Source organism: Colobus angolensis, unplaced genomic scaffold (genome assembly GCF_000951035.1).
Source record: "Colobus angolensis palliatus isolate OR3802 unplaced genomic scaffold, Cang.pa_1.0 Scaffold50, whole genome shotgun sequence".
In the NCBI taxonomy this organism is placed as follows: domain Eukaryota; kingdom Metazoa; phylum Chordata; class Mammalia; order Primates; family Cercopithecidae; genus Colobus; species Colobus angolensis.
The window spans coordinates 4792737-4856650 of record NW_012118488.1 but is presented as its reverse complement, the minus strand read 5'-3'; the positions used below and the strand labels follow the sequence as shown (position 1 = coordinate 4856650).

General features: G+C 42.4%; 1 protein-coding gene and 1 long non-coding RNA gene across 5 annotated transcripts; one reads left to right on the top strand and one right to left on the bottom strand.

Annotated features, from left to right (window-relative positions):
- The first annotated feature begins 7568 nt into the window (after positions 1-7568).
- LOC105524629 lies at positions 7569-12231 on the top strand. The gene is made up of 3 exons (XR_001003791.1): positions 7569-7663; positions 8111-8250; positions 11524-12231. It is a non-coding gene; the product is annotated as an uncharacterized LOC105524629 (long non-coding RNA).
- A 6637-nt stretch (positions 12232-18868) lies between these two features.
- On the bottom strand, positions 18869-52930 carry LUC7L3 (LUC7-like 3 (S. cerevisiae)). 4 transcript variants are annotated; one of them, XM_011959971.1, is made up of 12 exons: positions 52643-52930; positions 37910-37976; positions 34579-34618; positions 33820-33964; positions 33339-33413; positions 31262-31366; positions 29933-30094; positions 28752-29035; positions 28054-28214; positions 24140-24280; positions 23929-24034; positions 18869-22600 (listed from the first exon to the last, which is right to left on the bottom strand). In XM_011959971.1, exons 1-12 carry the CDS (start codon positions 52739-52741, stop codon positions 22567-22569), a joined length of 1419 nt encoding a protein of 472 aa, XP_011815361.1. In that variant the 5' UTR covers positions 52742-52930; the 3' UTR covers positions 18869-22566. The 4 variants fall into 4 exon arrangements, with proteins under 4 accessions (XP_011815361.1, XP_011815363.1, XP_011815360.1 ...); XM_011959973.1 differs by lacking the exon at positions 23929-24034 and having other exon boundaries at positions 18871-22600; positions 24087-24280; XM_011959970.1 differs by having other exon boundaries at positions 22089-24034.
- Positions 52931-63914: the final 10984 nt, after the last annotated feature.

Here is a 63914-nt window from a genome sequence, read left to right as displayed (position 1 = left end):
TTTATCACAGAAACAGGAAGGTGTGTTGATTTCAGTCTCACCCTTCACTGCAACCTTGGACCCAGTGGTTTCACAGGGCCTCAAGGCCTTCTGGAGGTGCTGAGAGCCCTCAGTTGTCTTCTGCACTGCACAGGTGTGCGGGGCTCTGTGAGGCTGCCTTCTCAACTGTGGCAGCTCAAGAATGATGGGGTTCATACATTTGGAAAGGAGAGCCTTCTTTCTCACACAGGGTTGCAGCCTGCAGGGTGGCCATTGAGACAGGCTGGGAAGCATAGCCAGAAGCCACCACCTCAAGGATGGGAAGAATAACACAGGGATTTACGATGAACAAGGTGGCCAGATATACATATTCAATAAGGTATTGGAGGAGTCATGAATATTTATGAATAGAGAAATAGGCCCGTGTGCAACTGTGCTTCCTGCTTCTCCACGAGACCCATGTTCAAAAAATGGCAGCATTAGTATGATTGGAGCATGGAGTTTTTAGCCCTCTGATGTCAAAAGGTAACGCAGAGGACAGGAAGACCTTCACAGCACATTCTCTGCGGAATGGCCGGAAGTACTCCCTGGTTGGCTGTCTCCTGTCAGAAGGAGATGCTAATGGCTTGTTTTCTCAAAACCACAAAAGGGAGGAGCAGTTAAAATCAGGCTGGTATGGCCAGGCGCGGTGGCTCACGCCAGTAATCCCAGCACTTCGGGAGGCCGAGGCAGGTGGATCACGAGGTCAGAAGATCGAGACCATTGTGGCTAACACGGTGAAACCCCGTCTCTACTAAAAATACAAAAAAATTAGCTGGGTGTGGTGGCGGGTGCCTATAGTCCCAGCTACTCGGGAGGCTGAGCCAGGAGAATGGCATGAACCCAGGAGGCAGAGTTTGCAGTGAGCCTAGATGGTGCCACTGCACTCCAGCCTGGGTGACAAAGCGAGACTCCGTCTCAAAAAAAAAAAAAAAAAATCAGGCTGGTATGGCTGGGCATGGTGGCTCACACCTGTAATCCCAGCACTTGGGGAGGCCGAGGTGGGGGGGATCACTTGAGGTCAGGAGTTGAAGACCAGCCTGGCCAACATGGCGATACCCTGTCTCTACTAAAAATACAAAAACTAGCTGGGTACAGTGGCATGCGCCTGTAATCCCAACTACTGGGAAGGCTGAGGCAGGAGAATCATGTGAACCCAGGAGGCGGAGGTTGCAGTGAGCTAACTGTACTACAGCCTGGGTGACAGCAGGAGACTCCATCTCAAAAAAAAAAAAAGTCACATGGAAAAGTAAACATGCAAGAATAGTTAGAAAAATAAAGAAAAATCAAAACTAAGAAGGGATCTAACTCTTCTAGATATAAAAATATACTAAAACTCCTCTGTAATTAAAAAACAGTGTTATATTAGCACATGAATTAGCCAAAGAGACCAGTAGACAGAATAAAAAGTCCAGGAACACTCCCAAGTACATATGGAAATTTAGCATACAATAAAGGTGACATCTCAAATCAACAAAGCAAAGATGGACTTTTAAATAAATTATGCTGGGACAACTAGATAGCCATTTGTAAAATGGATAAAATTAGAACCACATCTCATGGTATACTCCAAGAACAAACTCCAAGTGGATTAGAGAATGAAATATATAAAGTGAAAATTATACAAGTACTAGGAAAAACAACATAGTTGAATTCCTCTGTAATCTCAAGGTAAAAAAAAGAGGCTTTCTAACTGCAAATCAAAACACAGATCCAATAAAAGAAATAATTGATAAATTCGCTATATAAAATTTTTTAAAACTTACCAAAAAAAACACCATAAGCAAAGTCAAAGTATAAATGACAAACTGGGAGGACATATTTGTAATATATTATCTCTACGTATCCTGAAAAACATTAGCATTGTACAGTATATGTGAAGAACTCTCAAAATTTGAAGGAAGAAAAATCCTACAGAAATAGGGGCAAAAGACACAAACAACAAAAGAAGATATATCAAATGAAAATGGTCCTTAACATATGAAAAGCTGTCCAACTTCAATGACAAGACAAAAACAAAACAAAACTGTGATATAATTGATATTAAGCATGTCTTGTTATTTCAATATTTTGACATCTGGAGCCTCAGTCACTGGCCCTCCCAGGGCTGGCCAATTCCTGGACATAGTAAATGACTCACCTGTGAGCACGCCTTTCATATACAAACTACCCAATCTGGAGCATATAACCCGAACCTCCTCCCTTACTATCCAATCTGGAGCATATAACCCGAACCTCCTCCCTTACTACCCAATCTGGAGCATATAACCTGAACCTCCTCCCATAGCAGCCTGTCCCAAGACTGCTACACTCCAAACCACTATTCACCTTCCCTCATCACTGCACGGCTAAGTACCAAACAACTAGGACAGCCCCTGTACCCCAGAGCCCATTGAAATTATTCAAACTAACCAATCCTAAATCTGCTTATCCTGCCTCACCCACTTCCTTCCTAGGAAAGACAGGCTTTTGCCCAGTTTCTCCTCACTCCCTCTGCCTTCTGACCAACCCTGGTGTTTGCCATGTAGCCCTGCATGCCCTGGTGTGCCCCCTCCTCTTGGAACTGCGAGCAACAAACTTATCTTTTCATTACCAGTCATCCCCTGATCTGTTGGTCTCACCACACCTGGATAATAATCAAACCCACATTTTACATACTATCTCTTACCATCTGATTGGCAAAAAATAAAAAGCTTGACAACTCACTACTGGTGAGGCTCTGGGGAAACAGGCACTCTCACACATGCCTAGTGGGAATGCAGAATGGTTAAACTTCATGAAGGAAAAATTTTTAATGTCTAACAAAACTATCTATGTGCTTACTTTTTTTTTTTTTTTTTTTGAGATGGAGTATTGCTCTGTTGCCCAGGCTGGAGTGCAGTGGCTCTATCTTGGTTCACTGCAACCTCTGCCTCCCAGGTTCAGGCGATTCTCCTGCCTCAGCTTCCCAAGCAGCTGGGATTACAGGTGCCTGCCACCACGCCGGGCTAATTTTTGTATTTACAGTAGAGATGGGGTTTCACCATGTTGGCCAGACTGGTCTTGAACTCCTGACCTCAAGGGATCCTCCGACCTTGGCCTCCCAAAGTGCTGGGATTACAGGTGTGAGCCACCACGCCCCAGCCTTGTACTTTTTGACTCACCAATCCCACTTCTAGGGACTTACCCAGAAGATACACAATACAAAATACATAGACACAATATTATTAATTGCAGCATTGTTTGTAATTGCAAAATATCAGAAACATACTAAATCCCTATACATAGGCTATTTGTTGAATAAACTACAGAATAGTCACACTCTTGGATGAGAGAAGTGAAAAAGGTCTCTATGAACTGATATGAAATGATTTCCAGGATATATTATTTTGTGAAAAAAAGGCAAAGTAGAAAAGAATATATGTAGCATCTTTTGTGTAAGAAAGGAATAAGAAAAAAACTTTTTTTGTTTTGTTTTGTTTTTTTATACAGAGTCTTGCTCTGTCACCCAGGCTGGAGTGCAGTGGCATGACCTCAGCTCACCACAACCTCTGCTTCCAGGGTTCAAGTGATTCTCCTGCCTTAGCCTCCCAAGTAGCTGGGAGGTGCCTGCCACTGCGCCCGGCTAATTTTTGTATTTTTAGTAGAGACGGGGGTTTCACCATCTTGCCCAGGCTGGTCTCGAACTCCTGACCTCGTGATCTACACGCCTCGGCCTCCCAAAGTGCTGGGATTACAGGCGTGAGCCACCATGCCCGGCCAAAAATGTATCTATTTAATTTTGCAAAAAGATACATAAAAAGGATAAGTCAGAAACGAGTGAGATTAGTTTCCTACAGGGGATAAATATGTGGGAATGAAATGGAAGGGATAAAAAAGTAAAACGACACTTTTTAAAATACCAATGTTTTGACTCTACCTACAGAACCATTTAATGATTAATGTGTTCGAGAAATAATAAATTGACCAGGCACAATGGCTCATGTCTGTAATCCCAGCACTTTGGGAGACCGAGGCAGGCAGATTGCTTGAGATCTGGAGTTCGAGACCAGCCTGGTCAACATGGCGAAACTCCGTCTGTACAAAAAATACAAAAATTAGCCGGGCATGATGGTGCAGCCTACTCAGGAGGCTGAAGCACGAGAGTTGCTTGAGCCCGGGAGGCGGAGGTTGTAGTGAGCTGAGATCACGTCACTGCACTCCAGCCTGAGCAACAGAATAAGATTCTGCCTTAAATAATAAATAAATAAATAAATAAAATCACCTGGGAAAATTCCTCGTATACAAACAGAAACAATGAACCTAAATATATTTCAAATGAACAATTCTGAAACTTTCTGTGTATTGGACTGAGCAAAGGAGTAAATATATCAAAGATGTTAGGAGCCAGATTTTACCCTTTGGAGAAGAGAATTTCAATATGAAACTGGAGACAGCTAGGCCAGTAACACCAAGGATTTTGGCAACCACCAGAACAGGAGAGCGGCATGAAACAGATTCTTTCTCAGAGCCTCCAGAAGGAATCAACCCTGCCAACATCTTGATCTTGGGTTTCTGGCCTCTAAAACTGTGAGAGAATAAATTTCGTTGTTTAAAATAGAAAGAAAGAGAAAGGGGGAGGAAGAAAAGAAGGCAAGCAAGCCAGCAAGGGAGAACCCTTCGGTGTTGGAACGGAACTGGAAATATGAAGTTGTTCTCTTAAATATACACACACATAAAAGAGGAAACTAAATAAATTAGATTGATTTTAAAACATATATCTATATACAGAAATAGATGCATGCGTTTATGTGTTTATATGCGGATGTGCACGTGTGCATGTGTGCTCCTAGCTCTGCACACGGGAACAGCCTAGAAACAATGACATCTCCATGGGAATGATCACACCTGTGCCTCATGGAAAAGAACCTGGCTCGTTGAAGAAAGGCCTGATTGCAGGACTGGGGCAGGGAAAGTACAATGGAACCCAGAACGTCTTGATGTGCCAGGAAATAAGAAAGCGCTCACAGGCCGAGTGCAGTGGCTCACGCCTGTAATCCCAACACGTTAGGAGGCCAAGGAGGGCAGATCATTTGAGGTCAGGATTTTGAGACCAGCCTGACGAACACGGTGAAACTCCCTCTCTACTAAAAACACCAAAATATATTACCTGGTCCTGGTGGTGCATGCCTGTAGTCCCAGCTACTCGGGAGGCTGAGCCAGGAGAATTGCTTGAACGTAGGAGGCGGAGGTTGCGGTGAGCTGAGATCGCACCACTGCACTCCAGCCTGGGCAACAGAGCAAGACTCTGACTAAAAAATAAAATAAAAAAAGAAAGTGCTCACAAAATAATGGGGATATGTCAAAGGATATGGGAAACAGCTGTTAGGACAGAACGCTGGACAACGTTGGGATGATTAAAGCATCAAAATAGATCATGATAGTGATGGATTATGACCCACTGAATAAAATAAGAATCCATGAGTTCACAATGATAATAAATGAATGAATGGATGAGAAGAAAAGCTCTTTCTTTTTTTATTCTTTGTAGAGATGGGGTTTCACCGTGTTGGCCAGGCTGGTCTCGAACTCCTGGGCTCAAGCAGTCCTCTCACCTTGGCATGAGCCACTACTCCTGGCATGACTTTCTGTGAGTTTGAAATTATATCAGAATTAAAAGCTGCCTCTCACAGGCTCACACACATGCAAAACTAATACATGGGTAAAAGGGCCCACTAAATGCCCAGCATAATGAATGGAACAAGTCACATGCCAAGGCGTGTGTGGCAGTTGATTGTCCCCCCAACACACTTTGCCTTCTTCCTTCCTAATCGACCTTGATTTTTAGTACCAGTAGATTTTTTTTAACTAGAACATGTAATACTTTAATTTTAAACATTAAAATTCATTAAAAGGCCAGGTGCAGTGGCTCACGCCTGTAATCCCAGCACTTTAGGAGGCCGAAGCAGGTGGATCACCTGCGGTCAGGAGTTCAAGACCGGAGGCAGGAGAATTGCTTGAACCTGGAAGATGGAGTTTGCAGTGAGCTGAGATCCCGTCATTGCACTCCAGCCTGGGCAACAAGAGCGAAACTCCTTCTCAAAAAATAAAATAAATTAAAAGAAGAAAGTGTGTTCCCCTAAATAAGAAAAAAAATGAGTGTTGTTGAGTGAACATGTGAGTGAATCAGTGAATCAGTGAACGGGGAGTGAGTGAATGAATGGACTGAACAGGTGAGCAAAGTGAGAATGAACTGAGGCTTCCCGTCAAGTGCCAAACCTTTTCATCTACAGTTTCCCTGCACCTGTAGCCGCACCCACTCAGGGGAGGAGGCTCAGGATGACTTTTTTATGGCTGACCACACCCTGGCAGCCAGGTTGGCCAAAGTGCATTTTCTCAGAATCAGTGAATCAGTGAACGGGGAGTGAGTGAATGAATGGACTGAACAGGTGAGCAAAGTGAGAATGAACTGAGGCTTCCCGTCAAGTGCCAAACCTTTTCATCTACAGTTTCCCTGCACCTGTAGCCGCACCCACTCAGGGGACTTTTTTATGGCTGACCACACCCTGGCAGCCAGGTTGGCCAAAGTGCATTTTCTCAGAGTCTGGGCCAGGGGATCCCTGCTACTTCCGCCTCTCCATTGCTCCACCCCGCCCTTCCCCTGTTTTTGCAGAAAGACACACCAGCGTACTGGGAAGACAGCATCAGCCTGGCAGCCAGGTGACCCAGGTCCGGTGCCAGGCCTGTGCCTGACTGGCCACGTGACTAGTGGTAAACATTTCACTTCCTAAGGCCTCAGTTTCCCTGTTTGCTCCTTTAAGCAGTTTGGCCATATCAGTGGTTCACAGTCTTGGCTGCACATTGAAATCAGCTGGGAACCTTTCGAATGTTCTGGGGCTCCGATTGCATCCAGACCAACTAAGTCAGACTCTTTATAGGGTGGAACCTGGGCATCCGCGGTTTTTAAAGCTTCCCAGGTGACTTCAATGCACACCACGTTTGAGAGCCGGTGGGCTACGATCTCCATAGCTCCCTCCAGCTTTTGTTTTGTTTTGTTTTGTTGTTTGGTTTTTGTGTGTGTGTGTGTTTTTTTAATTTTATTTATTTTTTAATTTATTTTGAGATGGAGTCTAGCTCTGTCGCCAAGACTGGAGTGCAATGGCGCGATCTCGGCTCACTGCAACATCTCCCTCCCAGGTTCAAGTGATTCTCCTGTCTCAGCCTCCTGAGTAGCTGGGATTATAGGTGCACGTCAGCACGCCCAGCTAATTTTTTGTATTTTAGTAGAGACGGGGTTTCACCGAGTTGCCCAGGTTGGTCTCCAACTCCTGAGCTCCGGCAATCCACCCACCTCAGCCTCCCAAAGTGCTAGGATTACTGGCGTGAGCCACCACGCCCAGCCAGCTCCCTCCAGTTTTTTGATGCCGAGGCCCACCCTGATGCCCCGTCTCTTTGCCCGTCTTTTGTCATTGGAGGGTTAGATGAAATGTGAGCGTCACCCAAACATCTGGGTTCCTATCTGTGCACCTCCTCCTGTCTTCAGGCTGCCTTTGAGGCAGCAGCCTCACTGGGGACTTTGACCGGCCCCACCCATTCTTCACTGAACCTCCTGCTCCAGCCTCTGCCTCCTCCATTTTGATGTCTAGAATCAGGGGATCCAGGATCATCAACAAAGTCATTTTCCCAGGTATGGAGGGGTCTTTCTGCTTCTTTCTTGTCATGCATGGCTGAGGAAGGGGCTGGGAGAAAAGACAGCGAAATGGGGAGGAGGATTCCATTCAAACCAAGAAACAAAGTGTTTGGTTTTTCTTACCCCTGATGAAGAAGCTACCAACCTTTTCCAAGGAGGGCCTGGCCCCCTTCTCGGGTCTGGCTGGGTGCCTGCTGTGCCTCTCAGGCCTCCCCTCCGAAGGGCACCATTCCCTTGGGTGAGTACTACTGGTTTGCACCATCTTCCAGTGGAGACAGCCTGAGAAGGGAGTCTGGAGCCTTGAACTTCAGTACCTTCCTTCACTGGCCTCACCCTGTGCAAATCATGCCACACATTGGAGCCTCCTTTTCCCTGTCTATAAAATAAAAACGACCCTGCGCTATCTCACTGGACTGGCAAGAACACACTGTTGTTGCCTTGCAGACAGGTGTGCTGAGGCTGTAGAAAGTGCTTTTTATTTGGTTGGGAGCTTGTGCATAAATGCGAGAGGGGCTGAACATCTGACGGACTACAGAGGTGACTCATGGCTGAACCGGAACAGGACATCGGGGAGAAGCCAGAAGGTGAGTCTGGGAGTCCTGTTCCCAACATGGTCCTCAAGGAGGATGGGGCAGGGGGCTGGGGAAGGCTGGGACAGGGGTGATGCTGTTTCCAGAAGTGCCCCGTGTCCTCCCCACTCTGCCAGTGGGGTAGTGAAAAGCAGAGCAACTAGACCAAAGATCCTTTCAGAAGGAAGCAAGTGTCTACAGCTACAATAAATAATAATAGCAGCCGGCAATTACTGGTGCTTACCACTGCTAGGAAGTTGTACCTTCTGTGTACTTTGTCATCGACTTCTTGCAGTCTGGTGAGGTAGGATGGTTAACCCCATTTTCAGATCAGAGAGGGTATGTAACTTGCCCAAGGTATCAAATTTACCAAGTGGCAGAGGAATTCAGACCCAAATCTGCCTGAGTGCGAAGGGCATGCTTTGTGACCTCTATGAGACCCTGTCCATTCACAGAGCTGACACACTGATCACAGAATAAAATGCTTTCAAACTTAGTGGAGGGGGCAGGGAAAGTTCTTGGGCTGTGTGTTGGGTGAGTTAGCAGTGAGGCAGGAAGGCCTCGTTTCAGGTCAGGTACTGGTATCTGTATCAGGTATCCGTGTCAGGTCAGGTACTGGCAGGTGGGCCGGGGCCCAGCTGCTACAGGGGCTGCCTGAGAAGGGGCCACAGCCCTGAGCCACCTCCAGGGCCCAGCATTGAAAGGCAAAGAGAAGACTGCAGATCCCCACTCACTGGAGGAGGGGACATTATTCCTGTCCTGGGAAGGGGCTGAGTTGGGCAGGAGCGTCTCACCTCCTTGGAGGCATGTGGCAGGGTGGCACAAACAGGGCTGACTTCATAAGGCTATAATCAGTGCAGTCGCCCAGGGCCTTGCATTCAGAAAGGCCCTGGCTTGGGGTTCAACCTTCTGTGGTTGCTGACTTGAAATGTGTCATAATTTTAGCCTTGAATGTGTTTTGTAAGTGGAGTCAGATGGGACAATGGAGCATGTGCCAGGGTTGGGAGCTGGAACCTCAGCTCATGAGTATGGTCTCCACACCCAGACCAGCCCCACCACTGCTGTAACCCTCTGCCAGAGTCCCTCATTCGGCTGTCACCTTTGCCCAGGCAAAACAAGGATCAGAAGTTGAGGAGTGGCAGGCAGCCCTGGACACTCTCACCCACCCCCATCCAGCTAGTTGGCGCATTCCAGTGGGGAGTTCGCAATACCTTGGGCGTCACCCATTTGCCCTGGGTTACAGCAGCGGCTGTGAGAAGGGGAAATTGGTTTCCTCTTCATTTTCCTTTTGCACTCGGCTCTGCAAATTATGTAGTTGGCCCTGGTCACATCCATGTCTGGCCACTTATCAACCTGAACAAATTACTTCCCCTTTCAGCCTCAATTTTCCTGTCTGAAAATGAAAATAATAATGTCCATACCCCACAAGATTCTTTTGGGGACAATGAGGATTTTCTCTTTTCCAGAATGCAAGTCTGATTATGACAGCTCTCTGCTAAAAACTAGAATGGCCTGGTAGTGTTTTAAGACAAAGACCAAAACCTTTCATCTAGACCAATGCTGCCCAAAAGAAATGTAACGCAAGTCACATATGTAATTTAAAATTGCTAGTAGCCACGTTTTAAAAAGTAAAAACAGGTGAAACTAATTTTAATAATATACTTCGCCCACTATATACAAATCATTATATCAACATATAAGTATGAAAATTTACTGCCTCCAAAATCCAGGGTATATTTTACCTTATTGCGTAAACTGGCCCCTGCCAGCCTGTCTGACACTCAGTCCCCCTATGCTGTCTGCCCTGCAGCCATCCTGAACTCTCCACAGGGTCCCGTGAAAAGCTCTTCACCTCCTCTGCCCTCTGGATCTAGTTAAGCCTATTCATCCTTCAGATGTCAGCTCCAATAATCAACCTTCACGGAGGCCTCCCTTGACCCCTAACATGCTTTCAAAGTATTGTGTATTTCGCATTCATCATGCCCCCCACAACTGTGATTTCCCATTTATTAACATCTGTCTCTTCTACTAACCTGCAAACTCCAGGAGGACAGAGACATCTTTGGGATTTTTGAATATTATTTCCCCAGGCCTTAGCCCAGTGCCTGGTGCAAAGCAGGCTTTCAACATGTTCAGTGGATATTGTAAGAAAGAAAGAAGTACGCAAAAGGCCTGGCATATGCAAAGCGCTTTAAATATTCACTCCTTTCCCTTCCCTCTGGGTGAGAAAATTTCTCCTTATAAAGGCACCCTCCTCACTGTGTATCTCTGCTAGAGAACTGAAGACATAAAGCACTCTGCGCCAAAAATATTTAAGTAAAAACTTGAGCTAAGCACAGAGATTATAAATATTTCTTCCCCAGATTACGCACCATTTAAAAATACTGCCTCAGCTCCTTTTCATGATTTGGGTGGTGATTAAAGAAAATTACTCTTCAAGACTGAAAGTCATTACTGCCCTTTTCCTGACTTGCCTTTTCCCTTGAGAGGGGGAGGATAAGCGGCAGGGCAGGAAATGGAAGTGGGGCATCCTTGTCCTTTGTCTGGCAGCCAGCCAACTGGTGAGGTACTGCCCCTTCTCAGCTCTTTCCTGACTCTTTCGCCGGTGAATATAAACAAGAAGGCACAAATCCACACTTGCCAACCGACCCAAGTGACAACAGGAAACCCAACGACATCTGTCTAGGTGAAGACTCAGCCCCCCTACGTGACCATGTAGCAAAGCCAAACTGACCATCTGGTTTCCATTTGGACTTTTAGTTCATACTGTATCTTCTCAGGACAGTTAATTTGGAATACAATGCCACTGTCCTAAAACATGGTAGAATTATCCTATTTCTGGAGGAGTGGGGGTGGTGGGTAGGACTCTCAAGAGCTATTTGCTCCTCTGCACAATAGCTTCTTTAAGGACACCAGGGCCCCCAGGGCTATACATTTCCCGGAAGCTTTCCAGATAAGGTATGGGCGCCTGCTATGTATCGCCCAAGGGTGATGTATTTAAATATCCATTGCATGTTTTAAATCCTTGGCTGGCTTAAAGCTGCAAGCTTTCTGTTGTCACTGGATATAATGGGGGCATACATCCTAGAGCTTGCCCAGCACTCCAAGAACGGAAGCCTCAGCTAATGCAAAGGGTGTATGTGCCTGTGAAAGCTCCACGTCTACTTAACATTCAGTTTTTAGGATTATTTATGCTATAATAATAGATACGAAAATCTCTAACGGGTATTTTGTTTCCTTTACAAATTGCATTTGGATTTACGGGTGATTTAGAGCTTGTGCTTAAAGTCAGAATTCAGAACCCCAAAGAAAATGACTTCATTGAAATTGAACTGAAGAGGCAAGAACTGAGTTACCAAAACCTACTAAAAGTGAGTTGCTGTGAACTGGGGATTAACCCAGAACAAGTGGAGAAGATCAGAAAGCTACCAAACACACTGCTCAGAAAGGTAAGGGTTAAGAGTTTCTAAATGCAGAATCACAGTGGATGACATCATGTTCTCTGGAGCCAATCATTTACACTTTTGCATTTCATGACACCAGAAATCCTGGCTGCAGAATGGCCAAACATGGTAGCTAGGTCATTTTCAATCCGGCGCTTTTAAGATTTGCACATCTAATCCATAAACCTTTTGAAAACCTCTGAATGGTCCGATCATAGTGGCTCACGCCAGTACAATCCCAGCACTTTGGGAAGCCGAGGTGGGTGGATCACAAGGTCAGGAGATGGAAACCATCCTGGCCAACATGGTGAAACCCCATCTCTACTAAAAGTACAAAAATTATCTGGGCATGGCAGCGGGTGCCTGTAATCACAGCTACTTAGGAGGCTGAGGCAGGAGAATTGCTTGAACCCAGGAGGCGGAGGTTGCGGTGAGCCGAGATAGCACCACTGCACTCCAGCCTTGTGACACAGCTAGACTCTGTCTAAAAAAAAAAACCAAACCTCTGAACGACAAGTGACTCCCCAATTTAAGACTTTAGTTCAGTGCTTTTAGCCCTGCCGATCTCTGCAAAACTGACTGGTTAACATAAAATGACATAGTCCTCAGGAAAGAAAACACAAACCCGTCCTTGTTTGCTTAGCAAAGCGTGGGTTTGCTAAGCATTTGAAATATTAGCAAACAAAAATTGTTTTGCATTTTTACATATTTCCCAGATTCAAAATACAGATCTTAATTTTTAATTTTGGAAAGGAAATCTTATTTCTTTGGAAATTTTTTCGTTAAAGCTTTCAAAATTCCTTTGGCAATTTTTTTGTTTTTTATTTTTTTGAGACAGGGTCTCACTCTGCCACCCACAATGGAACGCAATGGCATGATCATAGTTCACTGCAGCCTTGAAATCCTCAGCTCAAGTGATCCTCCCATCTTAGCCTCCAGAGTAGCTGGTACTACAGGGACACACAACTACGCTCCGTTAATTTTTTTTTTTTTTTTTTTTTAGAAATGGGTCTTACTATATTGCCCAGTCTGTTCTCAAACCCCTGGTCTCACCCTCCTAAGTACTGGGGTAACAGGTGGTGAGCTGCTGTGCCTTTGGCAATTCTTACTGGCGTCTTGGCTGATAGTGTATATTCCTTGTAAACATGTCAAGGGATGATCATGCCTTCCAGACACCTTAACAACAAAAATCTGCTGGGTGTGGTGTCTCATGCCTGTAATCCCACCACTTTGGGAGGCTGAGGTGGGTGGATTGCTTGAGCTCAGGAATTTGAGACCAGCCTGGGCAACATGGTGAAACCCTGTCTCTACAAAAAAATACAAAAATTAGCTGGGTGTGGTAGACTTGGGAGGCTGCAGTGGAAGTGGAAGGACTGCTTGAGCCCAGAAGGTTGGAGCTGCAGTGAGCTGTGACTGTGCCACTGCACTCCAGGCTGGGTGACAGAGCAAGACCCTGTCTCAAAAACAAAAAACAAAAAAACCAGAACTATCTTATGGGGACCAGGTGCAGTGGCTCACATCTGTAATCCCAGCATTTTGGGAGGCCGAGGTGGGCAGATCACCTGAAGTCAAGTGTTCAAGATCAGCTTGGCCAACATGGTGAAACCTCTCTACTAAAAATACAAAAATTAGCTGGACATGATGGCGTGTGTCTGAATCCCAGCTACTCAGGAGGCTGAGGTTGCAGTGAGCAAGTGAGGCAGAAGAATCACTTGAACCCAGGAGGCAGAGGTTGCAGTGAGCCGAGATTGCATCATTGCACTCCAGCCTGGATGACAAGAACAAGACTCTGTCTCAAAAGCAAAAAAAAAATATGGGGTCAGAACCCAAGATGCTGAAAAATATTAAGCCTTTCTATTACATTCAAATTTATTAAGCATGATATAATTTCTTTTCCACATTAAGGATAACGACATTCGAAGACTGCAGGACTTTCAGGAAGTGGAACTCATTTTAATGAAAAATGGAAGCTCCGGATTGACAGAATATATACCATCTCTGACAGAAAGGCCCTGCTATAATAGCAAAGCTGCAAAAATGACGTATTAAATAATCCCAGGAATGGCCGGGCGTGGTGGCTCGTGCCTGTAATCTCAGCACTTTAGGAAGCCAAGGTGGGCAGATCACCTGAGGTCAGGAGTTCTAGACCAGCCTGGCCAACAACATAGTGAAACCCCATCTCTACTAAAAAAAATACAAAAATTAGCTAGATGTGGTGGCACACACCTGTAGTCCCAGCTACACGGGAAGCTGAGGCAGGAGAATCGCCGGGCAACAAAGCAAGACTCTTTTGAAATAAATAAATGAATAATCAATCCTAGGAATAAAAAACTGAAATCATTATTTCATAAATAATGAAGTCTGGATGCATATACCAATTTGCCTAACTTCATGTTTCAACTGTGAGAAATTATTATGTTTCCTCATCTCCAATTTCTCTGGGCTAGGAGAAGAGTTAAGTTCAGGGTTTTGACAAACAGCTATAAAAAACATCGCAAGGTATGACATTTACAACAAGGGCAGTTTATTTTGTAGAGTTGTGCCCCAATCCTGATGAGTATAGGTGTGCTTTATGAGATTCAGTCAGGACAAATGGCCAGAGTCTCTTCACATGAACCCACATGGGCAGGGTGAGCTGATGGTGCTGGGAAAGCCAGGACCCACTTGGCAACACAAGTTCTATCAGTGTTCCCCCTTTTTTTTTTTTTTTTGTAGACAGAGAGTTTCACTCTGTTGCCCAGCCTGGAGTGTAATGGCATAATCGTGGCTCACTGCAACCTCTGCCTCCTGGGTTCAAGTGATTCTCGTGCCTCAGCCTCCCGAGTAGCTGGAATTACAGGCATGAACCACCATGCCTGGCTAATTTTTGTATTTTTAGTAGATGGGGTTTCACCATATTGCCCAGGCTGGTCTTGAACTCCTGACCTATGGCGATCCACCCGCCTCAGCCTCCCAAAGTACTGGGATTACAAGTGTGAGCCACTGTGCTCAGGTCCCCCTAACTTTTTTACTTTTTTTTTTTTTTTTTTTTTTGAGACAGAGTCTTGCTCTGTCATCCAGGCTGGAGCGCAGTGGCATGATCTCGGCTCACTGCAACCTCTGCCTCCTTGGTTCAAGTGATTCTCCTGCCTCAGCCTCCTGCATTGCTGGGACTATAGGCATGTGCCACCACACCCGGCTAATTTTTGTATTTTTAGTGGAGATTGGGTTTCAGCATGTTAGCCAGGATGGCCTCGAACTGACCCCAAGTGATCTCTTGGCCTCCCAAAGTGCTGGGATTACAGATGTAAGCCACTGTGCCCAGCCAATTGTCCTCATTTTTAAACGTGTCCCCATACTATCAGTTCCTCTTTACACCTTTTTAAATTCATCTACAAAATGGCATGATTTCTGAGTTGAGTAAATAATGCCTTTTTTTTTTTGAGATGGAGTCTCACTCTGTCACCCAGGCTGGAGTGCAATGGCGCGATCTTGGCTCACTGCAATCTCCACCTCCCGGGTTCAAGCAATTCTCCTGCCTCAGCCTCCCAAGTGGCTGGGATTACAGGCATGCTCCACAAAGCCTGGCTAACATTAGTATTTTTAGTAGAGACGAGGTTTTGCCATGTTGGCCAGGTTGGTCTCGAACTCCTCACCTCAAGTGATCTGCCCGCCTCGGCCTCCTAAAGTGCTAGGTTTAAACTCCTGAAGTTTTTAGGACTCCTAAAGTCCTAAAAAAACTCCTAAACTCCTCACAGGTGTGAGCCACCGCATCTGTCCAAATATGTTTTAAATTTTATTTTTTAAGACGAGGTCTTGGCCAGGCACAGTGGCTCACATCTGTAATTCCAGTTACTCAGGAGGCTGAGGCAGGAGAATCGCTTGAACCTGGAAAGTAGAGGTTGCAATGAGCCTATATCGTGTCACTGCACTCCAGCCTGGGAGACAGAGTGAGTCTCCATTTCAAAAAAAAAAAAAAAAAAAGGACAAGGTCTCACTATGTTGGCCAGGCTGGTCTGGAACTCCTGGGCCCAAGTGATCCTCCCACCTCGGCCTCCCAGAGTGCTAGGATTACAGACGTGGCCACTATGCCCAGCCAATAACGATTAACACCTTTGAGGCTATTTTTAACATACCACTTCCAGAGCAGGCGAGGCACAGCACACACCACTGGTCTGTTAAATAAACTGAAAAACCAGCTGGTGCCTTCACATACGTCTAAAGTGAGCTGTCATCACATCCCATGCTACATTCCTCCCTAACACACTCCCTAGGATCCTTCCAGGTCAGCTTCCTTGCCAAATTCTAGTTAACAACTCTGCTTGCACCTTGTACAGGCTCATGCAATGGCTTGACCCTATCTACCCACTTTTATTCACACACACCACACTGTCACTTCTTTACATACCTGTTCCTCCTAGACCATGAAGTCATCTCTAATCCTTGTGGGAGAGGTATACATAAAATACCAAAACTCCTTATGGCCAAAGCATAATGTCTTACTTGCATCCCAGCACATGCCGTCAGCCCTGTTCCTTCAACTCCAATTTCTCAGTTCAGCTTTGATGAAGGGCAGTGGACACATAGGCAGCGCATCAAGATTTATCTTACCCAACTGTTCAAAACAGAGAAAAATGGTTCCAATAATAATAAGCGTGTCCTGTTTCATTCAGAAAATGTCATTTGAGACCATCTGCAACTTGCTCATTATTTGCGGCCTCCTGGAAGAAGGTGACAGAAGCACTTCAGCAGAGTGCAGCTCAGCGTCTAAACTGCATTTTTTTTTAACTTTTTGAGGCCAGGCAGTGGCTCACGCCTGTAATCCCAGAAGCTTGAGTTTAGCCTAAGCAACATAGCAAGACCCTATCTCCTTAAAAAAAACAACAACAACAACTTTAGGGGCACATATCACTGTTACCCAGGCTGGAGTGTGGTGGCATGATCTCGGCTCACTGTGCAACCTGTCTCGCAGGTTCAAGTGATTCTCAGGCCTCAGCCACCCAAGTAGATGGGATTATAGGCATGCATCACCATGCCCAGCTAATTTTTTAAAAAAAATTTTGACAAGGTTTTGTCATGTTGGCCAGGTTGGTTTCGAACTCCTGGCTTCATGTGATGTGCCCGCTTCAGTTTCCCAAAGTGCTGAAATTACAGGTGTGAGCCAATGCGCCCGGCCAAAACTCATTTTCTATAACACAAGTAAGTCTTAAGGCTGCAGATTATCAGTAAAACAAAATTTGAAAAGCTTCCAGAGTAATTTGATTAGTCTTCACCTCATGCATTGATTATAAAAAACTAATCCCTGAGTAAGGTGCAATTCCACTGATTTTATTTATTTATTTATTTAGAGACAGAGTCTTACTGTGTCACCGAGGCTGGAGTACAGTGGCGCGATCTTGGCTCACTGCAACCTCTGCCTCCTGGGTTCAAGTGATTCTCCTGCCTGTCTCCCAAGTAGCTGGGACTACAGGGGCCCGCCACCATGCCCAGTAATTTTTTTTTTTTGCATTTTCAGTAGAGATGGGGTTCCACTATGTTGACCAGACTGGTCTTGAACTCCTGACTTCGTGATCCACCCACCTCAGCCTCCCAAAGTGCTGGGATTACAAGCATGAGCCACCGCGCCCGGCCAATTCCACTGATTTTTAAAATGGCCTTAAGTGAAATTAATCAGGTACCAAAATGCCATCCTGAGAAGTCCCAGAACTATTTAGGTTGAAATATGAAATGACCTAGAATTCTTAGTTGTTCATAAACTCTGCACTTTTAATAGGGTGATTAGTAACTCACAGCCCTACCCCTTTCCACTCCTTCAGAAGTCCTATGTACAAGGAACCGCCCTGAGGGTGCCACTGCTGCAGTGAGGACAGATTCCATAGTGGAGGGGGCTGAAGCTGAACCTCGGTGTATCCAAAGTTATCAGCTACCTCCACAGCACATAGGAACACTCAGGGATGTGTGTTGGACGAACCCACAACCAAGCCCTATGCTCATACTGAGAGGATCCAAGTCTTACCTGGGGCATAGTTGAGGGGTAACAGGGCTACTGTGAACTGACGTACGGCCTTAGTTATATGAGCCTTATGAATCTGCAAGTGCAATTCAAATTTCAATCACTTTCCTCTTTTTAAAGAGTAAACATTTTTGTGTTCATGGTACCCCTACTAAAATTAGAACAAGGCCAAAGCAGCAGCCTCTCTGAAGTGACAATCTAACTTGGGCCAGGGAAAGGAGTACAGCACAGTCCAGCAGTTTTCCTTCCCAGAATGGCATAAATCTGAGAAAAGCTTCTTTGGAAGCTGCTTAGACAGGAAAACAAAAGCATCAGCTCCCTGGCTGGCAGACAAGTAGAAATTATGTTAAGATGAAAATAAGATACCACATAGGAAACATACATTTAGGTCTTGTTTCTAGCTTTTTTTTTTTTTTTTTTTTTTTGAGACGGAGTCTTGCTCTTGTCGCCGTTTCTAGCTTTTTAAGAACTACAATTAAGACCTCAATTTGAAGACTGAGCACAGTGGCTCATACCTGTAATCCCAGCACTTTGGGAGGCCAGGGTGGGCCTGATCATTTGAGGTCAGGAGTTTGAGACCAGCCTGGACAACATGGTGAAACCCTGTCTCTACTGAAAATACCAAAAAAAAAGAGCCAGGTGTGGTTGCACGCACCTGTAATCAATCCCAGCTACTTGGGAGGCTGAGGCATGAGAAGGCTTGAACCCTGGAGGCGGAGGTTGCAGTGAGCTGAGCTCGTGCCACTGCACTCCAGCCTGGGTGACAAGAGTGAGACTCTGTCTCAAACAAAATAAAACCTTAAATTGGGCACTCAAGAAACAGTATCTTTAAATTTGTCACTCACTGATGGTTACCTTTATGAAATACACTACAGCTTATATATCTATTAGTAACTACCTGCACCAAGACTTTTTCCCATTCTTTTTAAATTTTATTAAGAAATATCGTACATACAAAAGCACATAAACATACAGCTTAAAAAAGAAAATGCCCACAGGGCTTCAGAAATAGACCCTCACCAGTTCCTCTGAAGACCCCTCTCTGCCCTCATGATCACCTCTCCCTCCATCAGAACGGCTAACATTAAATGTTGTCTTAATCATTTTCTTTTATCATGTATTTGACAGCCTGTTTTTGACTTTCATTGAAATGGAACCATAGTGATGTATTCTTCTGACTTGCTTTTTTTGATCCTTCTGTTGTTGAGTTTTGTCCATGTTCACATATAGAGCTGCAGTTCAGTTTCACTTCTGTGGAATTCCACTGTTGGAATATACCACAGTATTTATCCAACACACTGTTGGTGGACACTTAGGGTCTTCCCAAGGTTTTTTCTTCTTTTCTTCCTATTACACACATTGCTTAAATCCATCCCCTGGTACACGTGTAAGAGTTTCTCTAGGGTATGTATCCAAGAGTGAATGGCTATGAGAGGTTATGGCACACCCACTTATGCCAAATTGTTTCCCATTTCTCAAAGTTGTTGTTCCTAAACATTCTTAAATCTGTTGACAAATGACCTATTTGGGATGGCTGAGGGGAAGAAATAGATCAGCTACAAAACTCTTCAATTTTTAAAATAGTAAATTCAAAATTCTGATACAACAATGAAAAATACATTTACTTCTCTGCTTTGGCTTACTTGAAATGTACTTTTTAAAACTACAGGTTCAACTTAAAAGTGCTGTCTCCTTTATCTCAAAATAAATGTTTGTAAATATTACCAGGTAAAAACAGCAAGACTCAGAAGATACGGGTATACCGTCATATATTTTGAAAGATTTATACATATATGTTTATATTTCCTCCCACCTCCCATCTCCCCACAAAGAAAACTACTTGGAAGAGTAACTGTTAACAGCAGCAAGCTCCTGCAGAGGAAAAACAGAGGGATAGGAGTAGTAGGAGACAGATCACTAAACACTTTTTTTCTTTTTAACCATGGGCAACATTACAATTATAACACAAAATTTCAAAAGTAGACCTGGGGTTCTTTCACAAACAACTAAAACATCCCTCAGGAAATCAAGCTTGAAAACCAACCCTGAATGAAGTCCCATCCCACAGAATTGTATACATAATAATAACTTCAAGTGTTTTATGTTTCATGCACATAACATGTTTAAAAACATATTCACATAGCCCATCGGCAATGCATTTTTAAAAACAGAATGGATGAGGGCTCAGAGAACTTCCACCATAAAAATGTTCAGTTCTTACAACTCTGAAAACTTTAATCAGAAGGTGGCTGAGCTCAACCAATATGTGGTCCAAGTGTTCTCAGACCTCGGAAATAAGGTTGGTTATCCTCTGTGACACTAACTATATTTAAGGAACCAGAATGCCTAAGGAGAGGGGGTAAAAATATCTGAGCTGAGCAATATGACTAGGTTATTATAAGCTCAAGATCAAGAAAACAAGAAGGATGTTTCAACCCAAAGTGAAAAATGCCTGGACTGTGTTTGAAGGGGAAAAAAAAGTGTTTTAACAAAAAGAAGCATGATATGTATCATCTCTACATTCCAGAGGAGAGGATGTCCTGAACAGCAGACTGGTCGGTGCTCTTGAAAGGCTCAATGGAAATTAAACTATTGGACCAGTGCTATATGGTTTGATGACTGACAAAAGTTTACCCAATTTGTTTTATACTAATTAACTGTTATTTAAGAGGTCTTTGTCTTTTAGAGATACATGCTGAATTATTTACAGATTAAATGGTGTGTCTGAGACTTGCTCGAAAATAATAGGGGACAGTGGATACAAATACAATCACTCATGAAGTATAAGAGTGGTCATAAGTCTTGCTGGTGATGAGTTAATAGAGGTTAATTATATTGTTCCTCTTTTGTGCATGTCTTTAAATTTCCAAAATAAAGTTGTTGGTTTTTTTTTAAGACCAACTGATTGCAGATTTCAAACTTCCCAAGCAATCTGATTAAAACTGGTTTGCTCCCCTTAAAGACTTTCCAAAGAGAAAATATATATTCACCAACTAATAACTTTTTGGTCTGCATGGCAGAAATGTTTGTTTCTTCTAGTGAACTGGTCTCAATACTGGATTCTTATGAGATGGTTAGCAAGAATCAGTTCCTCTTCAGCCACATCAATTTTGGGTATAAAATTCAACTTCTAGGTCTTCCTCCATAACTAAAGCCAGGCCTTAGTCATAGCTGCCCTGATGAGGCAGGTCCTCCTCCCACCGCCCCAAATCCCAGGTAACTTCAATAGTTACAATAGATCTAAGTGTCCATAAAGGAAGCCTTTTCATATGAGCTCATTTATTATACTTCATTTAAGTTAGATGTTGATTCTAGAGGAGACAGAGAACAAATCTTGTATTTTAATAACTTCCTAGATTTTTTAATACTTAGGGACAGAATATGGTTTAAAAACTATCATTTTAAGTCCTTTGCTACTACAACCACAATCCTGTCAAACTACACAAAGCAGTGCCTGGGAGCTATTTTTGTGTTTGTTAGATTTTACCTCCCATTTTATCTTAATCCTCATGTGAATCATCTCTTACAAATTCAGAGATAACCCACTCATCTATTGCTGCATCTCCAGGATCAGCTAGGGAGCCAGGAGGGCTCTGTCTCCACAGCATTTTTTCCAACAGAGCCTCTAAAGTGGGGGCTTCATTATTTTTCAAAGTTTGGTGGAAGAGATTTTAGTAAATTCTTTAACAATTCATTATGCTTATTAGAATCAACACAGTGTCTTAACAGTTAGGCACTGGACCATGAGACAGAGACCTAGCAACTCCATAAACATGAAGCCACAAGACCCTCCCTGGGTAAGTCATTTAACACACTCAGTTTCTTTACCTATAAACTGATAGCAGTATTTGAAAGTTATAAACCACAAGGAATTGCTATGATATATATGTGCGTGTGTATATACGTAGCTGGAGAGAATACTTTTACACAGTTGAAGAAGCTGGCTATAGAAAGAAACATGCTGCCAGTTTTCCTTGATGTGACACAAAAATAATCATTTAAGGGGGGGGGAACCCTTGCCATATATACTACACACCCTATACACAAGTACATTTATAAACTGACACGACCGGGTGAGAAGTAATCTTGATACAGGACTTAACAAAAACTAGCACTTGAATGCTTCTCTACATCATTATTTCATAGCTAGCTAGCTAAAGAGTGCTTGTCAGAAGGATACTTGGAATTTTCTACTAAAGTAATTTCTCAGGGATGTAAAAATATATTTTAGTTCACTGTACATCTTTGCTATTAAAAGCAAAATTCAAATTTATTCATAACCACCTAAAATTGAAGCACCATTATTTAAAACATTAGAAACTCTATAAAAATTAGTCTTAAACAGAACAAATTAGATAAAACTGTACACCAACACCTCTAGTGATAGTGTAACTCTTGTATTTAAAACAGGGGACTAGTTCAGAGTCAATAACTTTATTAGAAAAAGATTAATACTAAAACCTTTCAATGACAGAGACAATCAACTTTGTAACAGAAAGTCAGAGATACTTTATTTTTACTTCTAAATCCAAAGGCTAAGTAGAGCAGAGTTGTAAAAATGAAATCCCACTTAGTCTGATTCACACAAATACTAACGTTTAATCCTGTTTTCAAAGTCCGAGAATGAAAATTTGCAATTAAACACTGAGCAAGCCACATGTTTAAGTAATATTTCTTAAAAAGTCTTAAAGAAAAAAGTATGATACAGGACCTAAGTTTTCAGTGGCATATATACTATTAACACATGTTCTGAAATCTGGTAGGTCACATCAGTCCTGAATTAACTTTTAATAATAATAATAATAAAAAAACTAACTGAGCTTTATACTTTTTCTATGCCACTATAGCTTTCTTTCACCTCATTTTTTAAATGTCGATCTTCACTTTATGCCGTTCTCAGTATTCTTCCAAAAATCTTCGAACAGTAGTCCTACAACGCAAAATTTGGGGAAAAATGATAATTAGACAACATGTAAAAGGCCAATTTTTATGAGAAAGTGTTGGCCCAGTCACTAACTGCTAATTAACATGTGTATATGGAATGCTTGTATTCTTTTTAATTATCATCAGTGTGGTTCTTAAAGCCATGTGCCTGTGTATGCTTCCCTACGTGTGAATGACACAATCTTACATTGCTTTCCCAAACGGGGAATGCCATCAACAAATAAACTAATTGGTACTTCCTTTCATTAGGAATATTTTGTCCCACACTACTAGCCCACAGAATGAAGTTTACAGGTTTTAAGAACACTTACGGTACCTAACTTTTAATAGTTCTTAAAAAACCCAAATTCATTCTATATAGCGCAACAGTTCTTTGATTTCACAAATTGAAGGTGTCTGTCCTTGCTATTCATACTGCTGCTTTAAATGTATCAGCCAGTGAGTGACTATTCCTACATACCTATGGCTGACTGCAAATTCTCCTACACAGTAGGAAATATTAAGCACATACCTCTTATAGACTTGAGAATTGCATTGAGTGTAACAAGGCGAATAATATGAAGTGTTTATTGTATTTAAAATTCTTTAAAGATATCTAATTCTGGCCACCACTGCAGCCCTACATACAGTTGAAAAAAAATTCCATTCTGTTAACATTTGATAAGTTTTCACGCAATACACAAAAAAACCCCTCTGCACTTCTTGTAAAGAACAAAAAAGATACACAACAGTTAAGCGTAAAGATCACAGGCAATAGCATTCAAACATGGATGTGGGTAGAGAAAGGAGTACCTGGCATGAGTACCTGCTTAGTTTGACTGAATCCTTGATTTTTAATTTGGCTTTTCATGGGCCGCTCACAACACCAACGCTGTGTGAGGTATGGTAGTCAGCTGCAATAATTCATAAACCCTACACTTCCATCAATCCAATGCTACTGGCTCTCGAGTTACAGAACAAACTGCATTAGAATGCAAGGCAATAAAGCAAAAAACTAGAAACATCCTTGACAAAGAAATACTAGCAGTTTAATTAAAACAAAGTAGTCCAACATGTGCCTCCGAAATATTTTAAGTTGTTAAAGCATATGTCTCTGCCAATGTACCAACACAAGATGGACTTAATACCAAAAAGAAAAAAAACAGTTCAACCTTTTTATTAAAAAAAAAAAAGAAATGACAGCAAAATCCCTAAAAAAAGGATAATTAACTTTTCAATGGCGACTATATTACAAATGTGGGCGATAATTTCCAAAGAGGCACACTAATGGGGGGCACGAGTCTGCTACAAAATAGCTGAGACAAAACAATGTACCTCAAAATGTTTTGCAGGACTACACTGTCTTTTCCTTCAGAAGAGGCTTTTGTATGTCTTCTTACTCGGCTTAGTTCCATCTTCATCTGTGCATACTTACGCTGCACTGTCAAACAGTAACAAAAAGCCCTAATCAAAGTGAGAAACAATACACTTACCTCTGTCTGATCTGAGGTCTTATCAGATCAGTTTTAATTGGACTGAGTGTCACCTTCAGATTTAATGTCTTCACTGGTCCCATTGACCTCATTCTTAGTATCACTTTCCTTCGATTCAGTGTTTGTGTCTTCACTCTGCTTTTCTCGACTACCGGACTTCACACTACTTTTTTTATCATCAGATCCCCTCTTTTCTGCCATAAAAGAAGACATTGACCATGGATTTTAAAGTAAAATACAATAAAGACATGATTTTGAAAAAAAGTGAAACAACTGAGAGATGAGAGACAATCATTTCCCACAGACTGCAAGCAACAGTTTGGTGAATTTACCAAAGGGACAAAATTTGTAATATATGGGAGAGAAGGCAGAAGGGGAATTCAAGGAAGCAAAAGGTAAAATAGTGGGCAAATTCTCTCAATTGTTGAGAAGCTATGAAGCACATTGCAGAATATAATATTTAAGTAGATTTCATCGTGGGTAAAAAACATCAAAAAGCACAGGGAAAGGTATAAAAGACGGCATACAAAACTATGTTCACATGAGGTTCAATTATTAAGTTAGAAGGGTAAAAATGGTGACCCCAAAAGATGAAAAAAAGTTGAATGTTTATAACAGGCATGTTTTAAAAAATACAATTACATATTTTTAAACGCAAAAAAAAATGTGTATATATATATATTTGAATATCCAAGGATAAGCGTAATGAAAGAAAATGATCTTAAATCCCAATCTAAGCAACTGAACTTTTGTGCTTTGCTAAGAAAAGTCATATATATGCCATCTGAGAGTTGTTTTTCCAAAAAGAGAAATTAAAATTCAACTCAGCTGCAAATGAAGAATGAAAAAGGTAAACAACTTTTTCCTCTACTATTCTTTGGATGGGTAAGACCTCAGACTAGAGGTAAAAGTGGTACACAGAGCAAGCATAGTCTAGCCTTTTCGGTTCCAAGTATTCCCCCAACAAAAAATTTCTACAGAAAATGTTAAAGTCAACTAGAAACTTTCTGGAAAAATTACTTTTCTCCTTACTAAGAATAGCTGTTCTGGCAGAGTAGTTAATAAGACAAAAAGACATTTTAAGAGAAACAGAACCCTCTACATAGTTCCTGCACAGTTATGAAGACACAACACCAAATATCTAGGAGAGATGGTAATGAAAACAAAATATGGTATGGGAGGGGCACCCACTCAGAGAACTGAAGATCTTATGTAAAAGAGCGTATTTAGTCCATAACACCTGCAACATACACAAGTCATGTCCAAGTAGTTAAGTGCAAGACTTGCTTCATGTCTGTCTGTCCACTTGTAAGAACTGTGCCAGGACAGTGGGCTCTAACTGACCTTGTGGGAAAGTCCTCCCTTTGTGCCTTATGGGCTTCTCCGGTGCACAGGTAGCTTCAATGAGGAAGAGTCGTCTTGTTGTCCCGTAGAGGACTAGTAGTCAGTCCAATAATCTTATCTTCTGCCCTATGTAAATATGGTAGATCTTAATAGTCCTAAGGACATCCACAATTTGTGGTGGATTTTAGGGCTATAGATGAAAAAAGGAAACTCTCTTGACAAAGAGAGCACCTTACACTGGTTGCTGACAGCTTTGTGTGAGAAACCACTTTTCATTTGTGGAGTGAGATAAACTGCTTCTATCATAGCACCTGGAGTGATAAACTTGCTCTTTCTCATTTGCCATTATTAAATGCCCACTGTGGCTCAAACCTGGTTCCAAAGTCTAGATCTTCAGTCATTTATAAGAGTGCCTAGATGGCTACATGGTAGTTTCTTTTCTGTTTTTTTTTTTTTTTACATTTTTAATCCACCCATCTGCACACTGATTTTTAATTAATTAATTTTTACATAGCATCTTCAAAATGCCAATAAATTATATCACTTCTAAAAGAGATTCCAATGTTTAACTCTATCATAGCATACCCAATTATGGAAGACAAGCCTGATCCAGTTTTCTCGGTATCTTCTCTCTTTCCACCAAGTCTCACATGGAAAATCCCTGTCTGTTGCTAATCTAAACATAACTCAGCTTATTCTGCTTAAACAAAAGTTTTACTAGGGGCCAGGCATGGTGGCTTACACCTATAACCCCAGCACTTTAGGAAACTGAGGCAGGAGGATTGCTTGAACCCAGGAGATCAAGATCAGACTGGGCAACATGGCAAAACCCCATCTCTACATTCCCCCCCCGAAAAAGAAAAAAAAAATTAGCCAGGGATGGTAGTGTATACCTATAGTCCCAAGCACCCAGGAGGGTGAGGTGGGAGGATCACCTGGGCCACGGGGGTGGAGGCTGCAGTGAGCTGTGATCGTGCCACTGCACTCAGCCTGGATGACAGAGTAAGACCCTGTCTGAAAAAAACAACAAACAAAAAGCTTTACTAAATGTCATGTCATCATCATTACAATTTTAGGATTAAAGATAAGCAACTCTGGACATCTTTTCGCTCTATCCAGAAATTACACAAATATGCCTGTTTTGAGTCAGGCCAGTGTCATTTACTACTCAACTTTTGACTTCCAGTAGTTATGAAGGCTAGCTAGCTTTTATCCCTAAAAATCAACCCAACAATTTTAAGTGGCACAAATGATAACACAGAATAGAGCAACTAAAGCTAACAATAGGAAATGTAAAACTAAAAACTTTCTCAAGACAAATATTATTAATTTGACCTGACAGTCATACCTGGTTCTTGAGAGTTGACCTCTCAACCCAAAAATAAATTACACAGAAAGTCTTGCAAAAAGATTGGGTAAAACATTCTTAAATCTAATGTTAAATCAGTTAACCCACTGTAGCAATTGCCTTTTGATTCAGAGAAGCAAGTTCTCAACTTGAATGGCAAACACTAGCACGTCTGGCAGTAAGTTTTCAACATTTTCCCACATTACAGAAAAAGCCAATATATGTTAAATATTTCAGAAAAAGAGTGTGTGCTTATGTTAAGAAAATAAAAGCAGAGGCCAAAAAATATGTCCATGGTTTGTGCCGCTAGTTCTAGTTGAGTCTAGAGGAAAAACAAAAACAAAAAACCACGACAGTTCTACCGAAGGATATAATACACAACATATAAAAGACTAGTATAATAAACCTAATAGCAGCACGTATATTTATGCTGGTGATTAAACATGGAGACAGGTAGAATGAAATGAAACAAGGAGAGCTGAGAAAATCAGAAATAGGCCCCTTCTCTCATTCCTAAAACCATGCAAAGCACAACAGCTCATTCAATGCAAAATAAAAGACACTAAAACAATCTGGAGACCACAAAATTCAGAAAGGAGATCCTGATGGTTAACAGAATTATCTTCCAATAAAGGCTAAGTTAGATGAGAATATTTTTGTGAAAACATGCCACACAAAATTAAGAAGTCCATTAAAAGTGCTAATAGCACAGTACATCAGCTAATGGGATGCCACAAAAAAAAAAAAAGAAAAGAAAGAAAAAGAAAAAGAGGGAAAAAAGCATGTTGATCCCATTGAAAACATGGTTAAGATACATAAAAGCAATTCAACTTCTAGGGACTTAGATGTTAACTACTAACTTAAATGAATGCTACAAATGAAGACTAATGCAACAATGTACACTTACTTTATAAGACATATTATGAAACACTGCAGTGTGGAAAAAAAAAGGTAGCCAACAACCAAAGTAATATAATAAATCCTACGCCTAATAACCCTGAAAGTTAATATAATACTTAAAAGAATCTACATGAAAAACCTTCAGGTTATCAACTGAAAGATGCGGTTTAACATCAAAACACTAGATAAACTGTCATTTTCACAAATCTAAGTAGGAGAGGGGGAAAGAATGCCTGTCTTCTACTGAATGGCATTCCTCAAAGTGAAAAGGAGTATGTACGAAATGGATCTTTGCCTGCGTCTGGAGAAAAGTGAGTGGGGCGATTAGGGTGTGAAACCAGTTTCTTAATGAACTGAATTCTCATGTAAACTAACCTTTCTCCTTGGATTTTCTATCTTGTTCTCTGTCCCGACTTTTGCTCCTGTGCTTATATGACTTTCGATCCCGGCTTTTTGATCTTCTTCGATCCCGACTTCGAGATCTATGTTTTCTTTCTGATCGATCATGACTTCTGCTTCTTCGTCGATCTCTACTTCTTAATAATTTAAAACCAAAAGGCAACTTCAGCCAGTATTACAATGAGTAAAGGCCTTAAAGTAGATATTATTAATTAACAAGACTAAGCAAAACTTACCCTCTAAAACTATTTACATTAGAAATCTTAAGAACTAAAAATTATTGAAAATCTTTCTAAATTCATCTCCAACAGTGCTAAGATAGTTATCGTTGTGCTCTTTAAGACTCTTCTTCAATTTGTAGTTCTAATTAAAACAGTATGGCTGATTTCATATTTTATTTCTTGGAATGAGTAAGACAAGCACTTAAGAGACCATCAGGTACACTAACTGTAAAAAGATTGTGTGAAATTTCCTAGACAGGTGGGAAACAGCACAGAACTTGCCCCGAAAATGGAACTATTTTATTCACTGATTCTGCTCTCACAACCCATCCTATCACTTAAAAATGCTTAAGAGCTTCCCAACTACCATTCTGAGGAATAATACTAGTAATTATTACTGTTATTGCACACTTATTATGAGCTGGACATCAGTCTTAGGTGTTACATATATACCTGCTTCGCCTTCTTTCTCTACTTCGTGACCTTTTGTGGTCCCGAGACCTGCTGCATCTTCTGTCTGATGTTCGGCTCGAGTGTCTACTTCGTGAACGACTTCTCTTTCTTCTTTCTCTGTCACGAGCCCTTTCTTTTTCTCTTTCTTCCTCTTCCCTTCGTCTTTTCCTTTCTCTTTCTTCCCTTTCTCTCTCCCGTTCTTTTTCTCTTTCTTCTCTTTCTTGCTTCTCCTTTTTTAGACGCTCATCACGATCAGGTTCTTCGGTTCTTTTCCTTAACTTCTCCTAGAAAAATCAAGTTGGATTCTTGTACAAATGTAACTAACAATGGTCAACTAATGTGAAGTAATCTGTAGACCAACTTATGGAATTGATGCCCTTAAGGGAAATGTACACATTCCAAGGTCTTATTTGTCTACACAAGGTATTATTTATCTAAATCCTCAGGAATATTCTTCCCAAATTTCTGGCACTCGAGAGTGAAGAAAATCAAGTGCTTTCATAGTTCGATAAACAGCAAAAATTCACAGGAACTCACAATGCTTCAAATAATTACACATAGGAAAATATCAATGAGAGGGTCATATCTCCATTTAAGCCATATTAAAATACAGTTATTTTTATCTATAGCTAGTGATAGCTGAAAGCTGTAGCTATAGGTAAAATAATTTTTTTTAAATAGCTAAAATGTATCTTTAGAAGAAAGTTAACACTGGCCGAGTGCAGTGGCTCAATACTTTGGGAGGCTGAGGAGGGCGGATCACCTAAGGCAGGAGTTCAAGACCAGCCTGGCCAACAGGGCAAAACCCCATCTCTATTAAAAAAGTACAAAAATCAGGCGGGCATGGTAGTGTGTGCCTGTAATCCCAGCTACTCAGGAAGCTGAGGCATGAGAATTGCTTGAACCCCAGAGGTGGAGGTTGCAGTGAGATCATGCCACTGTACTCCAGCCTGGGTGACAAAGTGAGATTGTCTCAAAAACAAAACAAACAAACAAAAACACAAAACTTAGCCAGGCCTGGTGGCACATGCCTGTACTCCCAGCCACTCGGGAGGCTGGGGCATGAAAACTGCTTAAACCTGGGAGGTGGAGGTGGCAGTGAGCTATCACGTCATTGCACTATAGGTGACAGAGCAAGAATTTGCCTCAAAACAAACAAACAAACAAACAAAAAAACTTACTTTTAATTCTTCTACAGTAGCTTTAATTTTGGCATAGCCCATGTGTTGTTTTCCCATCAAATGGTCATCTACCCGGGACTGGGCATCTCCTACTATTAAAAAGGCTCCACACACTTCACAAACTTCCATTTGTTTTTCTTGTGCAGCAAAACTTTCAATTGTCTAAAATGATAAATCAGTTACAAGAACATCTGAGTTAGAGAAACAAATCTCAAGAAAGTACTCAACATTTAGAAAAGATTTCTAATGTGTGTGAATTGCTCTTTCCCATTTCCCCAAATCAGTAATACTGGGCTACAAGTGGTCAACTTTTAAAGAGGGACGTTTAAGGCAACAGCAACTAACTTGCTGAATCATCCAGAAAAAATGTTGAGACCCACTGTTCAATGTTCAACACCCACATTACCTTACAAAATTTAAACCACCTTTCAGAAAGCCACCTATTTTAGTATGAATTCATTCCTTGCTTAGGTTCAAGGGATATGATGTCCATACACAAAACTAATTAAGGAACTAAGCACACTGACTATAATCTGAACATATCCTACTCAATATGGAGGAACCAATGACCAATTATATTCTGCAATCAGTAGTATCTGAAACACATATATTCTATTCTTCAATTAAAAGAATTAGATATTTTAAGGGTGTATTAATTTTTAACAAAGATATAAGTATGTACTGGGCTGGGCGCGGTGGCTCAAGCCTGTAATCCCAGCACTTTGGGAGGCCGAGACGGGTGGATCACGAGGTCAGGAGATCGAGACCATCCTGGCTAACACGGTGAAACCCCGTCTCTACTAAAAATACAAAAAAGTAGCCGGGCGAGGTGGCGGGTGCCTGTAGTCCCAACTACTCCGGAGGCTGAGGCAGGAGAATGGCGTAAACCCGGGAGGCGGAGCTTGCAGTGAGCTGAGATCCGGCCACTGCACTCCAGTCTGGGTGACAGAGCGAGACTCCGCCTCAAAAAAAAAAAAAAAAAAAAAAGATATAAGTATGTACTAAGTAATTTATTACAACAAAAATGAAAATAAAACCAGGCTCATATGGAAATTTATGGTTTAAAGCAGTGATTGGCAAGCCAGGGAGGCCTTTTTCTAACATTTTATTGGGATACAACCACACCCATTTGTTTCTTATACTATCTAAAGTTGCTTGCATACTGCACAAAGGCAGAGCTTAGTAGTTGCCACAAACCTTGTGGCCTACAAATTGTGCTGACTCTAAGTTTAGAACATCAGAATAATTTTTAAAGGTTCTCAGATAAAAATGAGTTCCTACTAACTATTAACAGACAGGTGAGATAATGTGAATATAAGGTTTACTTACCGAGGTTGTGGACCTAAGCAGTTCTCTCTCTTCTTTTAATTGTTCAACTAATTTCATCATCCCCTGGGCTTCTTCTACTTTTCCTTCAGACCCTAATTCTTCAATCTTAGAAGAGTGGGGAAAAAAACAGTTAAGATTTCTTTCAAACCCAACTATTTCCTTTTTTCCCCATGGTTCATTAGTGGTTTTATCCATCTTTTTGTTTGGTTTTATTTACAAAAGCCTCTTTGGGTTTAATTCATCCTAGATTTTTTTTTTATACTTCAATAAAGTATAACTGATGTGTTAAGAAAAATACTTTCGGCCAGACGCGGTGCCTCATGCCTGTAATTCAAGCACTTTGGGAGGCCAAGGTGGGCAGATCACCTGAAGTCAGGAGTTCAAGACCAGCCTGGCCAACATGTTGAAATCCCATCTCTATTAAAAATACAAAAAAAAAAATTAGCCAGGCATGGTAGCGGGCACCTGTAATCCCAGTTACTGGGGAGACTGAGGCAGGAGAATCGCTTGAACCCAGAAGGTGGAGGCTGCAGTGAGCCAAGATCATGCCACTGCACTCCAGCCTGGGTGATGACATGAGACTCTGTCTCAAAAACAAAAGGAGAGAGAGAGACTGCGTCTCGCTATGTTGCCCAGGCTGGTCTTTAACTACTGAGCTCAAGCAATCCTCCCACCTCGGCCTCCCAAAGTGCTTGGATTACAGGTGTGAGCCACCCACTCTTTTCAGTACCTCCTCCAGCCTCAATCCCAAACACAATCCCCAGACAACCACAGATCTGTTTTCTGTCACTATAGGTAAATATGCGTTTTCCAAAATTTTATATAGAGCCAGAGTCTATATTCCTTTTTTGTCTGGCTTCTTTCACTCAGCCTAATTATTTTAAGATTTATTCATACCGTCTCACGTAGCTAATTCCTTTTCATTATTGACAGGTATTCCACCATACGGATACATCATGATTTAATTATCCACTCACCTGCTGACGGATATTTTAATTGATTCCAGTCTGTTTTTTTTTTTAGTGCTATTATGACTATAGCACTCATGAACACTGGAGTGTAAATCTTTGTGTAGACATACATTTTCATTTATCTTGGATAAATACGTGGGAGAATGGCTCACGGTACATTTATAACTTTTTAAGAAACAGACTCCAGGTCAGGCACAGTGGCTTACACCTGTAATCTCAAAACTTGGGAAGGCCAAGCTGGGTAAATTACTTGAGGTCAGGAATTTGAGACCAGCTTGGCCAGCATGGTGAAACCCCATATCCATTAAAAATACAATTAGCTGGGGATGGTGGCGCACACCTGTAATCCCAGCTACTCGGGAGGCTGAGACAGGAGAATCACTTGAACCTGGGAGGTAGAGGTTGCAGTGAGCTGAGATCGTGCCACTGCACTCCAGCATGGGTGACAAAGCGAGATTGTCTTAAAAAAACAGTAACAACGACAACAAAACAGATTCCAATATGATCTGCAGGAATATGAAAGAAAGAAAAAAATGAGACTATTTTTTCCAAAGTGGTTGTACAATATCATATCCCAGTTCCAGTTGGCTCACATCTTTGCCAATAGCTGGTATGATCAGTTTAATTTTAGCTATTCCTAATAGGTGTCAAATAGGTATTTGATGGTAGTTTTAATCTGTATTTCCCTAACGACTAACAATGCTGAGCATCTTCATATTTGTCGTCCTTTTATATACACATATATGTACATGTACACATACACACAAGACAAGGTCTCACTCCGTTGCCCAGGCTGGAGTGCAGTGGTGCAGACACGTCTCACTGCAGCCTCACCCTCTCAGGCTTAAGCAATTCTCCTGCCTCAGCCTCCTGTGTAGCTGGGACCACAGGTGTGCATCATCACACCTGGCTAATTTTTGTAGAGACTGGGTCTCACTTTGTTGCCCAGGCTGGTCTCAAACTCTTGGGCTCAAGCAATCCTCCCGCCTCGGCCTCCTAAACTGCCGGGATTATACACATGAGTTACCATGCCTGGCCCATCCTTGTATTTTTGCTGGTTACATGTCTGTTTCAAATATTTTGACATTAATGCATACAATTCTCACCTGTTGCAGAAGTACATCAATTTTGTCTGTTAGAACCTGAATTTTTTCTTCATTTTTGCCTGTTGGGCCAGCGGCCTGTTGAAGACAATAAAACATATTACCAACAAGTTGAAAACAAAGATAAACATGCAAATTCGCACATACCATACATAATATTTCTATTTAATAATTAAAATGCTTAATTGAAAGGATAGTAATTCAATTATCTTCAACTTCTGGTGGTCAATCACATATTGTCAGTTACTACTATTTAAGAGAAAAATCTTGGCCTCAAGAAAAAAAAGAAAGAAAAATCTTATGTTTAGCAAAATCAATGTTATGTTTGCTCAGAAAGACTTGAAAAAATGAATGCCTTATAAGTTTCGTATCATTTTAAAAGAACAAAGTAATGAAAAGAAGACGAGTTTCAAAAACATTAGGAAGGTCTCTGAATCTCCAGAAAACAAGGACCCTTTACAAAGACTGAATTGATTTCACTTACCCCGGAAGACTGCTGGTTTTGAGATAATGCCAAACGAGCATGGCCTCGTCTGATCCTACGTTCTACTTCTGCAAGTAAGCTCTGCAAGTATCGCAAAAAATCTCTCTCATAGCCAACTTTCATGAAACGAGAGCTCTTCTCATACCTGGTAACATGAAAATAAACAAGTATTCATTTCCAAATCCTTATCCATTACAACTCAAATATTCTATCTTAACTAGCCTCAACAACTACTGCATTTAGGCTGCAGGGTAAACCAGGTGTATTTGAAGTGCCTTTCTGATTGCCCCTCACCATAGAGCTTTACACAGGGGTTTAACCACTAGCTTTACCACTGTACTGGATCTATGACCCTGGACCTGGGACAAGTCTCATGTATAAAATTGGGGCTGGCCACGGTGGCTCACACAAGTAAACCCAGCATTTTGGGAGGCCAAGGTGGGTGGATCACTTGAGGTCAGCAGTTTGAGACCAGCCTGGCCAACATGGTGAAACCCTGTCTCTACTAAAAATACAAAATATTAGCCAGGCATGGTGGTGGGCGCCTGTAATCCCAGCTACTCAGGAGGTTGAGGCAGGAGAATCACCTGAACCCGGGAGGTGGAGGTTGCAGTAAGACAGAAGTTTCTTACTATCCCCAGCCAGTGACTGGACTTCTCTCAGACACTCATTTTACAATTAATTCCAATTATTCCTCAACCCTTGTCCCCCTTAAACCAAATAATAACTGGGAGGGAAATGACAACCAAAATAACTTACTGTTTTCGTAGATTTTCATCATGAATTTTTTCACACGGACCTGGGGGAAAAATACAATTGTATAAATTATTATCTGTGATTATTAGCAACCGTTTCTTGTCAAAAACCAAAAGTTATTTTTTAAAAAAAAAGAAAAAGGATTTACTTTATCACTGAGTAGTTTGTAGACATCTAAATTGATCCTACTGAATCATGAAGCATCATAACCAAATAGGACATAAAACTGATCTGCTCCGTCTTCAAAGTCAATATAACGGATAGCAACCATATATGGTTAAAAGAGAAGTAAGGGAGGGAGAGAGAAAGGGAGTGAAGGTGAAAGGAAATTGTTCTTTATTGCCACTCAAGAAAACTGATGGGGATAGACACTGAACTGAATCATTGCTGACTTTATTATTTTCAAATCTGTATATAAAGTCAAATAGTACTAGACTAGTACCCAACTCCTACTTCTTCCCACCTCTAAAAAGCAATTATCTTAACTCTTCTCTATTTCTTCTTGAATTTACCTCCACCTTTTAAAATTCTATGCTTATTTTGCTATTTATCAATCCTAGATATCAAAATTTTGGGATAAACACTTAGTGTTTATATTATGCAAGTACTATTCACTGTCAGGCCAAACAAAGGTGCATTATGAGACACTTCTGATGTTTTTTTTTTTTGAGACAGAGTCATGCTCTGTCACCCAGGCCGCAGTTCAGCGGTGCAATCTTGGCTCACACCACAACTTCCGCCTACTGTGTTCAAGGGATTCTCCTGCTGCAATCTCCCAAGTAGCTGGGATTACAGGCACCCACCACCACGGCTGGGTAATTTTTTTGTATTTTTAGTAGAGACAGGATTTCACCCTGTTGGCCAAGCTGTTCTCGAACTCCTAACCTCCCATGATCTGCCCTCCTTTGCCTTCAAAAGTACTGGGATTACAGGTGTGAGCCTAGTTTTTTCTCTATATTTTCAAATTCTTCTCAAACACTTCAACTTAGCTATAGAAACTACCTCAATACTAATTCCACATATGACTCAAAATACATCAGATCATCAGTTTCATTTTCTTCCATGGGCCTTTTGCCTTACTTCAATCTGGGATACTTATTTTCTAAGCTCACTATAGAACTATTATCCTGATGAATTCCTTTCCTGCTCTGTAGTAGATGAGAATTACTGATCTCTTGTTTTTTCTTTCCTCTTTCTCTGTTTATGGACATGTTTTGGTGGAGTTTCCTGAGAAAAAGTCCATGGGAGATAAATCTGTTGAGACCCTGTATATCTGAAAATGTCTTTTCTCCCCTCATATTTTGATGTTTGGCTACATAGCTAAGCCTGGTAGACACATTTTCACTCAGCACCCTGAGGATGTTTCTCCAATGTCTTCAACTTTCCCCATTGTTACTGACCAGTCTTAGGCCATTCTGATTTATAATTCTGTGACCTACACTCAGCCCTACCACCCCCACGTTCTACAATTTTACAGGGGTATGCCTAGGTATGGATCTTTTTCATTCACTGTCCTGATCACCTGTAGGGCCTGCTCAACCTAAAGATGAATGTTCTTTAGTACTGCAAACTTTTTTTCTTAAGCAATTCCCTCTGCTTTTATTCTGTCCACAACTATTAAGCTGGTAGTACAATTCCTGGACTAAGTTTTTAAAAAATCCTTCTGTCATACTGCCCAACATTCCAGTAAATGTCCTCAATTTTATTTTCAAATCTTTCCGGCAATTTTAGTTCTATTTTCTCCAGTTTTAATTTCTAAGAGCTGTTTTTCAAAAAATGTTTTCCAAACTTTTTCCACAAGTTCCCTCTTTATGGCATCCTATTATTGCTGATGAATATAGTATCTTCTCATATGTCTCTGAAGATACTAAATTTCTTAAGATTTTGAAGAATCTCTCTCTGCTTTCCCCATTATCTCCAATTCCACTAAATTCTTCTTTCTCTGTTGGTTTTGTTAATCTCTTGTATTGAAGGCTTTCTTCGAACGTCTGGCTGGTGGTCCTTGGCAGGCAACTAATTTTTTAAAAAGACACTTCCAAAATCTGACTGGAAGTTAGTAGGGATTAGGCAGGGTTTGTCAGCTCATGAATGGGCTTTATCATAGGAAAACCAGGCAGTAAGACTTTCTTTTAAGAGATTCCCCAAGGGTCAGTACCTGTAGAGATCACTTCTCAGGAACTGTTCACTTTCTCTAGAGAAGAATCCTCTTTTCTTCTGCCTGGGGAAAAACATCTGGCTGTATCCTTCTAGGAACAGGGCAGAGGAGAGCCCCACCAATAAAAATATAGATTCATTTACTCTCTTTTACATTTTTTTTTTTTTACTTACTACTGCCCCTGCTGTGTCTGAAATCTCAAGATTTAGACTGGTCCTGCCTTAATACGCTCCTAATGCTCTAAGGCAAACATTGTACATAATGAATTGACTTCTTTTATATATCCAGAATGATCCTGGTTTTGTACCATCCTTGAGAGAAATGAGGAAATTGTCAATTATTTTTTCTGTTTTGTGGTTCAGATAAACTAGTCTCTCTAGCCCAATTTCTCCTGAAAATAACCGTCTCTTCTCCTGGGGTCTATGGGTGGGAGAGTAAGATCAACAGATGCACAGGACCGCCTACACTAGTGGCAATTTTGCATCCTGGGGGACATCTGGCAATGTCTGAAGACATTTTTGGGTGTCACAACAGGAGGTGCTACTGGTTATCTAGTGGGTAAAGGCCAGGGACGTTGCTAAACATCCCACAATGCATGAAAAGCCCCCTCCAAAACTGGCTCAAAATGTCAACAATGTCAAGGTTGAGAAACCCTGAACTAGACTACAGACTAATCTCTCTCATTTTCAGCCCCATGACTCAACCCTGTCTTCTGTGGTACCTGGTGCCTCCAAATCCTGAGCCTGTCCAGGGTTCTGCTGATCAAACACTCGCTTCTGTTTAGTATCCCCTTCTGCAGGCTTTTAGGGTACAGGTTGTTCTGCTCTGTTGCGTTTGCTGCTACTCCTCCATCCACTTGTCATCTTCCAAAAATTTGCTGACATCTCTAACGTTATCTCCTCTTCCATATACATCTTTTTAAAATTTTTTTCATTTAAGTGGAGTTTTGGGAGGGAGTGGAAATAGACATGTATGTTTAATTAAGCCACCATGTTTAATCAGACTGACATTTATTAATATATTCAAATATCTAAACCAAGTAAGAAATTACTTATTAGCAAATCTTTTAAGAAAAAACTTTACAGAATTATAAAGAACCAGTTTTTTTTCTCTCACCACTCCTATTCAACATTTTAAATATCATAAATTTGATAAAAGTTACACAGAAAATTCACTTACCAAGATCAGAACGTGTATTTGTGAACAATTCCGCAGGACAAAAACCACAGAGATAATATTTACAAACCTAGTAAAGAAAAACAAAGGTACTTAAAAAATTGCTTGGTTTTAAAACCACATTGAAGAAGGGTGCCAAATAACTATTTTCTCATTTCTTGAGGTATGCATGCTTCAACCAATATAAGAATTTCATTTGCTGAATCATATTAGGTAAATTAGTGACTTTCAGACTCCTGAATTTCGATAGAGGAAAAAATATGCAGTACTTGTATTACTAGTATTTTCTATTATCTATTTTTAATCATCACCTGCTGACCCCTCAGTAGCAAAAATAAATATGGGAAAGACATCCCAAAATAAAGGGCAATTTTTATATGTTTAAAAACTCTTACACTATTCTTATCATTTCAACTCTTTCATAGATTAGGGCCTACTTACAAATTAGGATTTGGAAATAAACGTCTAAATCACAAATAACACTCATTTAAAGCAATTCGACTCCATCTTTTTGCTTAGAAGATCCTTAACACACCAGCCTCCCAAGTAACTACAACTACAGGTGCAAGCACCATGCCTGGCACATTTTTAAAAACATTTGGAAAGATGGAGTCTTGCTACATTGCCCAGGTTGGTCTCAAACTCCTGGTTCCAAGCAATTCTCCCACCTCCGCCTCCCAAAGTGTTGGGGTTACAGGCATGAGCCACTGCTCCTGGCCACTGGATATTTTCATACATGCCAACACAGTAGACTCTTGGTGGGTTCCCACGGTATAGGGGAAACTATTAACATAAAACCAATGTTTAATTCTCTCCCACTGGTACTTTTTTAACTCCTTCAGATATATTCCAAAACTGCTCTATCCTGAATTTAATTTTATAATACTACAAACCATGTAAATCAAAATTCCAAAACATCACCTTTCCTTCACACAAAACTTCACTGTTACTAGGTACTAGGTGGATTATCATTATATAATTTTTTGGAACACAGTCTTACTCACTCTGTTGCCCAGGCTGGAGTGCAGTGGCGCCATTTCAGCCCACTGCAAACTCTGCCTCTCAGGTTCAAGCACTTCTTCTGCCTCAGCCTCCAAAGTAGCTGGAATTACAGGTATGTGCCACCATGGCCAGCTAGTTTTTGTATTTTTAGTACAGACAGGGTTTCACCATGTTGTAGGCTGGTCTCGAACTCCTGACCTCAAAAGATCCATTTTGTTCAACTTTGAGTTCACTTTAAGTGCATCACAACAAAATACCAAGGCCAATACTCAATTTTTAAAAAGATTTCTTTGAGAATTTCTTTCATTTGGGGGAGGGACGATATGGCAACCATTATGCCACTTTTACTGTGACCTAACCTTTCAATTATATTAACCTTGAAGACCCAAAAATTTCACACAACTATATTTAGTAAAAGTTATTGCCAAAATCTGCTATAATTTATAGCCATAAACTGTATGGTTATAAAATAATTTAAAAACTAAATTTTGTGTGCCATCCTCACAGACATGAAAGTTTTACTATGAATTGGCCAGGCGCGGTGGCTCCCGCCTGTAACTCCAGCACTTCCGGAGGCTGAGACGAGAAGATCACGAGGTTAGGAGATCGAGACCATCCTGACTAACACGGTGAAACTCTGTCTCTACTAAAAATACAACAAATTAGCTGAGCGTGGTGGTGGGCGCCTGTAGTCCCAGATACTCAGGAGGCTGAGGCAGGAGAATGGCATGGGGGGGGGGTTGGGGGGGCAGAGCTTGCAGTGAGCCAAGATCGCGCCACTGCACTCCAGCCTGGGCGATAGAGCGAGACTCCGCCTCAAAAAAGAGAGAAAGTTTTACTATTATTGTGAATTTAATCTTTACTTATAAACATTTCATTTCTATTTCCCATCTTTACAGTAATATATTCTAGGGTTTTAGAGATGATTCTATTTAAAGATTAATTTTATTGTTTTCAATAGGACTTCTAACGGCCTCATGACCAATTTAAGTGTTCCGTAAGTTTAAGCTAGGCAAGACACAATGTCTATGATCCTCAGACAGGTTCACCATTAAAACAAAAACAAATAGACACATCTCTACAGTCCCGCCTGACTCTCGAAGCATGTGAAATAGGTACACTGCAACATGGCACAGTTTAAATCTGCTTATCTGCTGAAGAACCAGGGGTACCTGATGGGGCGTGGTGGCTCATGCCTGTAATCCCAGCACTTTGGGAGGCTGAGATGGGAGGATTGCTTGAGCCTCAGAGGTGGAAGTGGCAGTGTGCTGTGATCACACCGCTGCACTCCAGCTAGGGTGACAGAACGTAACCTGTCTTAAAAAAAAGAAAAAAAAGAAAAAGAACCAGGGGTCGTAATTCTGCCTTGGTTTCTTCACAGTATTAAAAAAAGGAAATAGGCTGGGCCCAATGGCTTATGCCTGTAATCCCAGCACTCTGGGAGGCCAAAGCAGGAGAATCATTTGAGCCTAGCCTGGGCAACATAGTGAGACCTTGTCTCTGGAAAAAAAAAAAAAAAAAGAAAGAAAAAGAAAACAATTAGCCAGGTATGGTGTCACACACCTGTGGTTCCAGCTACTTGGGTGGCTAGGGTGGAAGGGTCATTTGAGTCCAGGAGGTTGAGGCTGCAGTGAGTGGTGAACATGCCACTGCACTTCAGCCTGGGTGAAAGAACAAGACTCAATTAAATAAAAAAGGAGGTAATAAATTTCTTACAGTGGGGCTGTAAAGATTAAACTCTATACATTTGCTAAACTGAAAGAAAAAGGTGTTGGCCTACGTAAAAGCTAAAGCAACTCCATCTTGGGTGTTAAATCGCCAGGCTGACTTCCCATTAACTCCAATTCCAGGAATGCCCCAAAGACTTCTATTTTATCTACTGCTCCCTGTGTTAAGAACATGTACTTACTATAAATCCTGCCCTTAGGTCAAAACAATTTTGATGATTGTGTACTTAACATAAATCTTGCCCATAAGTAATTATCCTACACATGCCTTCTGAAGCACAGGTACCCTTGCCCTATGGTATATAAGCCCTGGGGGTCTGGGGAGATGTCATCTTGTCTTGCCACCAGCAGATGCCTGAGACAGACCTGACTTCTGTTCGTAGGTTCCTATTACATGTCTCCAAGAAACTGGATTTGTCAGCCTCTTTCTTTGGCCTCTCAGACTTTGGGGGTAGGTTTCTATAGACCTACTATAGACCTGTCCACTGCAGATTATTATTTTACATGTTTTTAGGCACTGTGTAGAACAAATAATACATGCCTGTCTGTGGGCTAACCAGGAGCTACCTAATTAAGTCCAATCACCCCACTAGAGACCACGTGACTTGCCCTGACGGCATCCAGCTATAGCTACAGAATCCAAACTAGAATCCATTTCCCCAATCCAGTTCTGAGTGTTCCTTCCACTTCAACTCTCCTGCTTTACCATTTAATGGTACATCAAAATTATTTGTTACTCTATGCAATAAACTAGCTACGTGGACTGCTTCTTTTAACTCTCCCCAGAGTCTGATTTTAACTAAAAATATTAACAAGGGATTCAAAAAAACGGGAAGAACATATTTGGGTGCTTCAAATAAAGTCATCAATAATGGTAGTAAGAATAAACCCAGAAAGGTCAGGTGTGGTGGCTCAGGCCTGTAATCCCAGCACTTTGGGAGGCGGAGGCGGGTGGATCACCTGAAGTCAGGAGTTCAAGACCAGACTGGCCAACATGGTGAAACCCGGTCTCTACAAAAATAGAAAAATTGGCCAGGCATGATGGCGAGTGCCTGTAATCCCAGCTACTTGGGAGGCTGAAGTGGGAGAATCACTTGAACCCAGGAGGGAGAGGTTGCAGCGAGCTGAGATTGCACCACTACAGACAGACTGTCTCAAAAAAAGAATAAACCCAGAGAATTCTTATCTTACTTTTGGATAGAATCATGACAACTGCTCAAGTTTTGGAATACTAGCATTTTTCATTTAATAGTAATCCCTAAAAGACACTTATTACAGATTAATACCCATGCAAACTCTCTAAATACCTATATAATCGTGACTTATCCTCTTAACAAATTTAAGGCAACACTAGTGACAACAAGTGTTCAATCTCATCAACAGTTTTATTGTTATTTTTTTGAGACATAGCCTCATTCTCTTGCCCAGGCTGGAGTGCAGTGGTGCGATCTTGGCTCAATGCAACCTCCGCCTCCCAGGTTCAAGCAATTCTCCTGCCTCAGCCTCCCGAGGAGCTGGGATTACAGGAGCATACCACAAGGCCTGGCTAATTTTTGTATTTTTAGTAGATGGGGTTAAGCCATGTTGGCCAGGCTGGTCTCGAACTCCTGACCTCAAATGATCCGCCCACCTGAGCCTCCCAAAGTGCTGGGATTACAAGCATGAGCCACAGCACCAGGCCCATTAAGGACATCTTAATGATTTTTGTCTTTCTCTATCTACTTAGATCCAACACTAAGCAATATAATTCTCCCTTGAGCTAATCAAGTATTTTCAATGCCCTCTGCACAATTTTTAAGTCTTTTTTTTTTTTCCAGAGACAGAGTCTTACTGTCGCCCAGGTTGGAGTGCAGTGGTTCGATCTCGGCTCACCACCTCTACCTCCCAGGCTCAAGCAATTCTCGTGCCTCAGCCTCCCAAGCTGGGATTATGGGCAACTGCCACCATGCCTGGCTAATTTTTGTATTTTTAGTAGATATAGGATTTTACCATGGTTGACCTTGAACTCCTGGCCTGTCTGCACTATTTTTGTTAAACTGCTTATCATAAAGATAACAGACTGGAAGTGGTGGCTCACACCTGTAATCTCAGCACTTTGGGAGGCTGAGGCAGGCGGATGGCTTAAGCTCAGGAGTTCGCAACCAGCCCAGGCAACGTGGCAAGACCCCATCTCCACCAATATAAAAAAATGAGCTGGGGGTGGTGCAGGCCTATAGTCCCAACTACTCGGGAGGCTGGGGTGGCAGGACTGCTCGAGCCCAGGAGGTTGAGGTTGCAGTGAGCCGAGATCGTGCCACTGCGCTCCAGCCTGGGTGACACAGCCAGACACTGTCTCCCCACCCCTCCCCCCAAAATATATAAAATGTATTTATAATTCAGTATCTACGTTGATTATCTAAATACTGGCAACACAACTCATGTTGGAAACAGTAAAACTGACAGGGACTTAAATTTTAAAAATCTAAATAGCCAATCCTAATTACTATATACAGTAAGTCCTTGAATAATGTGATGAGGAAAAAAAAATAATGATTCCTATTTGGGGCTAACTGTGTAGGAGTCTGCAAGTTCTCCCCATGTCTGTATGGGTTTTCTCCCAGTACTCTGGTTTCCTTCCACATCCCAAAGCTATGCACAGTAGGTGAAATGGCATGGCTAAGTCCCAGTCTAGGTGAGTGTGGGTGTGTGAGCATGCCCTGTGACGGGAGGGCATCTTGTCCAGGGTTAGTTCCTGCCTTGCATCCTGGGCAGCCGGGATCAGCTCTGGCCACCCGCCACCCTGAACTGGAATAAGGAGGCTGGAAAGGAATGAATACAAATTATTGTAAAATAAAAGTTTGTAAAGCATATGATAATCACACAAATGCATGACAATAAACAGCGTAGTCCAAAAGTGGTCGGTGAGTTTACCAAATTTATTATTGTATTGGAACTGAATGGAGGTAGGAGGTGCTTCTGACAATGTTCAAGTTGTAAACATTTATTCCTTGACTTAACCCACCACCACAACTGCCATCACTCACTGATTCACCAAAAACTAGGTAATTATCTCGCTTTTATTCATCTTTCTTAACTGTATGTACAACTCAAATTTATCTCAATGTTTGATGTCAGAAATGTTTTGGGTCTTTTTAGTTATGTTTTTGTAACCAGAAATGTGCCATAGAAACCTAACTCTTCTTTATATTAACTAATCGATGGTAAAACTTTTGTTATATGTCATTTCAACTGAAGTCACAGTTTCCAAGAAGCCATTAACAATGTTAAATGAAGACTTACTGTATTCTGAAACAGGACATATTACTGGAATACTTCAAATGTCACATATACAGAAATACTGATTAATTTAAAATCCAGGAATACCTGGAAATTTTATTGGCTAAAAAAAAGGAACACGAGCCAGGTGCAGTGGCTCATGCCTGCAATCCTAGCACTCTGGGAGGCTGAGGCAGGCAGATCACTTGAAGCCAGGAGTTCGAGACCAGCCTGGCCAAAATGGCAAAACGCCATCTCTACTAAAAATACAAAAATTAGCCAAGCGGCCAGGCGCAGTGGCTCAAGCCTCTAATCCCAGCACTTTGGGAGGCCGAGACGGGCGGATCACGAGGTCAGGAGATCGAGACCATCCTGGCTAACACGGTGAAAACCCGTCTCTATGAAAAAAAATACAAAAAAACTAGCCGGGTGAGGTGGTGGGCGCCTGTAGTCCCAGCTACTCGGGAGGCTGAGGCAGGAGAATGGCGTAAACCCAGGAGGCGGAACTTGCAGTGAGCCGAGATCCGGCCACTGCACTCCAGCCTGGGCGACAGAGCGAGACTCCATCTCAAAAAAAAAAAAAAAAAAATTAGCCAAGCATGGTGGCACATGCCTGTAATTCCAACTACTCAGGAGACTGAGGCACAAGAATCGCTTGAACCTGGGAGGCGGAGGATTGCTGTGAGCTGGTATCGCGCCACTGCACTCCGGCCTGGACAATAGAGCAAGGCTCTGTTTCAAAAAAACAACCCTTCATGCTGTAGTCTTTTGTTACTTCTGCCTTAATATTAACAGTTTAATTCTATAAATAAATATTTTCTTTCTAGCTAAGAGTTCAATTCATTGTATTAAAGATAAACCCCCAAAGAGATAATTTTTAATAAAAGAATTTATAACAAAAATGATGTCCTCCTATAGTTTTATGTTTCAGCTATATCACGACCATATTCATTTCCATGCCTTTAATTTTATTACATATACCTTTGCAGGCATGATTCACTATTTATTGCCTACACAAACTTCTAGTAAAATTTCAATCAATCTTCTACAGCAGCCAGTTAGTCATCATCTCTCTTCTGCTTAGAAGCCTTCAGTTATTTCCCAATGTAATAAACTCTAAACTCTTAACAAGGCTTATAAAAACTACTTAAAATCAAGTTCTTGCCTACCTATCTACACTCCCCCACCCAACAAAAACAAACACACTACAATACTATTTAAAATTTGCCAAATTCACTGATTTTTCTCCAGTTCTTCTTTCAGGCTGCTAAGGTGTCTTCTCTCTCCTCTCCCTCAGGCTAATTCCTACCAAACTTTTACATAACTGTATTTAAGAGAGGCCTTTCCTGAGTATCCATCCCAGTCTGGGTTATGCACTCCTTTCCTGTGTGCACTGTACAGTTGACCTTTGAACTCAGGGGGCTAGGGTCACTGCTATGGTTTGGATATGGTTTGTTTGGTCCCAAAAAAACATTCTTGTGGCAGTGAATTCCCATTCTTAGTTGACTGGAAAATTGGTTGCTGAACAGAGTCTGGCACTCCTAGCCATAATGCACATGTTGGCTCCCCTTCTGCCATCAGTGGAAGCAGTCTGGGGCCCTCACCAGATAGGTACCAGCTATCATGTTTCTTGTACAGCCTGTGGAACTGAACTAAATAAACCTCTTTTCTTTATAAATTATCCAGCCTCAGGTATTCCTTTATAACAACTGAGAGAGTTACTGACCCTAACTCCCCCAAAACTTAACTAATAGCCTACAACTGACTGGAAGCGTTATGATAACATTAACAGTTGGTTAACACATATGTTGTAAACTATGTACTATATACTGTATTCTTTTTTTTTTTTTTTGAGACAAAGTCTCGCTCTGTCAACCAGGCTAGAGTGCAGTGGCGTGATCTCAGCTCACTGCAACCTCCGCCTCCCGGGTTCAAGCAATTCTCCTGCCTCAGCCTCCAGAGTAGTTGGGATTACAGGCACCAGCCACAACTCCTGGTTAATTTTTGTATTTTTAGTAGAGACAGGGTTTCACCATGTTGGCCAGGCTGGTCTCCAACTCCTGACCTCAAGTGATCCGCCCACCTCAGCCTCCTAAAGTGCTGGGATTACAGACGTGAGCCACCATGCCTGGCTATATACTGTATTCCTACAATAAAGTAAGCTAGAGATGTGCATTGTAGAATGTTTAGGGAAAAAAATAACTACAAGCTAGAGAAAAAAATGTGAAACACATTTACAGTGCTACATTTATCAATACCCTAAGTTTAGGTCATCTGTACACAAAAGATGAATTGCCTAAAATGCCAGCAACCCCAGGTGCAGATCTCAGTCTATTGTACATATAAAGCAATTTAACTTATTGTATTGTCAAGACTTCTGCTTCTTGGGAGCACTTCCAATGTCACTAGCTGCACTCGTATGGGTCTCAGGGCATTATTCAAAATTTTATGGTATGGTACATAGGCCAGGGGCTGTGCCTCACACCTCTAATCCCAGCACGTGGGCGGATCACTTAAGGCCTGGAGTTCGAGCCCAGCCTGGCCAACATGACAAAACCCCATCTCTACTAAAAATACAAAACTTAGCCAGACATGGTGGTACACGCCTGTAATCCCAGCACTTGGGAGGCTGAGGCATGAGAACTGCTTGAACCTGGGAAGCAAAGGTTGCAGTGAGCTGAGATGGCACCACTGCACCCCAGCCTGAGTGACAAAAGCAAGACTGTCTCAAAAACAACAACAACAAAGAACAAAACAACAAAAGTTTATATAGTATTGCAATAAACATAATGAAAATATACAAGAACCAAGGGATCATTTTTTACTGTGATATGCAATTTACTATAGACACCAATTGCTCATGCAGAGATTATTAAGAGTCAGGTCACAGAGCATTTTAAGTGGATCCTGACAACACTTGAGCTCACTGTAAGAGCAACAGGTGGCTACGAAATTATTACAGTATTACAGTATGTACTATAGTTAATTTTGTGCAGTTATTACTTAATCTTTACTTTCTCTCGACGGCTAGTGGCACCATGTACTGTGTGCATAAGTTTTCATAAAGTTTAACTTTTTATGATTAGTATGTATTTTGTGGTATGAAAATGATAAACTAGTATATACATCTATTTTATGTATTTGTGATGCACTTATCCTTTCTTAAATTTAAAAAATATTTCTAGGCTATGTGATTTGTCTTCAAGTTTTTTCAAATTGTTGCAAATCTCCAAAAAATTTTCCAATATATTTATTGAAAGAAATCCACGTATAAAGTGAATACACTCAACTCAAACCCGTGTTGTTGGGTCAATTTTACTTTTCCCAATGGTGGCATTTATCATATTCTGTTATGGAAATACATTTACATGCAATTGGAATAATCCCTACTGGGAAAAAAAAAGTGCATTTACTCCTTCCTGTCACCAATACCTGATGGCTCTTTAGGACCAAGTGCTGTACCTGTACTATCTTGCTGTTATCTACCTAAGGACAAAACTTTTTTTTTTTTGAAATGGAGTCTCGCTCCTGTCGCTCAGGCTGGCACAATCTCGGCTCACTGCAACCTCCACCTCCCAGGTTCAAGCTATTCTCCTTCCTCAGCCTCCCAAGTAGCTGGGATTACAGGCGTGCGCCACCATGCCTGGCTAATTTTTGTATTTTCAGTAGAGACGGGGTTTCACCATGTTGGCCAGGCTGGTCTCAAAACTCCTGACCTCAGGTGATGCACCCGCCTCAGCTTCACAAAGTGCTAGGATTACAGACGTGAGCCACTGCGCCCGGCACAGCAATACTTTTTCATTGGATAAATGAATACAACAATGTTCCTAACCTACTAGTGAGAAATGAAGAGAAGGACTGGGCACGGTGGCTCACGCCTGTAATCCCAGCACTTTGGGAGGCCTAGGGAGGATCACTTGTTGTCAGGGGTTCAAGACCAGCCTGGCAAACATGGTGAAACCCCATCTCTACCACAATACAAAAATTAGCCAGGCACGGTGGCATGCACCTGTAATTCCACCTACTCTGGAGGCTGAGGCAGGAGAACCGCTTGAACCCGGGAGGTGGAGGTTGCAGGGAGCTGAGATCACACCACTGCAAGACAGAGCAAGACTCCATCTCGGGGGCGGGGGCGGGGGCGGGAAGAAGAGAAAATATTTCATAAAACGAAGAACTGGGAAAAAGTCAAAGTTACAAACTTAAGCTACCTTCTCCTTTTGTGAGGAAATCAAGTCTAATAACATATATAATGACAGACACACAAGCACACATTTTCCTAAAGCAACCAAAGATTTAGTAAATACCTTACTATTACTTTCAGTGTGATTATGGTATTGTGGTTATTTTATTCTATTTCTTTTTTGAGACAGAATGTCACTCTGTTGCCCAGGCTGGACTGTGGTAGCACCATCTCAGCTCACTGCAACCTCTGCCTCCTGGGTTGAAAGGATCCTCCCCCCTCAACCTCCAGAGTAGCTGGGATTACAAGCATGCACCACTTCGCCCAGCTAATTTTTTTTTATTTTTTAGTAGAGACAGGGTTTCATCATGTTGCCCAGGCTAGTCTCGAACTCCTGGCCTCAAGTGATCCGTCTGCCTTGGCCTCCCAATGTTGAGATTACAGGTGTGAGCCACCATGCCCGGTCGGCTATGTTTTTTTTTAAAGTCCTTATATTTTACAGATAAACAATGATGGATTTAAGGTTGAAATACAGAATTGCTTCAAAATAATGGAAGGGATACAGAGGAAATAATATTGACCACGTGATAATATTATTGAATTGGGTATGGGTACATGGGGAGTTCATTATATTATACTATTCACTCTAATTCAGTATGTTTTGGGAAGAAAAGCAAACAGCAATTACATACACATGTAACACATGGACTGCTGGCAATTCTGAGAAGCCAACACTTACTATGTTACTATGCAGTAAGGTAGGAAATGCCAGGCGGGCACGGTGGCTCACGCCTGTAACCTCAGCACTTTGGGAGACTGAGGCAGGCAGATCACTTGAGGTCAGTCTGGCCAACGTGGTGAAACCCTGTCTGCTAAAAATACAAAAATTAGGCATGTGTGGTGGCGCACGCCTGCAATCCCAGCTACTCGGCACGCTAAGGCCAGGAGATGGAGGTTGTAGCGAGCCAAGATCATGCCACTACACTTCTGCCTGGGCGACAGAGAGAGCAGAGCCTCTGTCTCAAAAAAAAAAAAAAGGGGGGGGGCGGGGTAGAAAATACTTACTTTTCTATCTTACTCCATTGTAACATAGTAAAGTTACTATGAACATTTTGGTGACTCTGAATGAAAACTAGTAAAATACATATTAATAGATGTCATCATGCATTACAATTACTATTTTTTTGCTTTCAATTTTCACTCCCAAATTCTGAACATTTTTAAAGCAAAAAGTATACAAGTAAAAAATGTGGACAGAAGCCTTAGCTGTTTTTCCTTTTCTAAACAACTTTTCAGTGTCAATGACAGTATCTGCCAACATTCCAAAGATTTCAGAAAGGAATATTGAGTTCAATTTCCTTCATAAATTATTAAACCTTCATGTTAAACCTTCATGGAAGGGAGGGTAGGCTTCAGTTTGATAAATGGAAGAAAACTCATTTCAGAGATTAGAATCAGTGTTAACAAAATTAAGTAATTTCATTTTCAGGTCGAGATCTAGAATATAAAAACCTCAATTTGAACTACAAAATTTCTGTCTTGCTACATAAAAAATAACAAAAGCTCCAGATCAGACTTTACAATTTACTTACCATCTTCAGATAATATGGCTACTAGTGCCTTCTCTGGCCAACACTGAAATTAAACCCTCACTGAAAGGTACTCACCCTAGGCAGTTAGTTACAATCACATGCTTTCCTCATCACTGTAGTTGTTTAGGATTAACCAAGCAACTGCTTAGTGCAAAAAACCAAAACAATAATCTCAAACAATTGCAAAATACACACACGGTGGAAGGGTGTACCAATGAATCCATGAAACAGTATCAAAGTCGATTTGACTTTAGCTGAAGAGTTTCTCAGATCCAGAGGTAGCAATCTACAAAGTTAGAAATGCCTGTAAAAGCACTAGCCCTAGTAAAATACCTTGGTGAAGGTTACATACACACCATTACAAATAAACGGTCGATGATTTTGCATCACAGATGCATCCTTCACTTGAAACTGAGCTTCACAAGTGCTGCTTGTTCACGTATCACTCATCATGAAAAGAAGAAAAAAGTACAGTAGTAGAATCTACCACCAAATTAATACCAATTAAGATTTAATTGTGCAGATACGCACAATTAAAAGCCCAGGACTAATCAGGATGGGTCAGGAAACAGTAGGTCACAAACTTTAGAATGCCTAAGAGGAGCCATTTTAAAAAATGCAGATACTGGGACCCTTCCCCAAGACTGTTGAATCAGACTCCCTGGGAAGGGGAGTTCAAGGGATTGAAGTACAGAAATCTGCATTTAAAACAAATTCCACAGGTCAAATACAGCTATCTAGGGACTGCTTTTAACAGTAAGGTAAAGTCACCATTTTGACTGTTAAATACCTACAGATGCCTCGGCAACTGTTATTTTAATAAATGGTTGCTTCCTTTCCTTATTTTGGTATTGATCTCCATTCCAAAGAAAAAACAAGGACCCAATCCAGCTGAAATGGCTTCTTCCATTTAATGCAAGTATGGCCAAGAAAAATTTCCAGATGTAATAGGAATGCAAAAATATGTTAAAATATCAGACTATAGTGATAGTGAATCCTTTTCAGCATATAATGGGTTTGCCCATCCCTGCAGGTTTAGCACTAACAGCCAACAGTACAATATGCAGATGACCCGGAAATGATATCAAGAGCTTCCCTAGCTTTATTACACAATAATTCCACTTATTTAGATGAGACCATGTGCTTTGTTTTTGGTCAACACTACCAACATTTTCCCTGCAGATATGAATCTGAAATGCCAGTAACTGATTTGAAATCCTTCAATCTAGAATGAAGTGCAATTTGTCATTAAGCATTAAATAATTTAGTAACAAACACTGAAAGTTAAAATTAGTGAAAAGTACTAAAACTGAAAGCAAAGCAGATTATGGCTGAGATGACATAAAACCTAAATTGCTATTCTGAGGGCCTCATCATTGCAGAGTCATAAACTCATCACATACAATGCAATCTGGCAACAAATTACCTCGGGAAAGAAAACAGTTTCTCTAAAACGTGTTCAAAGCCAAGGGTGCAGAGATACAAGGCTGCTCCAACTGATAAGCAGTGCAATGGAAAACATTTTTCTCTTGAATTCAAAATACACAAATATCCTATTGCATATCAGCTGAATCGCCATAATGTTTTGGTTTGTTTTTTACCTTCCTTAGGATTTTGAGCATTATTCCTAACACCTTTGCAAAGTTTAGTCTGAAAGGTTAGAGTTAGGCAGTTAAAAAAAAAAAATTTAAGTTACTTCGCTGTAACAAAGAAGCCTACAAAAGATGGTCAAGATAAGCAGTTCCTTAGTCTCCTACTGTGACAAATGGTGGGGGGGGGGGGGTGTGGGGAGCCTACATGTTAAAAACAAAAACAAAAAACCCACCTCTTAAAAACAATAAATTCTACTCTAAGAATGCTTCATACTACTTTGGAATCAGGTAGCACCCCAACACAACTTGAGCCAAACTTACTCTTTCTTAAGGTACTAAAAGAAGTCATCTAGCACCAACTTGCTTTCCTACACTGCAAAAAAGAAATTTTACCTTCACCAAAGCCTACGTTTAAAAAGAGTAAGGAAACTGTTTTCTAAAGAAGCATGCATTACCTGAACGATTCCTTCATACTTTGATTAGCAATTGTTTTAAAATTAGCATGTTAGATTATAACCGCAAAGTAAAATTAAATTCTGTATCTATTCTCCAGGTAAGACCTAAAGTAAACATTACACTGCATGTTCAAAACTAGATCAAAATACTTAAAATGTTACAGTATGCGCAGAGAAACAGTTTCACAGGATTGTGAAAAGCTAACTACAAAGATTAGTTTCCTCAGTTGCCAAGACTTTGGGTGAGCCTTTTTAAGTCTCACCAGTGAAACTGGGGTTATAATATTTACCTTTACTCACAGGGCTAAGGGCATCAAATGAGTTTGATGTTTTAGCAAAAACCCTGACAGCTGCCTCTATAAGGGACTTACTAGAATACTGTTAACGAACAATATTTGTAAATCATCACGGTAACCCCTAACAAGTGAACTACTGCTTTTACATTTCTATCTCCCCGTATAAGCATCTTGCTGTAACTACTGGCATAAAATACCGCCACGATTTTTACCATGAATCCTAGTCAGAAATTTCAGTCTAAATACGACGTTCAATCCAAACTACAGACGAATGTGCCCTTCTCCCTATTTCACAATGAGGTGAAACCTCGGAGCCGCTAGATTTAATAAGATGCTGCTATCCTTCTTTCCCGCGTTTCCCCGCCTCATCAAGGTGCTTTTCAGTTCTGCCAAGGGTTCTCATGGACCCCATTGATACTAGAACAACAAAACCAAATCACCCCCATCCCTGGGTCCGGACACCATCCTCCCTCCTGGGCCATCCTCCCTCCTGGCTCCCTGGGTACCGGATCAGACGCTCGACCCTGGTGCGGCCCTGGCCCCACATTGTGCAGCGGCCTGGCGGGCCACAGCCCGCGCCCGCTCCCCTCCCCCACGGAGCCCGGCCTCAGGCCCAACCAAGGCCCGCGGGACTTACGCTCTCGTGGTCCCACCGCACGTTGCTGCGCTTCTCGTCCGGGGCTAGGTTTCGGTCCCGGCCCATTAACTCATCCAACAACTGCGCGGCCGAAATCATGGTGCTTCCTTCGGGCGGCTGTTCCCACCAGCCCAGGCACCCGCCAACGAAAACACGGGCGACACCGTCGCCAATCTCCTCGGCCCGCTCTCAGGCCGAAAACCCTCCTATACACAGGAGCCGACAAGACAAAATGGCCGCCGCGCGGACGCCTTCCCAGCATGCCGTGCGCCTGCGGGACACGCCCAGGCCCGGGCGGAGAAGGCGGGCTCGGCTTCCGCCGTCCGGGGGCGGGGCCCGCGGAGGCCGGGTCCGGACTCCTCCCCTGTCTAGGGGCTGTGGGGCCAGGTAACTCCTGCCCGCGCACTTCCCCCAGTTCCCAGTTTTCCCGAGCTTCTTAACAGTGAGAAATTGGAACCTGGGTCTTGAAGCCTGGACACCGCTTCAAAATGGAGAAGGCAGTGTCTCCTTTAGTCCACGTGGTGCACATGGTGCCTCATGCAGCGGGGGAAACTGACTCCGTTTTCCTAGGCGCTGCGCTCGCGCCTCTTGCACCTGTCTTTGTCCTCCCACCCTGAGTCTCCTGATTAACAGGATGGGAAATCGAGGCAAGAAGAGACAAGGCGGCTTCTAAAATATGGGGATTCAGTCCTACATCAAATTCCTCCCGGTGCGGAATTTTTTAAAAAGATATTGATCCAGTAGGCCAGGTGCGGTGGCTCACGCCTGTAATTCCAGCACTTTGGGAGGCCGAAGCGGGCGGATCACCTGAGGTCGGGAGTTCAAGATCAGCCTGACCAACATGGAGAAACCCCGTCTCTACTAAAAATACAAAATTAGCTTGGCGTGGTGGCGCATGCCTGTAATCCCAACTACTCAGGAGGCTGAGGCAGGAGAATCGCTTGAACCCGGGAGGCGGAGGTTGCAGTGAGCCAAGATCGCACCATTGCACTGCAGCCTGGGCAACAAGCGCAAAACTCCATCTAAAAAAAAAATATATATATATATATACACACACACACACACAAATACATATATAGATAGATCCATTTGTTCAACAAACGGTATGTGCCAGGCACTGTGCTTGAAGCTAAACTTAGAACCTTTCAGACAGTCCATGCTCCCGCAGACTTGTGCATTGGCGAGGGAGATAATCGCTAAAGAAATAAAGTCACAAATATATCAACATAAATTGGGATAATGCTCTAGCACAGTTAAGGGTATGGTCTCTAAAGCCAGATTGCCTGGGTTCATAATCTCAGCTCTGCTGCTCTGTGCCTGTTTTCCTTTTCTTTAAAATGGGGTTTACAATAGTCCTCCCCGGGCCCCCAGCCACGATGCTATTGTGAAGATTAAATGAGTTGATACAATGTAAGGCACTACACATTGATAAGTCCAACACTCTTTTTTTTGTTTTTGGACTGGGTCTGGCTGTGTCCCCCACGCTGGAGTGCAGTCTCGACCTCCCGGGCTCAGGTGACCCTCTCGCCTCAACCTCCCCAGTAGCTGGAACTACAGTTTCTCCTGCCTCAGCCTCCTGAGTAGCTGGGATTACAGGCACCCGCCACCACGCCCAGCTAATTTTTGTACTTTTAGTAGAGACGGAGTTTCACCGTGTTGACCAGGCTGATCTCAAACTCCTGACCTCAGGTGATCTACCTGCCTCGGCCTCCCAAAGTGCTGGGATTACAGGCGTGAGCCACTACGTGGGGTCAGAGCCTTTTTTAAGGTAGGAAATTAGAGGCTAGACATGGTGACTCATGCCATAACCGCAGTACTTTAGGGAGGCAGAGGCAGGGAGATAGCTTGAGCCCAGGAGTTTGAGACATGCCTGGGCAACATAACAAGACTCCATTCTCCACAAAAAGGAAAAAAAAAAAGACCAAAAAAAAAAACCAAACATAGGAATGTAGAGTATGTTTAATGTTGGGGATATTCCAGTAGAGAGGTAGAAAATAAAAGAAGGAGATAGTTAATGACTTAAAATCTTAAAAAGGTAACGGGTTAGGCTCCAGGGCATATTTGAAACCTCTGGCCTTTGATAGGAGAAAGTATCTTCTCCACTGAAACAAGAAAGAAGAAAATCAATTTACAGATTTAGCAGTGAGATGAGGCAGTTCTCAGCTGTTGGTGTTTTCCCAATGAAGCATTTATTGAGGGCTCTGCACTGTTACTACCACCAAAAAAAAAAAAAAAAAAAAAGGCCAAGCTTACTGGCTCACACCTGTAATCCCAGCACTTTGGGAGGCAGAGGCAGGCGGATCACAAGGTCAGGAGATCAAGGCCATCCTGGCTAACACAGTGAACCCCCGTCTCTACTAAAAATACAACAAATTAGCCGGGCAACAAATTAGCCAGGCCTATAGTCCCAGCTACTCCAGAGGCTGAGGCAGGAGAATGGCATGAACCTGGGAGGCGGAGCTTGCAGTGAGCCAAGACTGCACCACTGCACTCCAGCCTGGGTGACAGAGCAAGACTCCATCCAAAAAAAAAAAAGTGAACCACAAACAAACAGGACTGCACACATCATGAACCACAAACACACAACCGGATTGCAAAATTACAGCTCCTGCCCATCACAAGTTCTTAATCTAATTATCTCATTCTTTCCACAAACTATAATGGTGCATGTGTTCTGTTCTGAACCTGGGTTACTGGCTGGGAATACAAAGACGGATGTATAAAACCGAGTTCTCCGGGAGCTCCTGACCTATGGGAGACAAAAACATCACAGCTACAATTTGGTCTTGAAATGAAACTACTTGGGCCAGCCGTGGTGGCTCACACCTGTAATCTCAGCTCTTCGGGAGGCCGAGGCAGGCGGATTGCTTGAGCCCAGGAGTTTGAGACCAGCCTGGGCAACATAATGAAATCCTGCCTCTGCAAAAAATACAAAAAATTAGCTGGGTGTGGTGGTGCATGCCTGTAGTCCCAGCTACACACGAGGCTGAGGTGAGAGGATCACTTGAGCACAGTAAGTCAAGGCTGCAGTGAGGTGTGGTTGCACCACTGCACTCCAGCCTGGGAGTGCACCTAGAGTGACACCCTGTCTCAAAAAGAAAGTATTAAATGCCTTTGAATCACAGAGGTGAGAGCTCCTGGCCCTGTCACACACCAGGTAAGTCTTACTCTACAACTCTCTTTTTCCTAGAGTCTGAGGACAAGCCACATTTCAGTGTGCGTTACCACTACAGATAATGAATTCCTTCATTCATCCTCCATTAATGCAGTGAGCCCTAGTGTGATCTGTATCAGATTCTCTGCTGTGTCTAGGGATCCAGAGGTAAAAGTAGTCTTTATTAACAAATCACAAAGCCCATTTCACAGATAATTTTGATGGACTACAGGAGTTGGCTATTTCCTAATGATGGAATGGGAAATGACTTAATCTTATCAACCAGTGATGTCCAGACCCCATTCCATACCTGTTACCAAAGAAAATGTTATGGGCTTCGGGCACAGTGGCTCACGCCTGTAATCCACCACTTTGGGAGGCCGAGGCAGGTGGATCAGGAGTTCGAGACCAGCCTGGTCAACATAGTGAAACCCTTCTCTACTCAATATACAAAAAATTAGCCGGATGTGATGGCAGGTGCCTATGCTCCCAGCTACTTGGGGGGCTGAGGCGGGAGAATTGCTTGAACCCGGGAGGCAGAGGTTGCAGTGAGCTGAGACCACACCATTGCACTCCAGCCTGGGTGACAGAGTGAGACTCCATCTCAAAAAAAAAGAAAAAGAAAATGTTATGGGCTAAATTGTGTTCCTGTCACCTCCAAATTCATATGTTGAGGCCTAATTCCTGAAACCTCAGAATGTGACTGTATTGGGAGATCATGCATTTGGAGATGACAATTAAGTTAAAACAAGGCTGTTAGCTTGGGCCATAATCCTATCAGACTGGTGTCCTTATACGAGGAAATCTGGACACACACAGAGGCACCAGGCATACACTTGCACAGAGAAAAAGCTATGTGAGGACATGGTAAGAAGGTGGTCATTTACAAGCCAAAGACAGAGGCTTCCAAAGAAACCAAACCTGCCAACACCCAGATTGTAAACTCATTGCCTCCAGAAAATAAAAATCTCTTTTGTTTAAGCATCTAGTCTGTGGTATTTTTGTTATGATAGTCCTATAAGCTAACATAGAAAGGAAGCTGCAGTTACTACAGGTCTTCTGACTGCTTCCCAGCCTCCCAGCCTCCAGTGTGGGCCCCTTGACCCCATCCTCCATCTATCTTGCTGCCTCAGTCACCTTTCTGTTTTTTTGAGATGGAGTTTCGCTCTGTTGCCCAGGCAGGAGTACAGTGGCACGATCTCAGCTCACTGCAACCTCTGCCTTCCAGGTCAAAGCAATTCTCCTGCCTCACCCTCCCGAGTAGCTGGGACTACAGGCTCACACTGCCGTGCCCAGCTGTTTTTTGTTTTTTGGTTTTTTTTTGTATTTTAGTGGAGACGGGGTTTCGCCATGTTGCCCAGGCTGCTCGAACTCCTGAGGTCAGGCAATCCACCCACCTCGGCCTCCCAAAGTGCAGGGATTGCAGGCATGAGACACCACGCCTGGCCATCAGTCACCTTTCTAAATGTAAATCTAGTTGTGTCTCACCCCTTCTCAAAAGCCTCCAACAGGCCAGGTGTAGCGGCTCACACCTCAGCAGTTTGGGAGGCCGAGGCTGATAGATTGCTTGAGCTCAAGAGCTTGAGACCAGCCTGGGTGACGTGGTGAAACCCCACCTCTACTGAAAATACAAAAATTAGCTGGGCGTGGTGGCACACGCCTCTAGTCCCAGCTACTCAGGAGGCTGAGGTGGGAGGATTGCTGGAGTCCCAGGAGGCAGAGGCTGCAGTGAGCCAAGATGGAACCACTGCATTCCAGCCTGGGTGACAGAGTGAGACCCTGTCTCAAAGCAAAACAAAACAAAAATGCCTCCAACCTTGGAGGCGATGACTCCCCATCATCTCCACCCTAAGGTTCAACCACCACAAGGTGGTCCAAGGTGGTCCATGCTCTGACCTGCTTCTCCAACTTCATCTGCTACTGCTTCCAGTACTTGGAAGACCCTTGCTTTCTGCATTTCACCACCTACGTTGCTTCAGGCATGGAAAGCTCTTCCACTCCAGCAGCAAGCAACACCTACTCATCTTTCTTTCAGAGACAGGGTCTCACTCCTGCCTCAGCCTCCTGAGCAGCCGGGGTTACAGATATGAGCCCTTACTCATCTTTCAGCTCACAGCCCCAGTTTCAGCAGCTCCACAATGCCACCATGGACCCTGGCCCTCCACCTGCTACACACTGATCACCTTCTTCTTTGTGCCATCATTTTATCTGAAGCATCCTTGCACATTTTTGGGTTTGTCACACAATATTGCAAATATTGATTTCTTCCCTTAGAATGAAAGGTTTTGTTGTTGTTGTTGTTTGTTTGTTTATATTTATTTTTTAGGTCAAGTGCCAGCCTGGGTGACAGAACAAGACCCTGTCTAAAAAAAAAAAAAAAAAAAAGAGGCAGGACCTTTCGGGTGTGATTAGGTCATGAAGGCAGAGACCTCAGGAATGGGATTAGTGCCATTCATAAATGAGGTCCGAGAGAGCTCCCTTGCCCCTTCTGCTATGCCATGTAAGGAAAAAATGAGAAACTGGCAATCTGCAACCCAGAAGAGGGCCCTCGACAGAACCTGACCATGCTGGTACCATGATCTTGGAATTTCAACTTCCAGAATTGTGAGAAAAAAATTTCGGTTGCTTATAAGTCACTCAGGTTGTGGTATTTTGCTATAGCACCCCAAACGGACTAAGAAAGTCTGGTGGCTACCTGTATCACTTCACTGCACCTTTCCTCTTCAATGGCACCAGCAAGGTTGTGATGGTTAAACCCATTTTATACGTTTCAGCCCTTTCTTTCTTGCCCTCTCTGCAGCATTTGACCCTGTGGATCACTCCCTTGTCTCCAAACCCTCCCACTCCTTTGCTTTTCCTCCTGCTAGTCTATTAATAGCTGCTCCTCTTTAGTCTCATTTCAGAATTTCTTCTCTTCTGTCCATCATTAAAATGTTGACTATAGATGCTCCTCAACTTACAAAGGGGTTAGATCCCAGTACGTCCATCATACCTTGAAAATGCATTTAATGCACCTAGCCTACAGATACAGTTTGGCTTTGTGTATCCCCCCAAATCTCATCTCAAATTGTAATCTCTATGTGTCCAGGGAGGAACCTGATAGGAGGTGATTGGATAATGGGGGCAGCTCCCCCATACTGTTCTTGTGATAATGCGTGAGTTCTCAGGACATCTGATGGTTTGAAAGCGTGGCACTTCCCCTTCGCCCTGTCGCTCTCTCTCCTGCCACCTTGTGAATGTGTATGGCACCTTGTGCCATAATTGTACATTTCCTGAGGCCTCCCCCGCCATGTGGAACTGTAAGCCAATTAAACCTCCTCAATTTATAAATTACCCAGTCTTGGGTAGTTCTTTCTTTTTTTTTAAACAAAGTCTTGCTCTGTCGCCCAGGTTGGAGTGCAGTGGCACAATCTAGGCTCACTACAACCCCCGCTTCCCAGGTTCAAGTGATTCTTGTGCCTCAGCCTCCCAAGTAGCTGGGATTATGGGCTTGTACCACCACACCTGCCTAATTTTTGTATTTTTTAGTAGAGACAGGGATTCTCCATGTTGGCCAGGCTGGTCTCGAACTTCTGGCCTCAAGTGATCCACCTGCCTTGGTTTCCCAAACTGCTGGGGTTATAGGCATGAGCCACTGTGCTTGGCCTTAGGTAGTTCTTGATAGCAGTGTGAAAACTGACTAATATACCTACCAAACATCATAACTTAGCCTAGCCTTAAATGTGCTGAGAACACTTACATTAGCCTACAGTTGGGCAAAATCATCTAACACAAAACCTATTTTATAATAACATGTTGAATATCTCATGTAATTTATTAAATACTGTACTGAAAATGAAAAATAGAATAATTGGTTACATGAAGTAAGGTTTCTACTTACTTTTGCACTTTTGTGTATCACTTTTGCACTGTTGTAAAGTAAAAGAATCCTAACTGCAACCATCATAAGTTGGGAAACATTTGTATTCTTCCGTCTTTGGCTGTCTTCTTTTTAAAAAATAATTATTTATTTACTTACTTATTTTAAGACAGGGTCTCACTGTCAGGGTTTCACTGTGTTGTCCAGGCTAGTCTGGAACTCCTGGGCTCAAGGGATCCTCCTGTCTCAGCATCCTGAGTAGCTGGGATAACAGGAACAAACCACCATTCCTGGCTGTCTTCAGCAGTCTTTTTTGTTTTTTTTTTGAGACGGTCTTACTCTGTTGCCTAGACTGGAGTGCAGTGGTACGATCTCGCCTCACTGCAACCTCCACCTCCCAGATTCAAGCAATTCTCCTGCCTCAGCCTCCTGAGTAGCTGGGAATACAGGCGTGCACCACCACACCCGGCTACTTTTTGTATTTTCAGTAGAGACAGGGTTTCGCTGTGTTGGCCAGACTAGTCTTGAACTCCTGACCTCAGATAATCCACCCTCCTCCGCCTCTCAAAGTGCTGGGATTATAGGTGTGAGCCACCACCGGTAGCAGTCTTCTCTCAGCACTCACACAGACTCCCTTGGGGCTATCTCTTCTATTCCCATGACTTCAGTTAGCACCCTTTGCTGACTGCCAAAATACAAATCACCAGCCCAGATCTCCTTCCTAAATGCAATGTCCATTCACATAACTGTTTACTGGTTTACTGAACATTTAAATGAAAATCAGAAAAGAAAGCACAGGCTCAGAAGTTGAACTTGAGTTCAAAGCTTTGCTCCATCACAAACTACCATGTATAGCATTGGGCAAGTTTGTTTGTTTTTGAGAAGGAGTCTCACTCTGTTGCCCAGGCTGGAGTGCAATGGCATGATCTCGGCTCACTGAAACCTCCGCCTCCTGGGTTCAAGCGATTCCCCTGCCTCAGCACCTGAGTAGCTGAGATTACAGGCACCCGCTGGGCCCAGCTAATTTTTGTAATTTTAGTAGAGACGGGATTTCGCCATGTTGGCCATGCTGGTCTCAAACTCCTGACCTCAGGTGATCTGCCCGCCTCAGCCTCCCAAAATGGCTGTGATTACAGGTGTGAGCCACCGCGCCTGGCCAGCATTGGGGCAAGTTAATTACCTCGCTGAGCCTCAGATAATAACGATGGTCCTGTTTTACAGAGGGGTTGTTGTGAGGATTAAATGAGATAATCCACGTATAGCAGTTCCTGCAGTGCTTGGCAATGAGTTGATAGTAGCAGATAGTAAAGAGTAGTAGTAATTAAAAGGTCCTCGGAAAGCTCAAGTCAACAGATTCAAAAGTGAATTCACGACCAAACCTCAAACCTTCTCAACATCCTTTGTCTCAAATCTCAATACATCACACCACCATCTAATCAGCCAGAAACCCGAACATTATCCTTGTTTCTTGACCACCACTGCCCTCCCATTCTGCCAGGTTAAGTTTCCCTAACGTAAACCTTGTTGTAACCCACCTATGATCCAATGAATGTTTAAGATGTCTAGGCTTTGCACATATCCATTCATTCAATCCATACAACAATCCTGCAAGGTGGGTGCTACTATTATTCCTATTTCGCAGGTGCAGAATTTGAGGCACGGGAAAGTTGAGTAACTCATCCAAGATTATATGAGTGGCAAAGCTGGCATACAAACCCAGGCAGTCTGGCGTCTGTCTCCATGCTCACTACCATTATGCCGAGTTGTTTCTATTGTAACGCATAGCACATTCTATTGTTCGCCTTGTCTCCCCGATAAACTCTTCTTAGAAGTCACGGACTCTGATTCATTTGCAGCAGCATCCTCAGTGACTAGAACAGTGCCTGGCAAACAGTACATGCTTAATACAGTTCAGTGAGTTAGGTAGTTCCCTAGAGACAAGACAGAGTAGACATAAATGGAAGTAGTAATAGAACAGCCAGCAGGTTACATTCAGTTATATCCAGAATCAGAAGTTTTATTTGTGGATAAAAAAAAAATTTTTTTTTTAATTTGAAGATAATAAACAGAAGACTGAAATCAGAGTAAGTAAAGGTTGAGTTTAAGAAGATCTACTAATATTCATGGATACAGCAGTTATGTAGGGTACATGCTATAATCCTTTTAAGGAAGGGACATTTGACAAACTCTCATAAAGAGAACTCATAGTCTTTGGGGCACAGTCATGAACAATTTTTTATTTATTTATTTATTTATTTTTTTGAGATGGAGTCTTGCTCTGTCGCCCAGGCTGGAGTGCAGTGGCCGGATCTCAGCTCACTGCAAGCTCCGCCTCCCGGGTTCACGCCATTCTCCTGCCTCAGCCTCCCGAGCAGCTGGGACCACAAGCTCCCGCCACCTCGCCTGGCTAATATTTTTTTAGTAGAGACGGAGTTTCACCGTGTTAGTCAGCATGGTCTCGATCTCCTGACCTCGTGATCCGCCCGTCTCGGCCTCCCAAAGTGCTGGGATTACAGGCTTGAGCCACCGCGCCCGGCCACAAACAATTTTTTAAACTGCATTAATAAGAAAAAACAACAACAACCAAAAAAAAAAAAAACAGGCCAGGCGCGGTGGCTCCTACCTGTAATTCCAGTACTTTGGGAGGCCGAGGCTGATGGATCACATGAGGTCAGGAGCTCGAGACCAGTCTGGCCAACATGGTGAAACCCCATCTCTATTAAAAATACAAAAATTAGCCGAGCATGGTGGCACAGGCCTGTAATCCCAGCTGCTCGGGAGGTTGAGGCAGGAGAATCGCGTGAACCTGGACGTAGAGGTTGCAGTGAGCCGAGATCGTGCCACTGCACTCCAGCCTGGGCAACAGAGTGAGACTCTGTCTCAGAAACAAACAAACAAACAAAAACAACAAGCCACTACCTACTCCCATGTCACTCAAATTGTGTTGAAGGACTCCATTCCAGTGCCATGCACATCACTTTCAGATGGAGTATCATGCTGGATGTGAGAATTAAAGTTTAAATTGTGGGAACAAATGAAAATGTAAGCTCAAGCAGGGTTACAATTTGCCATGGGGGTCAATTTCAGTGTGCAGTCAGTTTATATTCAGCACCACCTGGTGAGCACTGCATACTGTGTAAATTACTGTATCATACTAAACAAACAGACATTGGTTTTTCTTAAACTGTAGCAAGAAAAATGCTTGCTGTGCAGATCCTAGCAGTCCCAAGAGACGGAAATGAAAACTCCATGCCTAAATTTATCCCTTCCTATTTCATCTCTCCCTGTTCAGGCCTTCCTCCCTTCCTCCCCAGGGCTATTTCCTTAATCCTGACCCCATCTGCAAAGTTCCATCCTGTGCCACATCGGAGGATCTCTTTGGGGCACCTGGGCTCAGCAAAACAATATTTCCTTTTTCTCTCACTGGGTATAAAACAGTGCCAACTGAGGCTCTGAGCCTCATTAGGTAGATCGGGCAAGATGTCAAACAAAATGCTGTTTACATGTACACCACAGCTCTTCCCAGAGCACTTGGAATCAGGACCAGGACACCTCCAAAGTCTCTTTAATGTTTTTCCTTTCTTTTCTCCTTATATGGCCTTCATGAAGAGTAACTAATTACAATCTGTAAGCAGTAATTACAGTTCATAAACTGTGAGCACAATATATTTTTCCTGAAAGCCAGATTAGAAGAAATCCTGTCTAAAATGAGATGTAAAACAGCAACAGTTGAATTACAGATTCTAACTGAATTGTCCCCAAGCACTGTCAAAAAGAAGAGTGTAATCTATCTCTGTAATAATGGGCGTATTATAGTAGGATCGTTTTCAGCCCATTTCCCCATCCTGCTGGGCAAGATACGGAAAAGGAGCCAACCAAACGGGGGGAAAATAAACAACAAAAAACCCCCAAATCCCAACAAAAAGAACCCACCAATTATTTTGGATGCCTGGTAAACAGCCTGCACCAGAGGATAAGGCTTTTCTGGCTCTCAACTATGCTTTTTTCTCTTTTCATGTGCCTTGTCCTCCTCCCTTGAAATTGCGGGGTGGGGAGGTCTAAAAATAGTCAATGAATCATGGCAGATAATATTGTGCAGTAGTTACATAAACAGCCAGCCTGGGCGCCGGATCCCCGGGTCGGAACGGAAAATATCTGGGTCAGGGTTGTCACACTGAATAGGGTCCCCCGGAGCCGGCCTTCGGGAGGCGCGGCCGGGGAGGAGGCCTGGGCCTGCGGGCCGGGAGCAGCAGGGGCGG

What these genes read in the sequence shown, in the direction of transcription:
- LUC7L3 (XM_011959970.1), bottom strand. Translation starts at nt 52,741, where the DNA reads ATGATTTCGGCCGCGCAGTTGTTGGATGAGTTAATGGGCCGGGACCGA. An exon ending in GATGAAAATCTACGAAAACA is followed by an intron (nt 33,965 to 34,578) that starts GTAAGTTATTTT and finishes TCATGTTACCAG; the next exon opens with GTATGAGAAGAGCTCTCGTT. An exon ending in TGAAGACATTAAATCTGAAG is followed by an intron (nt 24,035 to 24,139) that starts GTGACACTCAGT and finishes ACTGTTTGACAG; the next exon opens with TGCAGCGTAAGTATGCACAG.